Source organism: Pinus tabuliformis, chromosome 9 (genome assembly GCF_031772625.1).
Source record: "Pinus tabuliformis cultivar Carrire ecotype Pingquan chromosome 9, CPIR1, whole genome shotgun sequence".
In the NCBI taxonomy this organism is placed as follows: Eukaryota; Viridiplantae; Streptophyta; class Pinopsida; order Pinales; family Pinaceae; genus Pinus; species Pinus tabuliformis.
In genome coordinates this window covers 276,143,677-276,215,765 of record NC_142307.1, presented here as the reverse complement: position 1 = coordinate 276,215,765, position 72,089 = coordinate 276,143,677, and positions in this window count along the sequence as shown.

Sequence of the window (72,089 nt, the reverse complement as noted above, 5' to 3'; positions counted from 1 at the left end):
GTTGTGAATCAAGATTGTGCGAACTATCAGAGGGAGGTTGTTTTGCAGAGGTCAACTTCTCTTGAACATATCGGCGGCACATTAACGGAATTGGAAGTATTTGACATCAATGTATCAAAGGTCATGATGATGAGGCAATGAGTGAATGAGAGGTAAAATAGGGTACCCAAGTCCATGGAAGCAAGTGAAAGATATGAGATGAAATATCCCCACCTCGGACACGAAAGAAAAAAGTGCCATGTTCAAGAGCGTCATACTGCCGTTACGGTAATAATTATGGTTCAAAAATTTTGTTTTCCCCCCCGCCGTTTCTGGCGAGTACCCCAGTTATTTTTAACAAGCTTGATGGGGATAGCATATGCTTGTGTTGTGACAAAATCCGATGTCATTAAGTTTTAACGAGTCTGACAAAGGAAGAACTCGGTGTCTTTTCATGTTTAGAGAGTTTGAAAAGATAGCAGAAAAGGAAACTCCAGGGATGTCCTTTTTCGTAAAGTTGTGTCTCTCGGGCCCGAAAAAGTATAAAATAATACCCGAAAGAACCGCCCGATCATTACGATCGAGGAGTACTTTTCATGATTAGTGACTTCGACCTGAAAAAGTAAAAAAGCGGTCAAAACCACGTCGTTTTGTAACCACTAATGAGTTTGAAACGACAAAAACCCGATAATCTTTTTATGTTTTAACGGTCGACAAAAAGAACTTAAAACGACCGCCCCTTATCACCATTTAACGAGTCAAGAGGAGCGACTCGACAATCTTTTCCTCTTTAAATGGTCAGAAAAGAGCTGAAAGCGGACCTCCATTTTTATTTTCTTTAACGAGTCAAAAAGGGAAAAATACTCGGCAATCTTTTCATATTTTACGAGTCAGAAAAGAGCGTAAAAGCGACTCGTCCTGAAGGAACGAGTGTTATAAGGGATAGTAACTGGTTCCGGTAATGGTGGAACTCACTTGAAACACGTAAAGGTTAAGAGGCTGGCTAATAAAACCACTCATCGCTGCGGTTCCTCAGGAAAGGAGAAACAACCAAGTGAAAGCATATAATCGGCCAAAAATATGGTGGCGATGGAATGAAACAACCAAGGCTCATCTAGCAGGATTTAGCGAATAAAAGGAAATCACGGGATGTAAATGGGTTCATTTTTACACAAGCTTGAACCATGGAAAACTTTGCTTGTTAAAATTTTTTGTTGCATGCCCCCAGCATGATACCCCCAGCATGATCATACAAATCGAGGTACATGCCCCCCAAGCTTCATGGCATTCACGGAGTGGATGGAATGAAGGTTTACTTGGAAAGACTCGATTTTGAAGGAGGATGCATGCCCCCCGGGCTTCAGTCACGCGCCCGGGTGAGATGCCGTCATCAGAATGACGGGGTGGGTGCTGGGGCATTTCCTGTGGAAATAAGACCATTTAGGAATGGCAGATGACTATATGTGAAGTGTGAACCGGGGAATGAAAGTTGTTCTACGACTTTGATCGTTCTTCCTTCATGCGGAAAACACATCACTCTGAAGAGTGAGGACACAATAGCACGTATGCGATAAATATAGTCTCGTCCAAGGAGTAAATTGTAATCTGACGGACCTTGGACTACCATGAGACCCATTTGGATAGTATTCCCTTCTAACATGATAGGTAGATTGGGAAGAATTCCTAAAGGTCGAGTGATTTCTCGATGGAAACCTATAAGGTTTGTCATCTCAGGTAGAAGCAGTGGGGAACCAAGTGCTTCCCAAGCTGTTGAAGAAATGATACTCACAGGAGATCCCTCATCAATAATTGTACCAGCCATAACCATGCGATAGACTTGGACTATAATTCGAAATGGTATGGAGGCTGGTAACCGAGGATTGACTAGTTGATCCCAATTAAAGGAAACAACTAGGTTGCTTGGAGGTGGGACTTGATAGATAGCCAGATATGATTCTAATGGACTTTCTTCCTGGTGTGAAGGAATGAGAGGGATGCTCACTTGATCATTAACATCTATGTCAATGAATAGAATTTGGACGGTGGGTTCTTCATTCTTGGCAGTGATAACATCATCTGAGGAGGTAACTTTTGAAGGCGAAACCGGGTCACTTGTAATCCAAACCGTTTGACTGTCGTCTCGTTTGGATTCAGATGTAAGATCATCTAGGGGTGGAAGTTCTGAAAGCAAAACCGGGTCACTTGTAAGCCGGACCTTTTGACTTTTGTCTGGTTTGGATTCAGGTGTAAGAGCAGCTAAGGATGGAACTTCTGTAGGCAAAACCGGGTCACTTGTAAGTTGGACCTTTTGAAAGATCGGGTCACTTGTAAGCTGGAACTGTGGACTTTCGTTTGGTTTGGACTCAGGTGGTTCATCTTTGATGATCAAGTGGTGCGTAGATGATGAACATAAATCACTCGTTCCGACCAGGGACTGGTCTGGAGCAGGCGGAGCACAGGTAGGTTCAGGAAGAGAAAGCTGGACCAAAGAGGAATCATGTTTGATCACTTGGTTAGTGGAGAGATGCTCTGCAGTTGTAAAAAGACACTGATATCCAGCGGGTAGTTGGGGTAAGGGATCCGACAGACTTGCCAAAAGACGGGAAGCTTCATCCATAAGTGGACAAAGGCGAAGGAGATGATTACCTTCACAAAGTCGACAAGGGAAACGAACCTTCCCTTTTCTGTTACCAACTAGTAAGGTATCGTCGATTTGCGACAGTAAGGGGCGAGTTGGGTCACGGGACCATATGTCTAGGATCCTGGGAATGCCAGGACAATCAGAAATAAAATGGTCCCCTTTGCATAATCGACAAGGAGACCGAAGCTTCTGCGGAGGAGCAGAAGGTGGTTCCTCTTCTGATAGCTTTGTGGTAGATACGACCTTTCCCTTAGGAGACTTCTTCTTTCTGGTCTTCTTCTTCTTTTTCTTAGCCACCTGGTTAGTGAAATCCAAGGTTTCACCAGGCGAAGTAGAAGATGAGGACGCAGCAATAGGCGAAGAAGGGAAGGGGTCCACCTTAGAATCAACATGGTGTTGTTCGGGTGGAGGAGGTGGTGGTGGGACAGGAGCCATCACACTTGAGACCACCGAGTTTGAAAACAAGCATACGTGTAAACCAATGGTCAACCCAGGCAAAGACAATGTTGCGATATACTGAACACCAACATTTCCAACAGAAGGAAATGGGCGAGGGTTCCCATCAGGAGGAACACCTTGGCCGGTGGGCACCGGAAAGGCTGCCATTGAACGAGAAATAACCATACTCAAGCTAACGCAAACAAAATCTAATTGGGTAATGTTATCGTGGCCAATAATTTTTAAGATACTGAACTTAACCTTTTCATTTTTTAAGAGTCGATAAAAGGATAAAAGATGAATCTAGTCTCCTTCGAATATTTAATGAGCACGAAGTGACAAGACGCTCACAGGCACCTTTTTGTTTAGGGAGTCCGAAAAGGATCAAAAGTGACTGCTCTGGAATTCTAGGTAGAGGGTGTGCCAAACTTTTCGCAAAACCACAGAATACTTTTTAGGGTACGGGTGGTCGATCTTCGTGAATGCTATGTTCACTGCATTGCGAATCGTAGGGAGGCTGACACGGCTTCCTATGGATAAAGGCTTTATTCCTATAGGGGTCTCCCAATATATACTCGACGGTACGTGGGAGCACAGTCCGTATTGGCAGCTATCGTTTCACCGTGGAGGAATCACCCAACCACTCAACGATAAACTACCAGGTTTAAAGACGTCGGAACACGTCTCTAACCTAGACCTCTAGAGTGTTTGCATTATGTTCCAATGCGTTGTTATGTTCATTGAGTTCATTTTAAAGTTTATCTTTGATTATGTTTCAGTTTTTTGGTCCTACCGTATGTGATATCTCAAAAACTTCTTACATGCAAACTATATGCCAAAATTAAATCATTTGATTCGATGAATTCTATCTATAGGAGGGTTGAGATATTTTTCACAAACGAAACGATCACTTCAACAAACAACAAAGATCCTAATGCAGCTAATAACAAGAAACGAAATTTTGTCTTTTTCTTTTTAATAGAAACAAATAACAATAAATGCTAACTACTATGATGCAAGAGATTTTCTTTTTTTCTTTCCTTTAAGATGGCATGATGCATGTAAACAAATTCTAAGAGATATACACAATCCAAGTTCAATCAATGAAATAGAACCAATTCTGGAACACTAAAATGAACCATGCAAGCAAGGAAAAACACAAAGACTAGTGAACTCCAACGAGGCTAGAAGTGAAGTATTCAGAGTATAGAAGATCAAGCTTTAACAAAGCACTGGATAGGTGCAGAACACAACCAACAAGTTGACTGGATAATCAAGAGATCGAAACTTCCCACAGAAGGCTAGACATGCAAAGTCACTAGATATCCTAGGGCTGAGACGAAAATCAATAGAAATGAGCAAACAGCCGAGGGATACAGGCTAAGACCAGTCAAGCAGAGGTTTAACACAGTTCCAGAGGCTGAAAGAGATATATAAAGAGACTGAATGAGCTTTCCACCCACACACAGGCAAAATTTACAGAGCTGGCGTGACTGTCAGCCTGCAACTTGCGCTACCACAGGATTGGCGCGAGTTGCTTTTGAGCAACATACGCCAACTGGCGCGACTGTCAGAGAAATAACCGCGCCAATTAAGCTTGCCAACTAGAAAAATAAATGATACGACCTCAGGTTAGGTTGACAGTGCTCAGATGGGTCAAACAGTAAAGAATAAACTCAAAACTGACTCAGGAAGCTCATTCACTCAAGCAAGCAGAAGAAAATTAACATGCAAGACAAAAATCAAATAGTTACTCCCCAGCGGAGTAGCCAACTTGTTGGTCAGGTAAATCCCCTCTGCGGATAGAGGCGATCCCACTAGCCTATAACAGAACTAGCCACAATCAAACCACGCTGCTACGCGAGTTCCTAGTTATGCATCAAAGGTGAATCAAGAAGACTAACCCGGAGTCCAATGCTATGATTGAAGCAGAGTTGATATCCCCGCTCCCTTGCTCCAACAGATCACAAACGAACACCTGCACATGCAAAGGAAGAGATAGATACCAACATAAAAACTACCAAGGCACAACTATATTTCAGTCAGAAAGGAAATAAATCAACACATCACCATGATAGATAATGAGATTGGAACTATAATAACAGTCGCTCATCAATTAATAAACAGGAAAAGTTACAACCATTGTTCTGACGTCGACCCTTCTCCTTGCTGGGTGAGTAACTATATGTGTCTTGCAATGCATCTCCTCTCTAGCAGCATAACCTCTCTAGCACTCACTAGCATTCCTCCAAGAACTCAAGAACTCAACATCTAACACTCCATGACCAATAATCATCACTACTATCACTCAATCACTAAATCACTAGCACTAGCTTGTCCAATGCATAATGACAAGCTTATATAGATGAAGAAGGGAGGAGGATACGATGAACCGGGACACCTTTCGCGGATTAGCATTATCCTCAAAAGCCATAAAGATGGATAAAGATCGACAAAAGACTAATTTTTTATCCTCAGAAAAGCTCCATGTAATGAAGGAAACAACAGTCAGACGTGCGTTAAGGAAAAAAGCACGACTAAATTTGGTTGGCGAGACTGTTGCTCTAAGACAGAGCGCCAATGGTCGCGCCCTCTTTTGAGGATCTCCACCATTGGCGCGGGTAGAATATTGTGGACTTGCGCCAATGGAAAAAGATCACTTTTCAGGGATAATCTGCAGAAGATGTCTTCAGGGAACATGGAGTACATACTCAGGGGAACATAATGCAAGTGTTTTTAGACTTTGTCACTTCTTATAACTCCCGGGATGGGTCCTCCAAGGTACGACAAGAGGAGTAACAGGGATGGTGACAAATTACTGTGTAACATGTTCTGCTCTCGCATTATTTATTTTTTTATGTTTTAGAATTTGTATGCAGGTAATTTCTGTACGGGGTTAAAACCTACATTTGGTATCAGAGCCAGGTTTGGCTTCAAGGGGATGCCTTTGTTGCTTATGGGTTTCGCTTGGGCCTGTGGTAGACCCTATTCAGTGGGAGATATGCGAGATCGATTCTAGTGGTGAAAGAATATGGCAAGCAGTGGAAAGATAGAGATCAAGAAATTTAATGGTCAGAGTTTTGAGTTGTGGAAACTCAAGATAGAGGATTTGTTGGTGGATAAAGATCAGTGGATTTCGGTAGATCTAGGTATTAAACCAACAAGAGTGACTGATGAAGAATGGAAGAAGTTGGATCGAAAGGCAAAGAGCACAATACAATTGTGTGTCTCAGATTCATTATTGTTGAATGTATCAGGGGAAGCTACGACAAAGGCTTTATGGGACAAGTTAGGGACTTTGTACCAATCTAAGTCTCTGGCGAATAAGATTTTCCTGCGGAAAAAGCTATATAACCCGAGGATAAAAGATGGAGACTCAGTGACAGAGCATATGAATGTGTTTAATATTGTGGTAAGTTAGTTAGCATCTGTTGATATTAAAATTTCAGATGAAGATAAGTGCATCAGTTTGTTGTGTTCTCTACCAGATTTGTGGGATAGTCTGGTTATTGCAATAGGTAGAAATGCAACTGCCTTGCAGTTTGATGAAATAGTCTCAGCCTTGCTGACAGAGGAGATGAGATGGAAAAATATGGAGAGCCAAAATGGTGATGCATTGTCTGTACGAGGACGGTCCCAGAACAGAAACAAAAGTAAGTCATCGAGTGGGAGATCTAAATCTAGAGGGAGATCTAATTCTTCAGGAAAACCTCTAAAGGTGGTGTGCTAGAAATGCAGAAAGGAAGGCCACTTCAAAAGGGACTGTAAATCTAAAGCTACTAACAAAGGAAAGGGATCTGATGATTCTCCTTTTGCAGAGGCGAAAACCACCTCACATGAAGGTGGGGATGTGTACTTTTCTTCTTCAAGTACACATGTAGATCATGAGGCATGGTTGATTGACTCAGGTGCATCCTTTCACTTCACTCCCCATAGAGAGTGGTTCTGCGAGTATGAGAAATACGATGGTGGTGATGTATTCTTAGGGGATGATAGGAAGGCTAGAATCATTGGTTGTGGAAAAGTAAAGTTGAAGTTGCAAGTGGAAGGGTTATAACACTTCTGGGTGTTTTGCATATTCCCGCATTGGCCAGAAATTTGATTTCTGCAAGCAAGTTGGATGATGCAGGTGTAAAAATAGTGTTTGATAAGGATACCTGCAAGATGGTTCAGGGAGCACTGGTATTGATGCGGGGAGTTTGGATTGGAACTTTGTACAAGCTGCAAGGTAGCACTGTTGTTGATGGGTGCAACAGTTCTGTGGTTCCTGAAAGTGGAGCAGAAAATCTAGTGGTCTCTGGAGAGAGGACCATGCTGTGGCATCAAGGCTTGGACATATTGGGGAGAAGGGCCTTCGAATACTTCATAGTAAAGGTATGGTAGAAGGTATGAGTAATAGCTCTCTGGATTTTGATTTCTGTGAAAATTGTGTATACGAGAAGTAGAATTAGGTGAGTTTCCCCTCTGGTGGTAAGAGGGTGAAACATATATTAGATCTTGTGCACAGTGATGTGTTTGGACCTATGAAGGTGTTGTGGTCAACAACAACGCCCCTCTTTGTTTAGTATTAGAAATAATATCAAGCAAAGGGGGACCCTTAACAAAAATCCCAAAAATATTTTTATCCAAATTTTTGTATTTTAACTCCCTAAAAGCTATATTGCATCGCAGAGAGAGAGTGAAGAGTTTTCCTATGCGCATAAATAAGCTGCAAAGAAGCGATGCGAAATTCATCGCATCGCATATTTTGAAAGCGCCCTTAAAAGAAAATGAGAAGGAATCGCCGATGGCCGATATGCGACGTCGCATATCGCAAACATCGCAAAAGCAACACACAACGAGCAAATGAAAATTGTGATATTGCGATTTGCGATCTGCAATCCTACAAACTGCGATTTTGCGATTTGCGATCTGCGACGAATGAGACTATTAATTGCTGCGATACAAATCGCAGAAACCACTCATCGCAAAGTTTCTTCGGCATGATCTGTAAAACCAAAATCGAGCGCTCACCTTGAGGGAAATTAATGATGGCACGCCTGAGTATCCAAAGATGATCATGTTGCGTTTTTCGAAGAGTCAAGTCCTTATGAGTGTCAGGATTATGCATTCATTAGAGTTTAAAGCTTTCATGTCAATCTTTTCGTCATGTCTCTTTTCTCTTGCATAAACTGCAAGGCAGCAACTAATATAAATCTATATGCAAGAAACATCCAAGGAAAAGGGGAAAGAGCCAATACTCGAAGAACAGAGAGGAGATGCCTTCGCAAATGAATTCCGCATGCAGCAGAGCCATGGATTCTAGAGTATCACTCCACAGACACACGAAAATAGACTATCCAAGACTCAGAGTCAAAGGCACACAAAAGCAGCATGTTTACAAAAGATCCTGAAGCTCAGATTGGGTAAAGCAAAAAGAAAAATGCTGAAAAGGGATGATGCTTCAGAAAAGCCTGGAACAAAGAATGGAAGCAATTTCTGATACGTAAGATTGTTCAGGCAACGAAATCCCTAACTCTATGAGTCATTCACACGGCCGGAAACCAAAATAGCAACAACACAATCAGTTTGAAAGAAATGGGTTATACTAAGTATACACACAGCAAAAAACACCCAGTCAGAGGGAGATTTTCAAAAATATCTTCTAAGTTGTCAGAAAGAGGTGCCAGCTTTTGTTATTTCTACTTTCATTGCCTGAGCAAAAGGAAAAGACAACCAGCCGACTCTTTCCAGGCGAACCTCACATTGCTTACAACACTAAGGAGCAGATACAGAAATGGTTAGAAATTAGATTCAATTTTTAGAAATAAATTTGCTTTAGTAAAAGGGCGGTCATTTGAAGCCATTCCCTAAATTTTTGTAATTAAGATTAGTTAGTAGTATTTAACCCTTCTCATGGCATTTGGAGAAGGGTCCAGAAATTTGTCAAAAAACTTGTCCTCAGAACATGCACTTTTGCACCCTCGGAGGGGGTTTTTGATGAATGGATGGATCGAGATTTATTTATGTTTGCATTTTAATGTCTGCTACTGATGTTGCACTTCTATACTCTTAGTAGATGTTAGAAGTAAGTAGAGATAAATCGTTATTTGCTTAAATTTTGTGAGTGAAATCAGTCATAAATGGTACTTTTATCTCTTGATTAATTTCTGCTCATATTCTTAGAGTGATATACAGCTGATTTGTTTATATGTTAATGTATGAATGTCTAGATTACAATTTGGCACTTTTGTACGGTGGAATCATTTGTTTGTACTTAACATATGAATAACTGATTATGCGATATGCTGTTCACAACTGTTTTGCCTAACTTCTTATGCAGAATGGTTCATCTTAAATCGATTTATATTCTTATGATAATTGAATGATCTTTATTACCAGTTGTTGTATGAAATCTTTTTAGATCGCATAATGAAAGAATTTTACCCCGGGTTAGTATAGATTAGATGTGTTGTTCTTTGTTAGATTATAGTAGCATAGGGTTAGTTTAGAGTCTAGAATTAAATTAGTTTAAAATTACCTTTAGATTAGTGTCTTCAAAATCTACACACACACACACATCTTTTAGATTGGGAAGCTGGTCCCATCATCCCCAGTCGGACCTGCTACACCAAATGGGCAAGGAGCCGCCAACCAGGTGGGTATCCCCCTTGTTGTTGACCCGATTTCGGGGCCCTCAACATATTTTGCGCTAGAAGGAGGGCACGAACTATGAATGGAAACTAAGTCAAAATCTAAATGCCATTCTGAGAGTAAATCACCCTCATCAACTCCTCCGACTTCTCCACTACGGTTAAACCCGAGTTACAGGTCGCTCGAGTATCCACCGCTTCTACCTACTCCAATATATCAGACCAACTCATTATTGAACCCCCTGAAATTCAAACTTTGATTCGTAAACTCCAGGGATTCTCTATTTTTTCTCATAGGTCTGATAAATCTAACAGCAGCGTGACTTCGCTATACAATCCTGCTCACCCTCTGACCAGATTGAAGAGTGAAAAATTTGGTATTCAACCAAGTGAACTCCCTCTTCCTACTAGGAAAAGAGCAAGGAAAGCACCACCAGAGTCTGACCGTGAGACTCTTTCATCCACTTCGTCCATTTTAACACCCTCACCGCGAAGTCAACCACCCACATCCTCATCCCAAATCACTCATCCATCTTCCACACTTCCTCTTCAATCATCAACTATCATAATACCTTCATCTTCTCAGCATCAGGGACCGTCTTCTGCACTCTCATTAACTAGCGGCTCAACGATGGCCCAGTCTCCATGGAACAATCTTGGGGCGGTTTTAATGCCTCCACCCCTGAGCCCAATACCGGCCCATCCTGAGAAGTGGCTACCTAAATTCAATCCAGAAACAGGCATGCTAGCTGAAGAGCATATCAATAATTTCATGCTTTCTGTTAATCTCAATGGAGTTACCAACGAAGATGCTGTCGTCCGAATTTTTTCTTACACAATGCAAGGAACAGCCGGATCATGGTACTTTTCGTTACCTTCTGGGTCCATCACATGTTGGGACATTTTTCAAAGTCAATTCCTCACCAAGTTTGGCAATGACAGATCAACAACGACATTGATCAATGACCTATATAATCTTAAAGCTGAGGCTAGAGAACCCATTAAAGATTTCAACTTACGGTTCAATAAGATCCTCAACAAGATTCCCGCTGCTTCTCAACCCAGCGAGGAAGTAAGATGTGAATGGTACATCACGGCCTTACCATCTAACTTGGTTATCTTCGTAGATAGGGCAAGCAAGACGACCTTAGTTGAAAACTTAACTGAGGCGCTAGCATTAGAAAAACGCGTATTTGCCCTAGAAAAGAGATCTGCAATAGAAGAACGTAAATCTAAGAGGATCTATTTCAAAGAAGACACCAAGAAGAAGCAAATGAAAGATCCTTTCAATATGGAAGGATTACAAAAGGTGTTAAAGGCCATGTCCAATGAGATGATTGACATAAGAAAGCAAGTAGCAAAAACTTCTTCAAAAAAGCCCTACAGATCTTTTAAAAGAAACCTTCCCATGGAGGTGAAACCACCCAATGCTGTCTCAAACGTCGAATCTGAAGAAGAAGAAGAGGAAGAGAATACCACTGAAGGGTAGACCGATGATGAAGAAGTTGTGGAACTACAAGGAATGTGGGATTTCATCCTCCCACAAGAAGAGGATCAAGAAGCATTTCCGGTTAGCACACGAAGCAAAAATCAACTTGATCCTCCCCAAACTACCCCTAAACAGAAGGGTGCAAGCCCTGCAACAAAAGATAAGGTCGCAACAAAGAAAACAACCACTAGAGCGACCCAACTTAGCCCAGTCAAATAAGATCAAGCATCTCCATCAAGAACACTGATAGTGTCGGATGAAATGGATTATAACATTATCGATGACATGAAAAAGACTAGGGCTAATATCACTCTTTACGAATTGAGAAAATTGAAACATCAACAGAAAATAATGATGAAGGAATTACATGCCGTGCCTACTACATCTTTACCTACAGCTGTAGCTTCCCACAACATGGGAAGACCTCCAACCAACATGATCAATAAGATTGATCCGAATGACATTGCCTTGATTGGAGGAAGGTCAAGATCCCATACTCCTCCTTTTCTCCTCACTTATGAAATCTTCAATAAAAACGTGCACAATTGCCTGATTGATTCTAGTGCTTCAACGAATATTCTACCCAGATCAATATGTGCCAAATTGAATGTTCAACCTCAGAAATCTGCAGTGCGCATAGTTCAACTTGATCGATCTCAAGTCGAAGTAATTGGTGAACTTAACCAGGTGACCATAAGATTGTCGTCTAACCCGAAAGTATGTCAGGTTATCGACATTCTAGTAGCTGATATCCCTGAATTCTATGGTTTAATGCTTAGCAGGGATTGGTCCGAGAAACTCCACGGATATTTCTCAACCGACTGGTCGCACATGTGGTTACCCTACAACGACAAACCCAATCAAATAAAGGTTGAACGAGAATTGCACCAAAAGTACATAGTGACAGAATTGGAAGGAGAGAATGAAGCAATAGCATACAACAACAGTATCATAGGCAATTACTCGGTAGATTCTTTCCTCGGCAATTCCAATGCTCACACTTCACCTTACTTAGAAAATTCAGTTGTGTCCCAAGTTGAAAAATTTTCCCAAACTGATGATTCAAGGTGTTTTAATTTTTTAGATAGTTATGTAAATGCATCTTTATTTTGGAAATTATATTTTGATGGCTCTAAATCTAACGAGGGAGCAGGAGCAGGATGCGTTCTGGTTAACCAGATGGGAACAAGACCATGCTTACATGCAGACTTGAGTTCGATTGCACAAACAATACAATGGAATACGAAGCCTTGGTGTAAGGCCTATACAAAGCAATCGGCTTGAATGTTAAGTATCTTCAAGTCTTTGGAGATTCCGAAATTGTCGTCAAACAGGTACGTAACACCATACATTGCCTGTCAAGTCATTTAAAGCACTATCAATCTTTAGTACAAGATATGACTTCACATTTCATAGCATTTAATATTTTGTCAATCCCAAGACTCCAAAATGCGAGCGCAGACCTGTTAGCTAACGTAGCCTCTAGACTGATTCCCTCCAAAGATTTTAGTCCCGATAGGTTTTCAATAGAATTAATCTTTAAACCATCCATCCCTGACAACATCACCAACTGGAGAGTATTCAATGACGATCCAAACATTGTAAATTTCCTTACTTCTGAAGGATCCTACTCAAATCAAATAATTGATGAAGACCATCATGATCACCAAATTCAGCAAGATAGCACTGATAACGCTATACCTAAATCGGTGGTTAAGTTAGAAGATTTATATGATTTGAAAAGTCGGTTTAAAAGGTCTGCCAATTCTAAACTCTACAGTTCAACTCTGAACTATGAATTAGTGAACCTAGGGACCGATCAGAAGCCGCAAAACGTTAATCTAGGCCACGGCATGGCCCCTGAAGAAAAATCAGCATATATCCGTCTTCTGAGACAATTCAAAAACGTTTTTGCGTAGAATTACGATGAGCTGAAAACATACAACACTTCTATAATTCAACACACTATCCCTATGATTGACAATGAAAAACCTGTCCAGCAGAAGCTCAGAAAAATCCACCCCAACTTAGAAAATCAGATAAAGACTGAGCTAAATAAATTGTTGAGAGCCAGAATAATTTTCCCCATCAGACACTCCAAATGGGTATCCAATATGGTGCCTGTTAGGAAGAAAAATGGAGACATTAGAATCTGTATTGATTTCCGGAATCTCAACAAATCCTGTCAGAAAGACAATTTTCCCCTCCCACCTATGGAGCAAATACTACAGGCAGTAGCGGGCTCAGAATTAATGTCTTTCCTGGATGGATTTTCAGGATACAATCAAGTGCTGGTGCATCCCGATGATCAGTTGAAAACCACATTCCGAACCAAGTGGGGTACATACACATATTGGAAGATGCCATTTGGTCTGATCAATGCCGGCGCTACCTTTCAGAGAGCCATGGACATCGCGTTTAAAGGTTTGGTCAATAAATCGGTATTGATTTACCTGGATTATATAACAGGGTACTCCAAGAAGCGAAGCGACCATCTCAAAGATTTGAAACAAATCTTTCAAAGATGCTTAAGGTATGGAATTTCACTTAACCCAAAGAAATCTTTTTTCGCATTAAGTGAAGGGAAATTGCTCGGATTCATAGTGTCGAAATCTGGTATTCACATTGAACCTGACAGAATCAAAGAAATTTCCGAAATATCCATACCCCATAACAAAAAGGCCATGCAATCTTTCCTTGGACAAATCAATTTTGTGAAAAGGTTTGTCCCCAATTTTTCACGTATTATTTCTCCTTTACAAAATATGATAAAAAAGAATTCAAATTTTAAATGGGGCATAGATGAGCACAAAGCATTCAACTTGATCAAACAAGCTATCATCAACGCTCCATCTTTAGCTACCCCAAATTTTTGAGAATCCTTCATCTTATACACTTTTTCCTTAGAGAAATCTTATGCCGTGATTTTGACTCAAGTAAATCAAGAAAAAGCGGAAGCTCCAATCGCATTCTTTAGCTCGAAATTACAAGGTGCTGAACTCAATTACTCAGACGTGGAGAAACAGGCTTATGCTGTTTTCAAAGCGATCAAATATTTCAGACCTTTCTTACTTAAAGCCCATACCAAAGTCGTAGTACCGTTTCCAGCGGTAAGAAACCTTTTGGTACAGAAGGATGTGGGCGAAAGGAGAGCAAATTGGATTACCGCTCTACAAGAATACGATCTTGAGATCAAACCAGCAAGCATCGTAAGAGGTCAAGGCTTCTGCAAGATGTTAGCTGGAGCATCACAAATTCCGAAGAACTCATCTGAAGAGGTACACACGTATGAGGTAAGCCTAAACGACGCAGAATCATTATATGCGGACACCAATTATTATCTTAAGAACGGGTATGCTCCATCACACCTGGATCACACCAAGAAAAGAGCTCTGAGGTTGAAAGCTAAACAATACCAGCTCATAAATGATGTTCTGTTTAAAAGGAATTATGATTCTGTACTTCTTAGGTGTCTTGAGAAAATTGAAGCCGAAAAGGTTTTGCAGGAACTCCACGATGGACCAGCAGGTGGACACTATGCTGGAGAGACTACTGTGCATAAGATCTTACGTGCAGGATATTATTGGCCTACGCTGTTCAAAGACTCATACAATTACGTAAGGAAATGCCAAATCTGCCAGACTGCTGCGGGGAAACAAAGGAAATCGTCCATGCCACTACAACCAGTCAACATCAAACAACCATTCAACCAATGGGGCTTGGACATAATAGGTGAGATCGTTCCTCACTCTTCTAAGCAGCATAGGTATATCCTCACGGCAACAGATTATTTTACTAAATGGGTAGAAGCAGTTCCTCTCAAGAAGTTAATTCTGAAAACATTATTGAATTCATAGATCAACTTATCATCACTAGGTTTGGATTGCCAACGGCCTTAATGTTTTATAATGCATCATACTTTTCTGGAAATGCAATGACTGATTTTGCATTAAAAAGAGGGTTCAAATTGAAATATTCTGCTAATTATTATCTGCAAGGTAATGGGTTGGCTGAATAAACAAACAAAAATCTAATCAGGATTATCAAAAGAATAGTCGACCAAAACCAAAAGAATTGGCCCAAAGCAATGGTAAATGCTTTATGGGTAGATAGAATCACGAAGAAAGCTTCAATCAGCACTTCTCCCTTTAATTTAGTTTATGGGAAAGAAGTGGTTCTTCCAACTCACTTAGTCATTCCCTATTTGTCTCTAGTACAACACATCGATGAAGTATCTACTTCCTCTTTGCAATTAAGACAAATGGAAATAATCAAACTAGAAGAACGCCGAGAACAAGCTAAGAAAACCCATGCTCACCACCAAGCGCTAATAAACTCCTCTTTTGACTCAGCCATCATAACCAGAAAGAACTTTCAGATGGGAGATTTAGTTTTGAAATGGGATAAGGCTCATGAAGAAAATGGCAAACATACGAAATTTTAGAAGCTGTGGCTTGGTCCTTTTCAGATTGTAGAAGTCATAGGCCCATCGACATTTGTTTTGCAGGATTTGGCAGGTAGAAGAGATTTTTTGCCTGTGAATGGACAGATTCTTAAAATGTATTTTCCATAGAAGATCACTCTTCTATTTTTGTGGGATAGTTTTAGTTTCTTTTATTTTGTTTTTTTCTTTCTTATAAATAAAACCAGTTGTAAATGATCATTGAATAAGATTCATGAAAGAGCACACTAACTCTCTATCAGATTTTGATTTCACTTGTACAAATAGCAAAACTTTTCGAAAAATCTGATTTTTATTATTGACAAATAGAGTTAACTTTAGCCTGAATAATGATATTAGTTTCAACCTTTCGAAAGACTTTGATGAAATCAACCTTTGGTTAAAACTTGTTTTATACCAGCGCAATGAAAGGTATCATTAATAATAAAATAAATATTCTCTGCAAAGCTGTTATTTTCAAAACTCTATTATTTTCGTCCAGAGCTTTCTTAAGGAAAAACAATGACTTCCTCCCTGCCAAAGGAAACCGCAGCATTCAGAGAAACAATCCGAGAAAGCACTATATCTCAAAGAATAAGAGGTCTCATCACGAGCCGGCTTATCATGATCACAGATATTATAACTTGCTGACTTTGCCAATACTGTCTATCAAAACAGGGCAACGACTCAAGATTGTTGCAATCAAAAGACAAGGGGTCTCATCACGAGCCAGCTTGTTCAACAAAAGTGTAAATCAAGTGAATGAATGTGTCATAATTTGGCCACCAAACCAAGACATTGTTCTTTAGAGAGTAAAAAAGGAAAATGTGCCAAAAGGGATTTTTCTCTGAAATGTTGTAAATAACCTCAAGCAGGAAAAAGGATCATTACTGGATAACATGGTAACCCTGTCGAGGCTATGGACGCTTATGGGCAGCAGAGGCTCTACCTACGACAAATGAGCATATTTTAAAGCCAGCACGCAGAGAAGACCTTATTTTATATTTTAAAAAGGACCGAGTAATGTCTGGTATGAATGCAAGAACTAAGCCTAGGGAAGCAGACAATTGGAATAAAAGAAAGGTTGAAACAAAGTATCATTGACAGGATGAGGGGTAATCTACTCTATCTGTCCATAACAAAATTTAGACATATGAAAACTTTTTTGTTTCGGAAGTGGAAATGTCAATAGAAAAGCAGAGATAATTGGTTCTTCACAGTGAATCGCCATTGTTGTGGTCAACAACAACCCCCCTCTTTGTTTAGTATTAGCAATAATATCAAGCAAAGGGGGACCCTTAACAAAAATCCCAAAAATATTTTTATCCAAATTTTTGTATTTTAACTCCCTAAAAGCTATATCGCATCGCAGAGAGAGAGTGAAGAGTTTTCCTATGCGCATAAATAAGCTGCAAAGAAGCGATGCGAAATTCATCGCATCGCATATTTTGAAAGCGCCCTTAAAAGCAAATGAGAAGGAATCGCCGACGACCGATATGCGACGTCGCATATCGCAAACGTCGCAAAAGCAGCACACAGTGAGAAAATGAAAATTGCGATATTGCGATTTGCAATCTGCGATCCTACAAACTGCGATTTGCGATTTGTGATCTGCGACGAATGAGACTATTAATTGCTGCGATACGAATTGCAAAAGCCACTCATCGCAAAGTTTCTTCGGCATGATCTGTAAACCCAAAATCGAGCGCTCACCTTGAGGGAAATTAATGATGGCACGCCTGAGTATCCAAAGATGATCATGTTGCATTTTTCGAAGAGTCAAGTCCTTATGAGTGTCAGGATTATGCATTCATTAGAGTTTAAAGCTTTCATGTCAATCTTTTCGTCATGTCTCTTTTCTCTTGCGTAAACTGTAAAGCAGCAAATAATATAAATCTATATGCAGGAAACATCCAAGGAAAAGGGGAAAGCGCCAATACTCGAAGAACAGAGAGGAAATGCCTTCGCAAATGAATGCCGCATGCAACAGAGCCGCGGATTCTAGAGTATCACTCCATAGGCACTGATGAAAATAGACTATCCAAGACTCACAGTCAAAGGTGCACAAAAGCAGCATGTTTGCAAAAGATCCTGAAGCTCAGATTGGGTAAAGAAAAAAGAAAAACGCTGAAAAGGGATGATGCTTCAGAAAAGCCTGGAACAAAGAATGGAAGCAATTTCCGGTACGTAAGATTGTTCAGGCAACGAAATCCCTAACTCATTGAGTCATTCACATGGCCGGAAACCGAAATAGCAACAACACAATCAGTTTGAAAGAAATCTAGGTTATACTAAGTATACACACAACAAAAAACACCCAGTCAGAGGGAGATTTTCAAAAATATCTTCTAAGTTGTCAGAAAGAGGTGCCAGCTTTTGTTATTTCTACTTTCATCGCCCGAGCAAAAGGAAAAGACAACCAGCCGACTCTTTCCAGGCGAACCTCACATTGCTTACAGCACTAAGGAGCAGATACAGAAACGGTTAGAAATTAGATTCAATTTTTAGAAATAAATTTGCTTTAGTAAAAGGGCAGTCATTTGAAGCCGTTCCCTAAATTTGTGTAATTAAGATTAGTTAGTAGTATTTAACCCTTCTCATGGCATTTGGAGAAGGGTCCGGAAATTTGTCAAAAAATTTGTCCTCACAACATGCACTTTTGCACCCTCGGAGGGGGTTTTTGATGAATGGATGGATTGAGATTTATTTATGTTTGCATTTTAATGTCTGCTACTGATGTTGCACTTCTGTACTCTTAGTAGATGTTAGAAGTAAGTAGAGATAAATCGTTATTTGCTTAAAGTTTGTGAGTGAAATCAGTCATAAATGGTACTTTTATCTCTTGATTAATTTCTGCTCATATTCGTAGAGTGATATACAGCTGATTTGTTTATATGTTAATGTATGAATGTCTAGATTACCATTTGGCACTTTTGTACGGTGGAATCATTTGTTTGTACTTAACATATGAATAACTGATTATGTGATATGCTGTTCACAACTGTTTTTCCTAACTTCTTATGCAGAATGGTTCATCTTAAATTGATTTATATTCTTATGATAGCTGAATGATCTTTATTAACAGTTGTTGTATGAAATCTTTTTAGATCGCATAATGAAAGAATTTTACCGTGGGTTAGTATAGATTAGATGTGCTGTTCTTTGTTAGATTACAGTAGCATAGAGTCAGTTTAGAGTCTAGAATTAAATTAGTTTAAAATTAACTTTAGATTAGTGTCTTCAAAATCTACACACACACACACACATATTTTAGATTGGGAAGCTGGTCCCATCATCCCTAGTCGGACCCGCTACACCAAACGGGCAAGGAATCACCAACCAGGTTCCCGACCGGGTGGGTATCACCCTTGTTGTTGACCCGATTTTGGGGCCCTCAACAGAAGGTTCCATCACTGGTTAAGTCTGTGTACTATGTATCATTTATAGATTATTTCTCAAGGAGTACATGGATATATTTCCTTAAGAAAAAATATGAAGTCTTTGATAGGTTTAAAGAATTTAAGGCTCTAGTGGAAAACTAGACATAGAAGAAGATAAAGGTGTTGAGGACAGATAATGGTGGTGAGTTTTGCAGTAAGGAATTTGAAGAATTCTGCAAAAAGTGTGGTATATCACGGCAGAAGACTACTCCATATACACCTCAGCAAAATGGAGTTGCAGAAAGAATAAAAAAGTCATTGATGGAAAGGGCAAGAATCATGCTCAGTGGTGCCGGGTTAGGACATGAATTCTAGGTAGAGGCAGTGGATACTACATGTTACCTGGTCAACAGGTCACCTTCATCAACGTTGGAGGATAAGACTCCACAAAGGTATGGACTGGTAGACCCTCTCTTTCACATTTGAGGGTATTTGGATGTGCTGCATATGTACATGTTCCAAAGGAGAAAAGAACAAAGTTGGATAGTAAATCTGAAAAGTGCATCTTTATTGGGTCTAAAGATGGTTTAAAAGGGTATGAGCTTTGGAACCCAGTAACAAGGAAGGTTATGTACAACCGAGATGTGGTGTTCAGAGAGGTGAAAGATGTTATTAAACATGAAGTCCAACCAAAGGAACCTGAGAAGATAGACTTTGAGCTAAAGGAGGAAGAATTAGACTCTACAGCAGAGGAGGAATCAGAAGATGAAGAGCCACAAACTCCGGCTGTGAGAAGATAAATTCGAGAAAGGAGGTAGCCAGAAAGGTATAGTCCATCTGCTTTCGGTTCAAATTTTTCTTCTTTTGTTACTGATGATGATCCCAAAACTGTGAAGGAAGTAGTGGATTTAGAGGATGGAAAACTCTCGAAAGAGGCCATGGTTGATGAAATGGCATCTTTGCACAAAAATGAGGCTTGGGATTTGGTGGATTTTCTAGTTGGGAGGAAACCCATTGGCAGCAAATAGGTGTTCAAAAAGAAGACAAATACAGAAGGAAAAGTGGAGAAATACAAATCTCGGTTGGTAACAAAAGGTTATTCCCAAGTGTCGGGAATTGATTTTGGTGATATTTTTTCTCCTGTTGCCAAGGCAACTTCTATTAGAATACTTTTATCTGTTGCTGCTGCTTTTGATTTTGAGGTAGAACAGATGGATGTGAAGACAACATTTGTTCACGGGGATCTGGAAGAGGAGATCTACATGAAGCAACCTGAAGGCTTTGCGGTGAAGGGTAAGAAAGAACTGGTATGTAAGTTAAATAAGTCTCTATATGGGTTAAAACAGTCACCAAGGATGTGGTATGAGACATTTGATACATTTATATGGGTACTTGGCTTCACTAGAAGCAAAGAAAATCACTGTGTGTATTTTAAATTAATTGGTGACCGTGTTATTTATCTGGTCTTGTATGTGGATGATATGTTGTTGGTTGGAAATGACAAAGAAGTTATCCAGGATTTGAAGACCCAATTGTCCTCCAAATTCGACATGAAAGATCTTGGTGCTGCAAACTATATTTTGGGCATGGAAATTAAAAGAGATCGAGCAAAGAGGAAGCTTTGGTTAAACCAGAGGAAGTATGTTGAGACAATATTGCAGAGGTTTAATATGCAGGATAGTAAACCGGTGAAGGTTCCTATTCCTATAGGTGTGAGGTTATCTGTTGAACAGTGTCCCAAGACACAAGAAGAGGAAGAGGACATGTCCCGTGTTCCATATGCAAGTGCAGTAATTAGCCGCATGTATGAAATGGTCTGTACTAGACCAGACATTGCACATGCAGTGGGAGTATTGAGTAGGTTTATGTCAAAACCAGGGAAGGAGCACTAAACAACAGGGAAGCGGGTTTTCAGGTATTTGCGTGGCACTAGTTATTATGGTTTGTGCTACCAAGGAAGACCAGGATTGGACAGAGTGTTGGATATTCATGGCTTTGTTGATGCAGACTGGGCTGGAGATCTGGATAAGAGAAGATCTACAAGTGGGTATGTGTTTAACCTATTTGGAGGTACAATCAATAGGATGAGTAAGAAACAATCTGTAGTGGCACCGTCAACTACAGAGGCAAAATACATGGCAGCCACTCATGCAAGCAAGGAAGTAGTTTGGTTGCAGAGATTGTGTTCAGGTATGGGGTTAGTACAGGAAGCTATAAGGATAGACTGTGACAGCAAAAGTGCAATTTTCTTGGCAAAGAACCCCGCATATCATTCAAAGACAAAGCACATTGATGTTCAATATCACTTTGTGATGGATATGATAGAAGACAAGAAGGTGTTGCTGGTAAAGGTGGACACTTTGAAGAATACTGCAGATGCATTGACAAAATCTATGAGCTCTGAGAAGTTCTCTTGGTGTAGAGAGACAATGGGCATTGCAGGGCTGGAAAAATGACTGAGTTCTCTTGTGGCCCCCTGTGGAAAGAAAATAACAAGTGGGAGAATGTTGGGTTGTGTTATATTCTTTCCATGTAGTTAACAGGGGGTTTGAGGGGCACTAGTAACCCCATGTTTGGGCGAACCCACCGATGGTTTTGTGCAAGATTTTCGCACATGTTTTTTTGACGCAATGGTTTTTCGATCCATGGTATTGGATGCTATGGTTTTCGGTCCATGGTATTGGATGATTTAGCATGTATAAATATGTATTATAACATTGAAAGGAACATAATGAAAAATCAAGATGGTAGTCCCGGTTTTGGGATCTAGGGGAAAATCTCTGTGTATATGTGTTTTATGTGTTCTGCTTTCGCATTATTTATTTTCTGTGTTTTAGAATTCGTATGAAGGTAATTTCTGTACGGGGTTAAAACCTATAGTCATATGGGTGCATTTTTATGATAGGATTGGGGTTTGCGCTCGAGGTTTAGGCCAAAAGGGGCTATTTTGCAGGGTTTAGGATGCAAAATAGGGGAAACAGAGATGGAGGAGAATAAATGGGGTAAAAGAAGAAAGGAGAAGGTGGCTAATGTGAGCCCCTCTTTGAACATAACCAATCAGACCATGATCCTTTCTGACCTTAGGAAGTCAGCACTGTACGACAGAGCTAACACTGGCTCCTTCTAGGGATGAGATCCTCCTTGTGAGGTCTCAAGAACTGTAGACCACTGACTTTCCTACAAAAACAAAATCAAAAATATTTCCTAGTGTTCCATTGGGCATGGAGTCTAATTAAGCCTATACTAAAACTTGTAAAAAGAACATATTAATAATGTTGGGGCCTAGAGGCCTTAAACAACATAAATCTTCAAAAATTGCCCATTGACTAGGCCATCAAAAACTGTTTCTCCTTTCATACTTTATAGCATGAAAGTGTTGTTCCCCTGTATTTGAGAAATGACAAAAGGTCCAGTTCATAGAGCATCAAACTTCCCATGATTGCCTTTCTTTTCCTTCAGTGCATCCCATTTGAGCACCAAGTCTCCAATCTGAAAATTGTCCATCTTTGCCTTTCTGTCAAAGGCTTCCTTGACTCTCTTTTGATGTGCTGTAGACTTTTCAATTAGCTAATCCCTGATCTGGTGCACTTCTGCCAAGTCACTAATCCTCTTTGCCATGTCATCTTCTTCATGCTTCTCTTCATGCAAGAATTTGGCCACAGGGAGGGTCAATTGAATTGGGAAGACGACCTCAGTGCCATATACCAGCTTGAATGGAGGATTCCATGTGGATTTCTTGGTGGTCACTATGTCAGCCCACAATTCATATTTTAGCTTGGAATCCCAATTCCTCTTGTTGTCCTCCAGCAGCTTCTTGATTATCCTTATCAGGCTCTTATTGGATGATTATGCTAGACCATTACCTTGAGGGTAATATGAGGTGGAATGAACTATTTTAATGCCCATTGAGTCACACATATCTACCAACTCTTTTGCCCTGAAGGCTGCTGCATTATTTGTAACCAATTTGTGTGGACAGCCAAACTTGGTGAAAATGTTTTCTGTTAATAACTTCATCACCGCATGGTGGTCAAATTTCTTGGTAGGGATGGCCTTAATCCATTTAGTGAAGTAGTCAGTGGCTACTAAGATCCATTTGTGCCAGCCACTAGAATGTGGATTAATTTCTCTTATGAAATGCAAGCCCCACTGTTGGAAAGGACCATTGGCATGAATTGGCTTCAAGGGCAAAGATTTCAACTGTTGTTTTCCTTCAAACCTCTGGCACCTGTCACAAGATTTTACAAATGAAAAGACATCAGAAAAAAGTGGGCCAATAATACCCAGCTCTGAGGACTTTGTGGGCTGTGGTCTTCCAATAGTGATGTCCTCCATAGATGCTGGAAGGAAACTAATGCATGACCTCCATGGATTGTTCTTCGTCCAGACATCTCAAAAGGATTCCAGATGGATCCCTCCAATAGAGCAAGTTTTCATGAATGTAATACTTGGTTTCTCTGAGCTTAATAGTTCTGGCTTGGTCTGAACTTAGGCCTGGAGGCACTTCTAGCTTCAACAAAAATTGAGCTATTGTAGAATACCATTCACAAGAAGCTAGATTTTCTGCCAATGACCGGTTCTGCCCTGGTTCAACTGCTTCTTCCCATGTCTTTCTGTCATCTAAGCTTGTGCCTATCCAATTCATGTCCAACATTCTGCAATTTTCTTCAGCCATTAGCTTGGTAAGGCCTTGACCTCTGATAAGCTTGGTGGGCTTCAGTTCTATGTTGAATTCAATCAGCTTTGCAATCCATTTAGCCCTTCTTGCATCATTGTCTAGCTGCGTTAGGACATCTTTCACTGAAGCAGATGGGACATATGAAATTACCTTAGAGTGCAGAATTTATATCCTGAAAGCTTTTAAAGATTTGATAAGAGCATAAGCCTGTTTTTCAATGATATCATATCTTAGTTCAGCATCCCTTAATGTTTTGCTGAAGAATGCCACTGAATGCTTTGAACCCTCATCATCTTTCTGTAGTAAGACTGCTGCAAGGGTGTCTTCTGAGGCAAAGGAGAAAATATGGAACTCCTTGCTATAGTCTGGGCTGATCAAAGTGGGAGCTTCCATAATATCTCTCTTGATGGCTTCGAAAGATCTTCTTGCTGCATTAGTCCATTTGATCTCTGATCCCTTTTTCAGCATGGAGGTGATGTGTTTTACCAATTCTACAAAATTAGGAATAAACCTCCTTACAAAATTTATTTTCCCCAGAAAGGATTGGATGTCCTTTTTTGATCTTGGGACAGACAAGGTTTGTATTTATTTTACTCTTTCTGGGTCAATTTTGACACCTACAACAGAAACAATGTGACCTAATAGCTTGCCCTCTTCTAAAACAAACAGTGACTTCTTAGGGTTCACTGATATCCCAAACCTTCTGCACTTCAGAAATACTCTCTTCAAATGCTGTAAATGATCTTGATGGCTACTGGAGTATATTGTTATATCATCTAGGTAGACGAGGACAAATTTATCCTTCTCTCCTACAAATGCTATATCCATAGCTCTCTGAAAGGTGGCTTCAGTATTCATCAGCCCAAAAGGCATCTTGGAGTACATAAACATGCCCCAAGGAGTGGTGAAAGCAGTGTTTTCTTGGTCATCTGGATGTATAGCAACCTGGTTATACCCTGAAAATCCGTCCAGGAAAGACATGCCTTTGGCTCCCGAGACTTTCTGCAGCAAGTGCTCCATCTTGGGTAGAGGATAGTTGTCTTTCTTAGAGCATTTGTTTAAGTTTTTGAAATCAATGCATAGCCTAATTTCTCCACTTTTCTTCCTCACCACTACCAAGTTGGCTACCCATTTTGAATATCTGAGGGGGACTATGATTTTGGCAGCCAACAACTTTTTCATTTCCTTTTCAATCAAAGGAAGGAGTAGGGGATTTATGGGTCTTCGCTTCTGTTTGAAAGGAATGGTGTCTTTCTCCAAGGGGATCTTATGCTGGATGATCTTTTTATCATAACTTTTGAGGTCACTATATTCCCAGGCAAAAACATCAGCAAATTGCTTCATTAAGGTATAGTACTCAGAACTTTGGGCAGTAGACAAATGGGTGGACAGATTTATAGACTTTGGATGATCTAGAATCCCTATGTTGTGCCTATGGACTGTATATTGATCTTCTTTTTGGGCAATATTATTAGGCAAATCATTATGGTCAAAAAACTTCTCTAGAGGTACTAACCCTTTAGGTATATTATTGCTAGGCAGCTGGACAATGTTATCTTGGCTAATTCTATTCTTTAGCTGGGGTTGGGGACATTCCTCCAAGGTTTCATTCTCTTGATCAATTTGCATTTCAGAGAATTCATCAATGACTTGCAGAAACCTATTCACTTCATCATCATCCTCAAAAAATTTCCAGTGCTGGACATTATCAGGCAAGGATGGTCTATACTTTATTTAAACTTCATAAACCAATATAGGAAGCATGGGAGGGATGAACATGCTAGCAGACACAACAAGGGAATCAACAAGCTGATTTTTGATTCTAGGAATATATGAGATACAAAAACTATCAAAAGAATCTTTGAGTCTCCATACCTCATCTCTGTATACTTTCAGCCTTGGGTGCCTAGCTTGGAATGTTTTGTTCACCTGCTGAATGATGAGATCAGCATCTCTAAACACCTTTATGTCTCTGATTGCTCTGTCTTTGGCAGCGTTTAAGACCAATATTAGAGCCTCATACTTTGCTATGTTATTGGTGACCTGAAAAGTTAGCTTAAAAGATAGATGTGTGCTTTCTTGCTTTGGAGATACCAGCACCACTCCTGCTCCTGCAATTTCCCTTGGACATGCTCCATCAAAGAACATGTCCCAAACTTGTGTCCCTTCTTCTTCCATGGCCTGGCCTACTGGTTTTTTGAGCTGCATCAAGGCCTTATAGGATTCTTCAATTTGGAGAATACATGCCCCAAAATCAGTTTCCACAGTATGAATGGGATGATTAGTGCGGTTCTTCTCATCATTGATAATATAGGCTAGCTGGGCTTCCCGATATAGTCTTCTGCTTTCTCCTCCAAAAACTGGGACAGTAGCATAAGATAAGTCATTTTGTAATGTCCCACCCAACCTCTTAATCCACCCTCTAGAAAGTAGCATGCCAAACTTAGGGGGAACATCTGCTACCACAATATCCATCATCATGCTCTTCATGGGCAGTTGAGTTAGGGTGATGGCTAAATCTTTGTTTAACCCCAGACATTTCACCCTCCTTGAATCAAATGAGAATAAATCATGATAAGGTCTGGTAATGTCAAGGCCTAACTCTTCCATGATAGCTTTGGGCATGAGATTATGGCTGGCACCTGTGTCCAACAGGTAGTTATGGATGGCTTTGTCATGAATGGTCAAAGAGACATAAAATGATGGGGAAATTTTATCAGTAGGTTTAGTCATTAGGCTAAGCACAACTGTAGGTTTATCATCTTGTAAATTCACATAGTCATTGGAGGCTTGTGAGGTTTTTAGCTCAAGGGCATCAAGGATAGGCTTTCTAAAGACCTCACTCTTTGCAAGTTCTATCAGAGGCACAGATATTTTCAACTTCTGGACTTCTGATTCAAAACTGAAAGGGGAAGGGAACTTGTCAGGGCCTCTTACCTCTTGAGATGGTGCTTTGAGGATGACTGGATCAGTTGCTAGTTTTTTCTGCTTTCTACTCTGCTGCTCTGTGGGGACAACAACTCTTTGGGCAAGATTCTCTTTGGCATTGCTTGTTCTTGACCTCAAATTATATATTTGCTGGTATTCAGTCTGTAGAACAACTTCTCCATCCCACTCTTGACTGGTCTGGTCCTTGAGTAATGATTCTTCGTAGGCAGCTAATGTCAAAAAGGCAGCACTGCCCTTGTTTTCCATGCAGTGAATCTCATCCTCTTCATCAAACTGCTCCTCCTCCATGACTTCGTTTTGGAAAAGAGTCTTAACCCTTTGTTTTTCACTGGTCTCTTTGCCTCTTTGAATGATCTGCAATTTTTCATTTTCTCTTCTGAATGGATTTGGATTTCTAGGAGCAAATGCGCTAGGCAGCCTTGCCTTCACAAAACTCTGCTCAACCTTTAATTGGATATCTCAACAGCCAATGACTCTCTCATTTTAGTCATTTTGTCTAATTTAGGCTCTGAAGATGAAGAAGAGGAGGAAGCCTCACCTCTCCATCTCCTTCGATCAGCATGGCCTTTGAGTTTTTCTGCAGCCAAGATATTGGATTCCACCTCTAAGGCTGCATCTTGCATTTCAGCTAGAGAAGCACATCTTCTTTCTCTTAACAGCAGGAAAAAATCAGAATCGAATGCATTAGAATAGGTGAGTTTGGCAGAAGTGGGGGTAGGATTTACCTCAACTGCTATTTTTCTATACATATGGTTGAATCTTTTATTAAAGTCAGACAATGATTCCCCATTTTCCCTTTTGAGGTTGCCAAACTCAGTATGGTAGTATAGAAGGTCTTTCTTGTCTCCCCAATGCTTTAAAAACACATCATCTAATGCTTCAATGTCTGCTATAGACTTAGGGGTCAGTTCTCTGAACCACTTTCTAGCCTCTCCATCAAGGCTTTGGACAAAAACTCTCATCCACACATCATCTTCACTGATATCAAGGTTATCATCATAGCTATAAAAAGACTCAAGGTGCTCTTCCGTTGTTACTCCCTCTGTACCAGTGAACTTAGGCATGTTAGGATATTCCGACACATAGGAAATAGTTAAGTACAACTTGGTCTAGTATAGAGTTAGGTAAAGTGTGTTTCTTTACCTTGTACATTTTGTAACTTACAATCCGACGGTCATGATATGTAGTGATCCGACGGTTCATTCTCTCCTCAGTATTAACGACACTTGATCCGTGGCTTGACACCCGATTGGTCCATGATTTCTATTTAAAGCGCATGGAAGGTCATTTTTATGGTAATCCGTCTCTGAGAGAAGCATATGTAAATTTTCATTCTTTTATTAATAAATTGCCTGAAGTGGCCGCGTTGGCTCAGGCCGTGGATTGTTTCCCTCTTTGAGGGTTTTAACCACATCAAAATACTGGTGTATTGATCTGCAATCTGGTTGTGAGCGGTGTCCTTTGGTGTTCTGTCTGAGGAACTTACCCTGTAAACTCTTACATGGTATCAGAGCTATTTGAGGGCCGCGTCCGTTGGTGATCCAAATTTGAAGCCGGCTGTCGTTTCCTAGATCTACTGTTTCTGACTACTTTCAGGCCGAGAGGACTGCTTTTTTGTGTTGGGAGCATCTGTTCCAGTGAGGAACCCCTTTCGTTTCATGCGAAAAGGTTTCCGGTAGCCCTAACTGCGTCATTTTTAAGATCCGAAGGTATACAATGTTTATTTACAGCTTACAGTTATTTTCTCTCTGTTTATTCGGTTTCGGTTTATTTAGCCTTTTTTTATTACCGGATCTATACCTTTCATTTCTGCGTATGCTCTTTGCCCTGTGACTCTGTGCGATCTGGGCAAATTAGAAACAAAAAGGAAGGATTTTTCTCATGCGTATGCTCTTTTCCCTGCACCTTAGTGTGATCTCGGAAAATCAAAAACATTGAGGAAAATATTTAGTTTCTGGCTAAAGCTAACTTTGAGCCGCAAGGTTCATTTTTGAAAATATTTAGTTTTTCAGCTAAAGCTAACTTTGAGCTGTAAGGTTCGTTTTCTTTGCATGTCCGTGTTGGGTTTTGTGTTTTTTGTTTTGTAGGGAAAAAGAGCTTTCTCAAAGCAAGCATGCAACCCTGTTTACCATGTTTCCCTGTGTTGCAGGTGCAATGATTGAGTGATACTGCTTTCTTCTCTGAAATTTGGTTTTTCCTCCTTGCTTTCAGCTTTATTCAGTAGTTTTGCTATTCATGATCAGTACCTTCTTGCGGAAACCATCTTCCTTCAAATTATTTTAGCCTCCATCAGTTAGGAATTATAAATGTTTTTGTATATTTGTCAATCATTTACAGTCTTCCTTTGTCGAAAGTAGCCTAATCGAACTGTCGTTTTTGATGCAAGTGTCGTAATTGTCATTTTAAATCAAAAGGAGAGTGTTGTAAAGTCTTCCTCTTCTAGATAGTTGATTGTACTTTTGTCATTGTACTTGATTTGAAATTATTAGTATTTGAAGTGTCAAAAACAGTTTTCAATTCAAAATTGAAAAGTGTCGTCTTAGTCTTCCTTTCATTTTGAAAAGAAAATTGTTAGTACTGTCGCTTTGAAAGAAAATAGTTCACATCTATACTTAGCTTTCCTTTTGGCATTCACACACTAAGAAAGCAGAAAAACAAATACATGCATGTGCATCTCCATTTTGACTGCATGCGAAATTTGATTTAGGAAAAGTGCATTTAGTGTGTGCTCTATGCTCTCTACTGAAAGAAAATCATTATCTTCTTTCCCTTGTAGTAGGATTTTCATTGCTAAAATAACACAAATGATTGTTTATCATTTTAGATTGCATATTTAGGAATTTCACATCTACATCACGCGGTGAACCTTGAAAGACAAACTTCTAAGCAAGATCGACTCTAAAATAGACCTCAATGAACATAAAATCGCTTTGGAACCTAACGCAACACATCTAGAAGTCTAGGCTAGAGACGTATTCCAGCGTTGTAAAACCTGGTAAATATCATTTTCATCGAAGGTTGGGTGATTCCTCCTCTTTGATACGACAAGTGCCAGTACGGACTTGTGCTCCCCGTACTGTCAAGTATATATTGGGAGACCACAATAGGCTGATATCCTTTATCCTTAGGAAGTCGTGTCTACCACCCTATTGATTGTAATGCACTAAACACAGCAATCGGGAAGATTGACTTCCATACATAAGTCCTTGGTAATTTCTCTATCATTTATCACCGAGGTGTATTTTGCAGTTTTATGATCGATTTGGTAAACCCTCTATCTAGACTTCTAGAGTAGTCACTTTCGTTACTTTTCGACTCCTTAAAAGAAAAGGTCCATCTGAGCACTTGTCACTTCAAGCTCATTAAAAACCGAAGGCGACTAGAGTCACCTTTAGCTTTTTCTCGACTCTTAAAAATTGAAAAAGCAAGTTACGTCGAAGTGTCTTTAAAATTAATTTAAATTGGAATAACATTTTTCCCCTTTAATTTTTGAGTTGATCGAGTAATCCGCAATTGTGGAAGAAAGTAAATAGAAACCCCGTCGTTTACGGAGGCTAGCGAGTCAACTATCTTTGACCCTGGAAACGAAACCAACCGGGGAAAAATGGTCTCGTTTAACTAAGTCCAATTCACCTGATTTATTTGAAACTTGCGTTTCAACATCATCAGAGACTACAATTATCTCTGGTACATCTACCTTTACAGATAAAGTTCCGCAGTTACAAGAAGACATTAGAACTGATCCTAGTGTAACGGTAGACATCGCTATTCCTGAAGGAGCTCCACCTAGGACTGATCCAGAAACTGAAGTTCACTTGCTTGAACAGCTGGAAGTTGAGTTCCAGAATTCAGAAGGTGTCACCCCTCCAATATCTGTTACTGCAGAAGCTACACTTTCTTCGGCTCCAGAAATATTTTACGTACCTGTTGTGCCCTACAACAACCCCCCATTTCATAACATTTTTATGACAAACAATTTACATATGAAATGGGTCCCTTTTAAAATTTTTAATCGGCATTAGAAAACTTGTTCAAATAAGGTATGATAATCAAATGAATTTATGCATAAAACCCTTGTTGAACAAATGATAAGCAATTTTTGGTTAAGTCCAAAAAAGTAATCGCAAGTTCGGTTGCCATCTTGGTTTTTCCCGATGCGATATCGCTATCGGCCATCGGCAATAGCCAATGCACACACAAAAAGGTACACGCCTTTTCCCCGATGCGACGCGATATCGGCGATCAATTATCGGCGCTATGTCTTGTGAAAATTGTTTTAAAAGCTTTTACCCGATGCGATATCGCATATCGGCAGTCGGCACAATCCTACGCATTTTCATAAGGCGTTCATATCTTCTCCCCGATGCGATATCGCTATCGGCATTCGCTAACTCAAATGATACACATTCATGAGTTATGTTCACACGCCGAATGCGATATCGCAATCGGCATTCGCTAAAGATCTTCCCCAAGCGATAACGCTACACACACTTCGATGCGATATGATGACGCTTAATGATGACCTCAGTTCCAAAAGGTGATTATTTCAAAGCATTAAAGTTATATTTAAACTCGATTTGACAAAAGCACAAATTTCAAAATGCCGTTAAGTGAAGGGATAAGGTAATGCATGCGTATTTAAAGCTTTGCCCCTTCGGATTAACGAGCAATTACGATTAGACCTTTGAAGAAATCTATTGCACGCTTTAAGGGGTCATTCGGTTTAATAACTTAAGTAATGGTCATTTATGGAGCTGCAGGCTGTAAAATCATCATCATTGCATATACGGTGCCTTCTCAAATCATTAGATCCGCAGCCTCTTTTGGAAATAATCTCGCCACGCTTCAAATAATATATCTATCCCGTTATGGAGTGTCATTGTTATTTCTTTGTTACGATTTCTCTTGCCTTTGTGTAGAATTCAATTGACGAGAGAAGTCTGAACATGATGGGAAAGAAGTTCAAGAAGGTGGCAGGTTCTACTGCAACACCTGTCTCAGGCCAAGCTGCTACAGTTTCGAGGAAAGGCCTGATCTCAGACACTACATGCACTGGTCTTACTGGTACTACATGGCAAGGGACATACAATTTGCTAGAAGGAGAACAACCAGAGGCGACAGTAACGGAGGCAAGTGTGGATGAACTTAGAAAGTCTGAGGCAACTCTTAAGGATTTGGCTGACTCATTTCTGCACAGAATAGCAGCCAGAGAACAAGTCTTGCCTTATACTGATGTAGTACGTTGGGCAATTGAAGAGATTACTCTTACCAATAGAACCTTTCATACTAAGGATGGAAGGATTTTCGGTTCTCTCAAGCCTGACGACTTAAGGCGGATGTATCATTTGCCCAATCCCGAGCAATCCTATACCAGAGCCTTTGTGGAGAAATTCGCCAGAGAAAATGAATCACCATCCGAACTTCTCCGAGATTGGAGGCAAAATCCAGCAAAACACAAGCAAGATATGTCGGGTAAGTACTCCAATGCTTCTTTGGCTTCACCTTACTGTTATGCTGGAATTATGATGTGTAGATTGTGGGGATATCATGATTCTGCAAATATCCATGTTGATATGGTTCCTTTAATGGACGCGGCCGTCAATAGTATAATCATGGATTGGGCCACTATTCTGTCTGATAAGTTGGTCTTAGCTATTCGTGACTTTAGGGCCAAAACCAGAGTCACCGAAAGAAAAATTCCCCCCTTCTATTACTCTGCCTACATTATGGATACTCTTTGTTTTAATTCTGAATTTCCTGTCCTTGGTTGGAGATGGACAACCCATGACCCAACACCTATTCATTTGTATCATCGCAAATTGTGGAAACCTTCTCATAAAGACCATTTATATCAAATTTGCAATGGTTTTATGGTTCCCGTTCACTATTCTATCTTTGACAGACCTATCCCTAGAATTTCTTATGAAGCCTCTTTTGACCTACCAGCCGTAGCCCATTGGTTCGGCGAAGAATGTTTTTCCTATATCATAGTTTTTGGAAGCAAGGCTAGGCCACATGTCCTTCCTTTGTACATGCCAGACAAATTGCTAGCCCGAGAAATCTCCTATCAAATCATGTCTGAGGGTGTAACACAAACCCTCAAAGAAGAGAAGAAGAAAGGATGGCCATCTTTTCCCATAAGAATTGGAGTTTTTACGCTGCTAAATTATAAGCATGCAGAAAAGGAAGCAGCAAAACTCCAAAAAATATCTCTAGCTTCCATTCCAAACAGACTCTATGACCCGAAAAAGACTGCTTTCATTGCCTTAGAACAGGCTAAACTGACAAAGGTCGTTCATCAAGAAGACCTATTTGACGACTTGTTCATGGGTGCCGATTCAATAAGCCAAGTTAGACAACTTGCTGCAATGAGATATGAAGATGTTGAATTAGCTGAATTTAATAAACTTAGAAAGAAAAGGTTGCAAACTTTGCCTCTAGATTTATTATCCATGACTCCAACTTCATCCTCAAGCGAGCCTGATCAGCCGGAAGTGAATTTGCCTCCCATTACCATTAGAGAACAGGAGGAAATGCAAAACAAGCTGCAGGCAGATCGCCAGCAAGAGGCACGCATTGAAGAAGAGCAAAGAAGGCAAAGGGAGCAAGAAGAACAAAGAAGGCAAAGGGAGCAGGAAGAACAGAGGAAAAGAGAAGAAGAAGAAAAAGAGAAGAAGAAGAAAAAGAGAAGAAAGAACTGGAAGATAGGCAGAAAAAGGAATTGGAGGAACAACAATGGAGAATACAAGAGGAGCAACAGCGGGAGGCGTTCGAAGAACAACAGAGGATTGAGAAAGAAAAAGAACAGAGTAAGCAAGTCTCTGTTGATACTGAATTGATTAAGGAATGGAATCAATTTGATTCCATTATGAATGGTAAGGAAGCCTCCAAGGACTCAGATGTCTTAAAGACTCCCGATACTACTGTTTCTCTGGTTCTTGAAGGAACCAGCGGCCCACCCACAGTACAGAACGTTGAGGAAGTTACTCAGAATCCATCTGATCAAGTTGATCTTCAGGTAGAGGAAATTCCTCCTCTAGACATTTTCTACAGCCCTAAGCATAGAGCCGTTGTAAGACGCTCAAGGAAGAGGCGAAGGCTTGATCAACCTTCTGTTTCAAATGAGCAAACAGTCACGGGCAATGTTGTTTGGAAGGGAGAATTAAGTCCCTCTGAAGATTTGACAAAGCTGTCGCAATTTGCGGGAGCTTATTCAGCGGAAACCATTGACAAAGCATCCGAAGTGAGTCTTCTTTTGAAGACTAAAGAGCATGAGGTATATGCATTGCAAGCAGAGGTGATAGAGGCAAAGAATAAGGCAACACAGGCAGAAGAACAATTGCTGGCTCTACAACAAGATAATCATTTGTTAACCCAGCAAATTGAGAATCTGAGGATAGACCAAAATGACAAAAGAGCACAAGAATTGTCAGAGGCATTATCCCAGTTGGAGGCATCGAATGAGCTATTAATGAAATCTAAAGAGGATCAAATAGTTCAGCTCTCAGCACAGCTTGAAGGTATCAAAGGTGCCAAGAGTATTGATGATTTCATAACAGAGGCAACCCTGATAAACGGCGCTTTGATATCTCAGACCAGACTTTTGTGCCAACAACTAGTTGAAGCTGAGACACTCTGTGACATATCTACAGCAATATGTGAACAAATCGAGAAAGCCAGGACTAACTTGGATCAGGCCGAAGATGACATAATAGAGTATATTGAATGGCAAGATACTCCAGAAGGGCAAGCTGCTAATTTAGCCCGAATCAGTGTAACTTACAAGAACATACTTTTCATGGAATGGGAAACACAGGTAATGAAGGCAGAGAGGGCAGCATCCAGGTGCAAAACGATTTCCAAAAACATGATCAATTTAGTCAATGATACATTGTATTTGGCAAACATGATTTCACAATGTACACCTGGAAACATAACAACCGCAAATATGTTGGAGCATAGGAATTATCCTGAGCTTGAAACTCAAAGGCGGTTAATTGTTGGAGTGAATACCTTGACTGCCGATGCATACTGGCTTTTCTTGATTAAACCACATTCTCAAATGTCGGCCCTCAACTGCCTAACAGATGCTCTCCGGTACCTGATTGCCGATTTCCAAGATGCCACATATGATGCACAGCTGACTTCTCGCCTCAATACTCCACCAGAAGTAGAGCCAATGCTGGCGATATGTCAGCGAAAGAGTAAAGGCAAAGAGACAGCTGACTGAAGCATCGCCGCCGACTGCCGAATCACCCAAAATGCAAAATGATATTTGCTGATGCCGATTTCTTAGTTTTTCAGTTTTTAGATATTTTAATAGTTAGATTAGCATAGTATTTATAGACCCTTTCATTGTTTTGGAAAGGGTCGTAAAAATTTTGTAAAAGACTTAAAGGCTGAAGTTTGCACTATTGTGCTTCAGTCTATATTCTTTTTGAAACTCGACCACTGGTCCTTAATTTTACTTGGAATGTTGTTTAAGTAAATTGTGCACTATTGTCGTTTGCTTGGAATGCTTTCTGGTTGGAAGGAAGGACCGCGACATAGCGATTAATATATTGGATTGATCAAACACCTTGCATGGTACTATTATCTGTATCTGTTCTCTTTTCAGTTATATGAATTGATGTGTTATTACTTTGCTATTATTGAATACATGTATGTAATATAACGACAAGTCTGCATTTCATATCACTATTGAATGTTTTGTGATTTGTTATCTTTCACTCATGTATGTATCAATGATATAAATGACTGAGTGCAGTAATTCGCTATTATAGCTCTGCGTAACTACTTACGCAGAGCAATCTCAAATGATTAAACGTTTATGCTTGTTGTTAGTGTCATCTATATGCCTGTCATTAAGCATAGGATATCAAACGCTGCACTGTCTGAATTGATAAGTCCCGAGATTAGCTTATAGTCTTTATATTTCTTTTATAGTTTAGTTATTTGTTTATTATCATTTCATATCTTAAATCATCCATCCATCCCGTTTACTTATAATCTTTGGGAAACTGGTCCCGTTATCCCCAGTCGGAGCCACTATTCCAAACGGAAAAGGAGCTGCACTAAGTTCCGGACCGGGTGGTTTCCCCGATGTTGTTGCAACGAATTTCGGGGCATCAACATTTTTGGCGCTAGAAGGAGGGCCATCAACTGTGAATGGCAAGTAGGCCTAGGACCACAAACCATTCTAAGAGTAATTCCCCCTCCAAAACTTCTTCTCCTTCTCAATCACATGTTGGTTCTCCAGCATATGATCAAGAAAAGGAAGAATCAACTACCACTGCTCACACCCAACATATTTCAGAACATTTAAGTCTTGAATCCCCTGAAGTTCAGTCTCTTATCCACAAACTTCAGAGCTTCTCGATTTCGCCTCAGAAATCTGAAGTATCACAAGGCAGTGCGACTTCGCAGTTAAGCTTATCTCATCCACTTACCAGACTTCAAAGTGAAAAACTTGGTATTGAACCCACCGAGTTTCCTTTACCAAAAAGGAAAAAGGCCAAGAAGATTACTGAAGTTTCGGATAGTGAAAATCTTTCTTCCATATCCTCCATTTCCACTCCTCCCCTGCGAAGCCAACCATCCACTCCTTCGTTACACATTGTTGTTTCTCAAGGAATAAGTCCCACAGCATCTCAAACTTCTCACTCTTCAACAATTTCTTCTCCTCAGTCATCTGGAATCCCATCAGTATTAACAACCATTATCGCCAGCACAATGGCAAATCCATGGACTACACCTGGTGCAGTCAATATGCCCGGACCATTACATGATCTGCCTGATGCCCCTGAAAAGTGGTTGCCTAAATTCAATCCAGATAACGGGACGCAAGCCGAAGAACATATTAACAACTTCATGTTAGCTGTTAATCTAAAAGGAGTAACAGAACAAGATGTTGTTGTAAGACTTTTCCCTTATACTCTGCAAGGATCGGCAGGATCCTGGTACTTCTCATTACCTTCTGGTTCTATTGACAGCTGGGCTATATGCCAAGAGCAATTCCTTATCAAATATGGGGATGACAGGTCTCTGGCGACTTTAATAAACGACCTATCCAATTTGAGAATAGAACATAAAGAACCAGTAAAAGAGTTTAATGCCCGATTCAATAAACTCTTAAATAAAATCCCCACTGCTTCTAAGCCAAGTGAGCAAATTAGAAGTGAATGGTACATTACTGCCCTCCCTTCCAACATAGCTATTTTTGTTGACAGGGCTGGCAAACCTACCTTAGCCGAGAATATGAAAGAAGCGCTTGCCGTTGAAAAACGGATAAATGCCCTAGAAAAGAAAGCAGTTTTGGAGGATAGAAAATCCAAAAAAGTTTCATTTAAAGAAGATTCCAAAAAGAAAACCCCAAAAGACCCATATGACATGGAGGGTTTACAAAAGGTCCTCAAAACATTGTCTAACGAAATGATTGAAATTAAGAAACAGGTGGCTGAAACTTCAACCAAAAGACCGTTTAGAACTTTTAAGAAAACGGAAACAAAGCCACCCAATGTTATATCTAATGCAGATTCTGAACAAGAAGATGAAGAAGAGGAATCAACCTCACAGACAGATGATGAAGAAGAAGTAGTTGAGTGCCATGGTATGTGGGATTTCATACTCCCAAATTCTGACACTGAGAATCAAGAAGAAGCTTTTCCTGTTACTACAAGAAGTAAAATCGCTTCTGAACCTACTCAAACAACTACAAAGAAGAGGAGTGCAGGCGCTGCCACACCAAAAGAAAAAGTTCCTCCGAAGAAATCTCCGGTAGCAGTCCCTCAAAACCAGCCTCCAATTTCTAATTCTCCTTCAACATCCAAAACATTAGTGGTATCTGACCATATGGAGTATAATATTGTCGATGACATGAAAAAGACCAAGGCAAACATAACCATGTTTGAACTAGGTAAATTAAAACATCAGCAACAATTGTTCCTAAGGGAATTTAACGCTATTCCCTCTTCCCCTCTTCCCAGTTCAAAAGCTGCTAATGATTCAGGACAACCTCCTCCAGATATGGTCGAGGCTACCGATTCGGTTCTGATTGGAGATAAATCCAATTCTCATACCCCACCTTTCTTGCTCACCTATGAAATCTATAATCGAAATCTGCATAACTGTTTAATTGATTCAGGGGCTTCATCCAATATCATGCCAGCTTCAGTTTGTTCTAAACTGAACATAGAACCCCAGAAGTCAGTTATCCACATTGTACAGTTAGACAGAACCAAAGTACAGGTCATAGGAGAGATTAATTCCGTGACTATCAGGTTGTCTGCTGATCCCAGAATAGTGCAGAGAATAGACATTTTGATAGCCGATATACCTGAATTCTACGGTTTGATTCTGAGCAGAGATTGGTCTGAGAAACTGCATGGATACATTTCCACGGATTGGTCACATATGTGGCTCCCCTACAAGGGTAAGCCAAATCAAATAAGGATCGACCGTGAGAAGCATATGACCCATACAATAACCGATTTCGAACAAGAAAACCAGCCGGTGGCTTTCAACAATAACATTTTGGGAAATTATTCTTCACAATCATTCTTTGGCAACTTTGTTGCCCAATCTTCCCCTTTTCAAGTTAACCATTGTACATCTCAAGTAGAAAATTTTTCACAATCAAATTTATCCAAATGCTTTAATGTAGATCAGAAGGATGTAAATATTTTTGATTCTCCTTTATTTTGGTCTCTGTATTTTGATGGCTCTAAGTCCAGCGAGGGCTCAGGAGCAGGTTGCATTTTGGTTAGTCCAAAAGGCGAAAAGACAATGCTTTCCTGTAGATTAGAATTTGAATGCACCAACAATACAGCTGAATACGAAGCACTACTGCAGGGATTATATAAGGCAATTGACCTTAAAGTCCAATATTTAAAAGTATTCGGCGATAGTGAGATCATTGTAAAACAGGTAAGGAATACAATTCACTGCCTCTCAAGCCACCTTAAGCATTATCAAACGCTAGTGCAAGATCTCACTTCACATTTCTCAGCATTCAATATTTCTTCAATCCCAAGATCGCAAAATTCAGCAGCTGATTTACTAGCCAACGTAGCTTCCAAGCTCCTCCCTTCCGAAGACTATAGTCTTGATAGATTTTCTGTAGAGTTAATTTTTAGACCTTCAGTTCCTGATAACATCACTAACTGGAGGGTTTTCAACCATGACGAGGATATCTTGCAATTTTTAACTTCTGAAAAGTCCTATGACAATCAAGTCATTGAAGAGGACGAGCATGATTCTCAAATGAAGCAAACATCTCAAGATAACGTTATTCCTAAGCCTGTGGTAAAGCTTGAAGATCTTTATGACATTAAAGATAGGTTTAAACCTGTAATTAATGCTAAACTCCAGATCTCTACTCTTAGGTTTGAATTGATCAATTTGGGAACAGCTCAAACTCCTCAAAATATAAATTTAGGATTAGGACTTTCTACACTAGAAAAGGAAGCATTTATCAAACTTTTAAGAAAAAACAAACAAGTTTTTGCTTGGAAGTATGATGACCTCAAAACGTATGATACATCTATCATACAACACACTATTCCTATGCTTCCCGATCAAAAACCAATCCAGCAGAAGTTAAGAAAAATCCATCCAAATTTGGAGAGCCAGATAAAGTCGGAACTTAATAAGCTTTTAAAAGCTAAAATTATCTTCCCTGTTCGACACTCAAACTGGGTCTCCAATATGGTACCCGTCAGGAAGAAAAACGGCGACATCAGAATCTGTATTGATTTCAGAAATTTAAATAAGGCAAGCTTAAAAGATAACTTCCCTCTCCCTACCATGGAGCAAATTCTTCAATCGGTAGCAGGATCTGAATTAATGTCTTTTCTTGATGGTTTCTCAGGATACAATCAAGTCTTGGTTCATCCTGATGACCAATTAAAAACTACATTCAGAACTAAATGGGGAACTTACGCATACCAAAAGATGCCTTTCGGACTCATAAATGCAGGAGCGACATTTCAAAGAGCTATGGATACAGCCTTTAGAGGGTTAATTAACAGAACAGTAGTTGTCTACCTTGACGACATTACTGTATATTCTAAAAAGAGATATAATCACTTGCATGATTTAAATCAGATTTTTCAACGATGCAAAACATATGGTATCTCTCTTAACCCGAAAAAGTCTTTCTTCGCTCTCAACCAGGGCAAGCTCTTAGGCTTTATTGTATCTAAGGATGGCATTTATGTAGATCCTGAGCGAATTAAAGAAATTTCTGAAATTCCTTTTCCACACAACAAAAAATCGATGCAGTCGTTTTTAGGACAAATTAATTTCGTTAAGCGATTTGTTCCAGATTTTTCACAAATTGTACTACCACTCCAAAAGATGATTAAAAAGAATTCAACCTTCAGATGGGGATCAGAAGAAAAGCAAGCTTTTAATGATATTAAGCAATCCATAGTCAATGTCCCAGCTCTGAATACTCCGAACCTTTCTAATCATTTTACATTGTATACTATTGCCTCTGACTTATCTTACGCAGCAGTACTCACACAGTTGAATGATGACAATTTCGAAGCGCCCATTTCATTCTTCAGTTCAAACTTTCAAGGCGCCGAATTGAATTATTCAGAAATTGAGAAACAAGCTTTTGCTGTTTTTAAAGCGGTCAAACATTATCGACCCTTTCTTCTTAAAACCCATACTAAAGTAATAGTTCCTTTCTCAGCCGTTAGGCAACTATTAATTCAAAAGGAATTGGGAGAAAAGAGGGCAAATTGGGTCGCAGCCCTCCAAGAATATGATCTAGAAATAAAGCCAGCAAAATTTGTTAAAGGTCAAGGTTTTTGCAGGATCTTAGCAGGAGCATCAAACATTCCTGAATCAGGTGATACAGAGCAAAACCAAGAAGTTAATCAGCTAAGTATACCGGATTCCGAATCTCAATATTCAGATCTAATCTTTTATTTAAAGAATGGTTATGCACCTACCAATTTGTCCTACAAGAACAAGAGAGCCATTAGACTGAAAGCTAAGAGTTTTTCTCTTATTAATGATGTGCTCTTCAGGAGAAACTATGATTCTGTATTACTAAGATGCCTTGAGAAACCTGAAGCTCAAAAGGTTTTACAGGAGCTACACGATGGACCGGCAGGAGGACATTTTGGAGCTGATACAACAGCTCATAAAGTCATTCATGCTGGATATTACTGGCCTACTTTGTTTAAGGACGCTCATGAATATGTAAGGAAATGCATTAAGTGTCAAACTGCCAGTGGAAGACAACAAAAGCCAGCTTTCCCTTTACAACCAATCAACATTGAACAACCTTTTGAACAATGGGGATTGGACATTATTGGTGAAATTAATCCTTCATCTTCCAAGCAACACAAGTATATCCTTACAGCAACTGATTACTTTACAAAGTGGGTGGAAGCAGTTCCATTGAAGACAACAAACTCGGAAGCAATCATCGAATTTATAGATCAGTTCATCGTAACCAGGTTTGGTGTCCCAAACGCTCTTGTTTTTGATAATGCTTCTTATTTCTCAGGCAATGCAATGATTGATTTCGCTATCAAAAGAGGATTCAAATTAAAGTATTCTGCCAACTATTACCCCCAGGGCAACGGCTTAGCAGAATCAACTAACAAAAATTTGATCAAAATCATTAAGCGAACAATTGAAGAGAATCATAAGAACTGGCATAAATCCTTGGTTTTTGCATTATGGGCCGATAGGATTACACAGAAAGCTTCCATAGGGACCTCTCCGTTTAATCTTGTTTATGGAAAAGAAGCAGTCGTACCAACCAACCTTCTTCTCCCATCTTTAGCCCTAGTGCAATTTATAGACGAAACTCCTTCTTCTTCTATACAGTTTAGACATGATCAAATCCTCAAACTTGAAGAAGAAAGGGATAAAGCCAAGGTTACACATGCAAGACATCAGCAAGTCATTAAATCAGCTTTTGATCTAGCTTCATCTAGCCCTAGACAGTTTCAAGTCGGAGATTTAGTCCTGAAATGGGACAAAGCCCATGAAGATAAAGGTAAACATTCCAAATTTCAAAAAATGTGGCTAGGACCATTTCAGATCTGTGAAAAAGTAGGCCATTCCACGTTCATTCTACAAAATCTATCAGGGGTGAGGGATTCTCTCCCTGTTAATGGTCTAATTCTGAAGAAATTCTTTAACTGAGGAGGTAACCCCTTCTCTTTGTAGCTTGTTAGTTTTACATAGTTTGTAGGATTTGTAGGAATAAGAATGTGGGACTTTCCCATTGACCTTTCGATGTAAATAAAAGCTGTCTCGTCATGACAATATTAATTTTTACTTTTGAAAAATAGCGTCCTGAACCGAGAGAGATCATTTCTAGGAAATTAGATATCTTTTTATTCTGAACATTACAGATTGACCTTTGTAACTTCACTCTGAACGAAGTTCTATGAGTCATCTTGGGTTTTTGAAATTAGTCCCCAAAGGTTATCTATATGAAAATATGAGCTAATTCATCTTCAGCATCTTCAACTCTTAAACCTGTCATCCATTATCCTTAAGAAGATAATTGTTCATCCCATTCACCAACAGTTTTTGATTACTCAGAGTGTAATTCTAAAATATAAAAGATTAAAGATAAGAGGTCTTATCACAAGCCTACTTACCATGTTCATAGGAAAATAATTCAACTGACATTACCAAAACTGCATATCAAACAGGGTAATGGCTTGAAATCTCAAGACAAGGGGTCTCATCACGAGCCAGCTTGTTCAGTTTAATTACTACCCGTGAATGGCATTGTCATCTATCTGGCCACCAAACCAGGACAATGGCTTTATCTTAAGCAAAAAAGAAATTGAAATTCAAAAAAATATGAAAATATCTTTTGAATTCATTCTGTTTGATCACACTCTAAGGTGAATGGAACAATGGACAACAATATGGTTAAAAGGTAACCCTGCCGAGACTATGAATGTTTGCTGGCAGCAGAGGCTCTACCTGTGACAGAGGAGTTTATTTTAAAAGCTGATGTGGAAAGGTATTCTATTTTTACCTTTATAAACCAGTAAGGACTTATTTTAATATTCAAAGTGCATTTATAAAAAGAGGAAGTTAAATGAAGAAACCTGTTTTATTTAGAATCAATAGACATCTAGTTATATTAGAAATTTCCTTTCTTTTATAAAGATTCTATTTGAGAAAGTGTAAGTATAATTGTTAGTTCAGAGATAACTGGTTCTGCCAGCGAATCGCCAATTGTTGTGCCCTACAACAACCCCCCATTTCATAACATTTTTATGACAAACAATTTACATATGAAATGGGTCCCTTTTAAAATTTTTAATCGGCATTAGAAAACTTGTTCAAATAAGGTATGATAATCAAATGAATTTATGCATAAAACCCTTGTTGAACAAATGATAAGCAATTTTTGGTTAAGTCCAAAAAAGTAATCGCAAGTTCGGTTGCCATCTTGGTTTTTCCCGATGCGATATCGCTATCGGCCATCGGCAATAGCCAATGCACACACAAAAAGGTACACGCCTTTTCCCCGATGCGACGCGATATCGGCGATCAATTATCGGCGCTATGTCTTGTGAAAATTGTTTTAAAAGCTTTTACCCGATGCGATATCGCATATCGGCAGTCGGCACAATCCTACGCATTTTCATAAGGCGTTCATATCTTCTCCCCGATGCGATATCGCTATCGGCATTCGCTATCGGCATTCGCTAACTCAAATGACACACGTTCATGAGTTATGTTCACACGCCGAATGCGATATCGCAATCGGCGTTCGCTAAAGATCTTCCCCAAGCGATAACGCTACACACACTTCGATGCGATATGATGACGCTTAATGATGACCTCAGTTCCAAAAGGTGATTATTTCAAAGCATTAAAGTTATATTTAAACTCGATTTGACAAAAGCACAAATTTCAAAATGCCGTTAAGTGAAGGGATAAGGTAATGCATGCGTATTTAAAGCTTTGCCCCTTCGGATTAACGAGCAATTACGATTAGACCTTTGAAGAAATCTATTGCACGCTTTAAGGGGTCATTCGGTTTAATAACTTAAGTAATGGTCATTTATGGAGCTGCAGGCTGTAAAATCATCATCATTGCATATACGGTGCCTTCTCAAATCATTAGATCCGCAGCCTCTTTTGGAAATAATCTCGCCACGCTTCAAATAATATATCTATCCCGTTATGGAGTGTCATTGTTATTTCTTTGTTACGATTTCTCTTGCCTTTGTGTAGAATTCAATTGACGAGAGAAGTCTGAACATGATGGGAAAGAAGTTCAAGAAGGTGGCAGGTTCTACTGCAACACCTGTCTCAGGCCAAGCTGCTACAGTTTCAAGGAAAGGCCTGATCTCAGACACTACATGCACTGGTCTTACTGGTACTACATGGCAAGGGACATACAATTTGCTAGAAGGAGAACAACCAGAGGCGACAGTAACGGAGGCAAGTGTGGATGAAATTAGAAAGTCTGAGGCAACTCTTAAGGATTTGGCTGACTCATTTCTGCACAGAATAGCAGCCAGAGAACAAGTCTTGCCTTATACTGATGTAGTACGTTGGGCAATTGAAGAGATTACTCTTACTAATAGAACCTTCCATGCTAAGGATGGAAGGATTTTCGGTTCTCTCAAGCCTGACGACTTAAGGCGGATGTATCATTTGCCCAATCCCGAGCAATCCTATACCAGAGCCTTTGTGGAGAAATTCGCCAGAGAAAATGAATCACCATCCGAACTTCTCCGAGATTGGAGGCAAAATCCAACAAAACACAAGCAAGATATGTCGGGTAAGTACTCCAATGCTTCTTTGGCTTCACCTTACTGTTATGCTGAAATTATGATGTGTAGATTGTGGGGATATCATGATTCTGCAAATATCCATGTTGATATGGTTCCTTTAATGGACGCGGCCGTCAATAGTATAATCATGGATTGGGCCACTATTCTGTCTGATAAGTTGGTCTTAGCTATTCGTGACTTTAGGGCCAAAACCAGAGTCACCGAAAGAAAAATTCCCCCTTTCTATTACTCTACCTACATTATGGATACTCTTTGTTTTAATTCTGAATTTCCTGTCCTTGGTTGGAGATGGACAACCCATGACCCAACACCTATTCATTTGTATCATCGCAAATTGTGGAAACCTTCTCATAAAGACCATTTATATCAAATTTGCAATGGTTTTATGGTTCCCGTTCACTATTCTATCTTTGACAGACCTATCCCTAGAATTTCTTATGAAGCCTCTTTTGACCTACCAGCCGTAGCCCATTGGTTCGGCGAAGAATGTTTTTCCTATATCAGAGTTTTTGGAAGCAAGGCTAGGCCACATGTCCTTCCTTTGTACATGCCAGACAAATTGCTAGCCCGAGAAATCTCCTATCAAATCATGTCTGAGGGTGTAACACAAACCCTCAAAGAAGAGAAGAAGAAAGGATGGCCATCTTTTCCCATAAGAATTGGAGTTTTTACGCTGCTAAATTATAAGCATGCAGAAAAGGAAGCAGCAAAAATCCAAAAAATATCTCTAGCTTCCATTCCAAACAGACTCTATGACCCGAAAAAGACTGCTTTCATTGCCTTAGAACAAGCTAAACTGACAAAGGTCGTTCATCAAGAAGACCTATTTGACGACTTGTTCATGGGTGCCGATTCAATAAGCCAAGTCAGACAACTTGCTGCAATGAGATATGAAGATGTTGAATTAGCTGAATTTAATAAACTTAGAAAGCAAAGGTTGCAAACTTTGCCTCTAGATTTATTATCCATGACTCCAACTTCATCCTCAAGCGAGCCTGATCAGCCGGAAGTGAATTTGCCTCCCGTTACCATTAGAGAACAGGAGGAAATGCAAAACAAGCTGCAGGCAGATCGCCAGCAAGAGGCACGAATTGAAGAAGAGCAAAGAAGGCAAAGGGAGCAAGAAGAGCAAAGAAGGCAAAGGGAGCAGGAAGAACAGAGGAAAAGAGAGGAAGAAGAAAAAGAGAAGAAAGAACTAGAAGATAGACAGAAAAAGGAATTGGAGGAACAGCAACGGAGAATACAAGAGGAGCAACAGCGGGAGGCGTTCGAAGAACAACAGAGGATTGAGAAAGAAAAAGAACAGAGTAAGCAAGTCTCTGTTGATACTGAATTGATTAAGGAATGGAATCAATTTGATTCCATTATAAATGGTAAGGAAGCCTCCAAGGACTCAGATGTCTTAAAGACTCCCGATACTACTGTTTCTCCGGTTCTTGAAGGAACCAGCGGCCCACCCACAGTACAGAACGTTGAGGAAGTTACTCAGAATCCATCTGATCTAGTTGATCTTCAGGTAGAGGAAATTCCTCCTCTAGACATTTTCTACAGCCCTAAGCATAGAGCCGTTGTAAGACGCTCAAGGAAGAGGCGAAGGCTTGATCAACCTTCTGTTTCAGATGAGCAAACAGTTACGGGCAATGTTGTCTGGAAGGGAGAATTAAGTCCCTCTGAAGATTTGACAAAGCTGTCGCAATTTGCAGGAGCTTATTCAGCGGCAACCATTGACAAAGCATCCGAAGTGAGTCTTCTTTTGAAGACTAAAGAACATGAAGTTTATGCATTGCAAGCAGAGGTGATAGAGGCAAAGAATAAGGCAACACAGGCAGAAGAACAATTGCTGGCTCTACAACAAGATAATCATTTGTTAACCCAGCAAATTGAGAAGCTGAGGATAGACCAAAATGACAAAAGAGCACAAGAATTGTCAGAAGCATTATCCCAGTTGGAGGCATCGAATGAGCTGTTAATGAAATCTAAAGAAGATCAAATAGTTCAGCTCTCAGCACAGCTTGAAGGTATCAAAGGTGCCAAGAGTATTGATGATTTCAGAACAGAGGCAACTCTGATAAACGGCGCTTTGATATCTCAGACCAGACTTTTGTGCCAACAACTAGTTGAAGCTGAGACACTCTGTGACATATCTACAGCAATATGTGAACAAATCGAGAAAGCCAGAACTAACTTGGATCAGGCCGAAGATGACATAATAGAGTATATTGAATGGCAAGATACTCCAGAAGGGCAAGCTGCTAATTTAGCCCGAATCAGTGTAACTTACAAGAACATACTTTTTATGGAATGGGAAACACAGGTAATGAAGGCAGAGAGGGCAGCATCCAGGTGCAAAACGATTTCCAAAAACATGATCAATTTAGTCAATGATACATTGTATTTGGCAAACATGATTTCACAATGTACACCTGGAAACATAACAACCGCAAATATGCTGGAGCATAGGAATTATCCTGAGCTTGAAACACAAAGGCGGTTAATTGCTGGAGTGAATACCTTGACTGCCGATGCATACTGGCTTTTCTTGATTAAACCACATTCTCAAAGGTCGGCCCTCAACTGCCTAACAGATGCTCTCCGGTACCTGATTGCCGATTTCCAAGATGCCACATATGATGCACAGCTGACTTCTCGCCTCAATACTCCACCAGAAGTAGAGCCAATGCTGGCGATATATCAGCGAAAGAGTAAAGGCAAAGAGACAGCTGACTGAAGCATCGCCGCCGACTGCCGAATCACCCAAAATGCAAAATGATATTTGCTGATGCCGATTTCTTAGTTTTTCAGTTTTTAGATATTTTAATAGTTAGATTAGCATAGTATTTATAAACCCTTTCATTGTTTTGGAAAGGGTCGTAAAAATTTTGTAAAAGACTTAAAGGCTGAAGTTTGCACTATTGTGCTTCAGTCTATATTCTTTTTGAAACTCGACCACTGGTCCTTAATTTTACTTGGAATGCTGTTTAAGTAAATTGTGCACTATTGTCGTTTGCTTGGAATGCTTTCTGGTTGGAAGGAAGGACCGCGACATAGCGATTAATATATTGGATTGATCAAACAGCTTGCATGGTACTATTATCTGTATCTGTTCTCTTTTCAGTTATATGAATTGCTGTGTTATTACTTTGCTATTGTTGAATACATGTATGTAATATAACAACAAGTCTGCATTTCATATCACTATTGAATGTTTTGTGATTTGTTATCTTTCACTCATGTATGTATCAATGATATAAATGACTGAGTGCAGTAATTCGCTATTATAGCTCTGCGTAACTACTTACGCAGAGCAATCTCAAATGATTAAACATCTATGCTTGTTGTTAGTGTCATCTATATGCCTGTCATTAAGCATAGGATATCAAACGCTGCACTGTCTGAATTGATAAGTCCCGGGATTAGCTTATAGTCTTTATATTTCTTTTATAGTTTAGTTATTTGTTTATTATCATTTCATATCTTAAATCATCCATCCATCCCGTTTACTTATAATCTTTGGGAAACTGGTCCCGTTATCCCCAGTCGGAGCCACTATTCCAAACGGAAAAAGAGCTGCACTAAGTTCCGGACCGGGTGGTTTCCCCGATGTTGTTGCAACGAATTTCGAGGCATCAACAGTACCTGATGGTCTACCTCTTCCACCTAGATTGATTGCTATAGAAGAGATAGTAGAGGATCTTCCACCCAGTACTCCAATGCATTTTGGAACTGGGATCCACTTACATCCTTATACTACAGAAGCTAGTTCTTTTTCGTCGCAAGTTCTTGTCGAATCGCTAGAAAATCTTTTGGATAGACTAAATATGTCTGAGAAACCATCAACATCTAGGACTGTGTCAACTAACATAGCTACGGCAGAGCTTCCTACTGCCTTTCCTACAATGATTTCTGGTATACCATCTGTCCCTGCTAGTTATACAACAAGTTGGAATCCAATTAGGGACTGTTTCGACGACATGGTCTGTTCCTATTTCTTCATCTGGAATCTCATTTGGTATTTCTTATGTTGAAGCTCAACAAGTTGATCCAATGTGTCTTCAAAGGCCAATCTACCCTTTAAGTACTGGATTGCCACCATATGGGGGGCAGTATGCCTTTTCATTATTCCCTCTTGGAGAACAACCATATGAGAGTTTACATCAAAATTTAGGTCAAACTGGAATTACATCCAATAGTTGGATACCAATACTGCCTCGACAACCAAGGGTTGTATATTCAATGCAACCAATCCATCCTGTGTCAAATATTCCCACTACACCTGCTATTGTGACTGTATTGCAAGTACAAGCGCTACCTGTTGTATGTCAACCTCAAGTCTCTCAGGTTGCAATACAATAGCCTCTCGTCTCAGCGATTTAATCACAACCTCAAGTTAGTGCCTCCTTATCTGGAGCGACTCAGGCTCAAACAGGTACTATCACCTCGCATCTTGGTCAATCATCCAGTATTGCACAACAACAAATGGTCCAACAACCATGGCCGGTACAATATCAACAACCGCAATTCCAGCAATCATACCAAGGACCTGAGCAACGGGGCTTTGTAAGTAACAGGCAACCGCATTTCCAAAGTGGTTATCAACAACCATATTATAATGGTTATGCCCAACAACCTTATCAAAGTTACCAACATCAAATACATTATGCTGGTATGCAAATACCTACTGCTCAGGCGATTCCATCTTATCCTAGATATGCTTCACCTAACCTGAATCAACAGTTGCCCTTTGTCGCAACTCTAGAATTACCAGATCTAAATAGGCTAACAAATGATCCAATTGCTTATGCCCCTTGGTGGCCCGTGATTCCTCATAAACGTCCCTATGATATTCCTAAATTCAATGGAAATCTAGGTGAAGATCCATCGAATCATGTGATGACATTCCATTTGTGGTGTTCATCCAACACCCTGAATGATGATTCGATTAGGCTTCGCCTTTTTTAGTGAACGTTAACTAGTCCGATAGCTAAATGGTATATAGAATTTCCTAGAGCTTCATTTGATAACTTCAACACCCTTGCCACTACCCTTTTAACCCATTTTCAGCTACCCATAAGGTACAAAATAGGGACAGAACTCCTTACCAACTTTAAACATATGACAACCACTCACATATCTGATCATATTCATGAGTGGTGGCGTCATCGAAGAATGGTGAAGACATACGTTCCTGATCAGCTTTTAGTTGAATGGTTTATAAAGTCATTATTGCCCTCTATTACAGAGAATGTGGCCAAGGGAGGAGTTGTCACTGAAGACTAAGTCATTTCTCGTGCGCAATATTTAGACTTGATCTATACTCAGTCTGGCATGCTCTACGACAAACTTCCTGACACTCCTAGACCAGAATTTTCCATTCCTCCCCCTCCTAAATCAAACAAAAACTCTCATGCCGGTGATGGTGTGATAAGTACGAAAAGCACGAAAACCGCAAAAGATACATCTAAGAAAGGTTGTACGATTTCTAGTCAAAAAGCAGATGAAGAACCTCTCACCTCGGAGGTCAATGCTGTGTCAACCGACAAAGGAAAAAATCCTAAGCAACCAGGGGGCAAGAAGAAAGGGAAAAACAAAAAGAAGAAACAGGAGGATTCGACTCCTGAGAAACCTTCTGGAAACCCTACTGGAAAGAAGAAACCTAATTAGCCATGTTTCATATGTGATGAGGACCATTACACAAAATATTTTCCACATCAAGCTGAAGTCATGAAGTTTTTCAAAAATACTTCAAATACCTCAGCAGTATTGACTGATCCGTTTTCAAATCTAGAAACTAATATGATTGCTAGTGATCGTGCTTCCCCATCCCAAGTACTTATGCTATCCATCTCAAAACAACAAAATGATGCTTTGATATCTACAAGGAATAAGGATTATGGAAATCCATAATTGTCGAATGGCAAGGCTACAGATCAACCCAACAGTTCGATAACAACTTCGTCAGAAGTTGTTCCACCAATCATTCATGAATTAACAATAAACCACCTAAGGGAGTAGTACATAAATCAACATTTAATCCTCGTGCTCGAGCAGCACAAAATTATAATATAGTGGAGGATCTGGCCCAATCGCCATCCACCATGTTGACACTTGAAGTACTGTAGAATTGCCCATCCCAGAAATAGGCTTTGTTATCAGCGATAGGTGGGATTGATCTAGCGGATTCCAATCTAGTGGCCATTAATCATAAAGGATACGAAGCTCAGTTACCAACACAACTTTCTTTCCTCATCCAGGTAAAAGCCCTCAACAAAACCATTCATTGAACAATCATTGATGAGGGAGCATCTACCTGTATTATGTCGATGAGTTGCTGGAAAACTTTAGGCTCTCCACCCTTGTCACGACCATCAACGACATTAAAAGCGTATGATGGACAAACATACATGCCATATGGGATATTAAGTAACTTGAAAATCAAATTGGGGGGAAAGACAGTAGAAATTGAAGTCGAGGTCATTGATGGAATCCTTGACTACAACATCCTACTGGGCAGGTCCTAGATTTATGCTATGGTTGTTGTTGTGTCAACATATTTTGGAAAGATTGCATTCCCCTTTCAAGGTGGAATCACAATCATTGACCAACTAACCTTCCTCCCCATCATTTCTCAAGTTACTGGAAGCATTCATTTGATCCATGGAAGCTCTCAATCGGTTCAACATGTCAGATTAGGTCTCCTTAAAGACTCATCCTTAATGGGTACTTTTGTCCTCCCGCCTCCAAGTAATCTGGCGGAGGTGGCCACAGTGGAAACCTGTCATATGATATCTTCTACATCATCAAAGATTAAGAAGGACTTTGACCATTTTGATAGTGTCGATCACAACGATGTTTTCATAGTTGAAAATCCGACTGACATGACTCAATTAAGTGATGTTGTACAATATGTACTATGGAATTGGAACCAAATCTTTCCTTCATGACCCCTTATGAGTTGTGATCAAAGGTCGTAAGAGGATAGTTTGTTGACTGGTGTCAACCTTGTTAAAAAATGAAACCAAGGATAAGAACAATGTTCCCGCAAGGTTCAAGCTCATTAAAAAATCAACCTGCACTAAGCACATGTTGGCACAAGGTTCAAGCTCATTAAACAATAAACCCGCCTTTGGTAAATAACCTTTGTGATCACTTTTCTATCAACCCTTTTGAACTTTGGTTGTGTTCCTTCTGTCACCTCCATTTGTTTGGTTGACCATATGCATCCACTTGATTATTTACCCTATTGAGGAACATCTGCGACGAGTGATTCTGATTGCCACCCTCTTCACACTGCCATGTTTTGAGAAGTTCCAAACTTACCTGGAACCAGCTGCTACCCAGAAATACCACTCGTTCCTAAAAAAAAAGTCTCTTTTAAACTCTTTTTAGACTCATTAAATATAAAAATATTGTCGAGCTATTGGCCTTTCCAGCTCGTTAAAGTAAGGGGAACACCATCGCTCTCATATATTTTAATATTTTTGGACTTGAGGGATTATTAAACAAAAATATCGAGCGCTTGTCTTTGTCGGCTCGTTAAACCTATTGAAAATTCATCCCTTTCGTATTATTTTACACCTTTTCGGACTTAAGGGATTATGCCACGAAAAAAGGACTGTTGGAGTCTTCTTTTCGTCCCTTTTCAAACTCTCTAAACATGGCAAGGACCGAGTTATCTTTTTCGTTAAACTCGTTAAAACAGTAGCGACAAACTTGTCCACCTAGACAAGAATGAGTCTCACTGATGCTAGGCTTGCTAAACACAAAGCGACAGGTTTGCCTGAAGGGAAAATTATAGACCAAGCATATGTTATCCTCCTCAAGCTTGTCAAAAATAAAGAGGTATTGGTCAGAAATGACTGGGGAAAATGGGAAGAAAACTTGAAGAACTCTATTGGTAGCAGGTCGCTCTTGAACATGACATTTTCACTCCATCACCGTGATTCAGTTGGGTTGGGTTTTTCCGTTCACCGTCACCATTGGTTCGCTGTGCCATCCATGGGGTTAACGCTATCAGTCCATATCAGTGTCGCCAATATGTTCAAGAGAATTCATTCAGAGAATTCACCATCCAGCAAATGCCTCATCCACTGCATTACATCCACGCTTCATTTTTCATGACCGCCATTCCTGAACATCATATCATAAGATCGTTTTCACCTCCACAAAAATTATTTGCTCCGTTTCGCGTCATAGATGTGGGATACGTCAAGGCCCTCTTATGACAGGTCACTTCTTGTCGACATCAGCTCATTATCCAAGAATTTGACTTAGAAACAACCCTTTTAGTACTTTGAAGCTTGCATGCCTCAATGGCAAGTTTCTCACTTCTGGCGATAGGTTTACATCAATGACCTTCGACTAAAAGACTTTGCATGGTGTTCGACATCGGCTCATATATTCACACCACGTGAATTGTACTGTAGTACCTTGAGGGTCATCATCATTATCGGTGACTCCTCTCGCACCTGTTAACAACTTACATCATTGGCTGGTAATCAGGCGATGTCTTTCCATGTTCGACTTCAGGACATATTTTCACATGGATCGACTTGTACATCGGGCGAAGATTGGATGAGTTTTGAAGACCCCAAATCTAGTTTCATCCATCCGGGCTGTGATATATTCAAGAAAATAAAGACATCAATTGTACATAGAAGCTGCACAGATAGTCATCTAAACCAGGGAAGATGACTCTTCATGTGAAGAATCACCAGTCTGCAACAGCAGACGATTGTCTGTCCTATGTACATGAAAATGAATTTATAAAGATGAGAATGGGAATGCCCGCCTCAACTAGATCATGAAAATAATACGATGATGATGTATTGTATTGTATATTATACAGGTCACCTTCCAGTACGAATACCTCGGATCCTCATGAATAAAGAATTTCACCCGACATCAGAAGATTTACGACCTTATGCTTTAGGGGGCAGCTGTTATAGACATATTTGGGCACTGAAACCCCAAACTCATATGTCCATAAACTAAGGGCTCCTTAAGTCCCTAAAAGTGTTGTTTCAAACCCTAAAGGATCATGGTCAACTGATTACATCATTTCCCAGAAGTTCCACCTGTAAAACTACTCAGAACTGGCCAAAACTGGACCATACAGACTGCTCCATGGGCAAGGTGCGATGCATACTGACTGCCTAACTATCCAAGTGCGATCCATACTGAAATGGCCTTCTATGGGGTGTGATGAGTGAGAATAGACAAATGGAAGAGACATTTTGCAAGGTGGATGATCATGGAATCTTCCAGAAATTTCTCCCTTGACACTTGCCTCTCTGAATTTGCCCAGGGATGAGAAAGAGATCATGAAATCTCCAAGTGGAACCAATAACTATTAGTGGAATGACACTAATCAAAAACCCAAAGCTGACTCACACCCTTGTAAGACATCTATAAATGGATCCCTCATCTGAGAGATCTGGAGGCTGGAATTTTGTATTTTGTAAGGAAGTGCTGTTGGTTTGTTGGTGAGAAGAGACATTGCATTGTTGGGTGATTTGCTTTTTCATGAGGTGAAGAGGGCTTCTACAACTAGGATGATGATGCTGGATCAGACAACTGGGTTGTAATCCTCTCTTACATTACTATTAATAAGGTTCTTTGAGTTTTCCTCCATATAATCGTGTATTTGTGAATATTATTGTTTATGAATGCAATTGTATGATCAATGTGTTTTTGATTCCGCATTGTTTATGATGTTTTAGATAGAGATTCTTTGATAGTTTTCTATTTCTTTGAATCTACAAGTACTCTTTGAAGCGGGACAAGTAGGAGAGGAGTGGCAAATTCTATCAAGGAAAGGAGAAATCAAGCTAGGATTGAAGTGGAAGATCCAGGTTGGTCCTCTTTTTTTCTCTTCCATCTATCACACTTAAAGGAACTCTTGAAAAGATTTCATTATTTGTTTCTAAGACAACTACTCATCTTAATGGGACTAGCAGTTCGAATCGACACTAGTTTTCCCTGAAACAGGTGAATTGGTCAGGCGGTAAATGGTATTCATCGCACCGCTTTTGGGCATGAAGTGGTAAAAAGCCTAAGATCACACGATTCCACTCAGTGATCAACACGTAGCGGCAGATGAGAGAGAAAAACCTCTCTCATCGCACGCTAACTTTCGATCAGGTTGCCGGTGCGGGAAGAGCGAAAAGCATCGGATCGGCCAGAGATGGATCTGATGGTGGGGAAAGGTAAATGGGTCACCTTTATTGGGTGCGATGGGATTCGTTAGATCAGTGGGGTAATCAATGGTAGGGAAGAGGTGCGATGGGTTTATGAGCACGCAAGGTCATATGGGTGCGGTTTTATGATAGTATTGGGGTTTGCACTCGGGGTTTAGGCCAAAAGGGGCTATTTTGCAGGGTTTATGAGGCAAAATAAGGGAAACAGAGATGTAGGAGAATAAATGGGGTAAAGGAAGAAAGGAGAAGGTGGCTAATGTGAGCCCCTCTTTGAACATAACCAATCAGAGCATGATCCTTTCTGACTTTAGGAAGTCAGCACCGTACGATAGAGCTAACAGTACCTTTATTGGATATGGTGTTAATGATTTTGGTTATTGTTTTTATGATTATGAAAAACACAAAATCATTAGGAGCAGAGATGTCATATTCAATGAAAATGTTTCGTATAAGGACCAATTGCAGGAAAGAAATAGGAAAAAGAAAACAAAGAATACATAGTGCTTGATGATATCATGGAAAAAATGATGGTGCCTGAAAATCATAATGATCAACAGCCAGAACAAAAACCATAGCAACAACAAACACCTCAAACACCTGAAAGTGGTGTTAGAAGATATACCATGATAGGTAGACCCCCTAAATGATACTCTCCTTAGCACATAACCAAACTTGGGACATAGTCAAGTTGCTTGCAGGTAAAACAAGATTTCTAAATAAATGGGTTTACAGGTTGAAGGAAATATGGAGGTAGAAAAAGGTATAAAGCTAGACTTGTGGTGAAGGGTTTTGCACAGAAAAGGTATAGACTTTGATGAGATATTTTCCCCTATTGTTAAAATGAATTCAATCAGAACTATTTTAAGTCTAGTAGCAGCTAAAGATTTTCATCGTTCAGTTAGATGTAAAGACAACCTTTCTCCATGGTGATTTGGAGGAAGAGATATATATGCAACAACCACAAGGATATGAGGTAAAATGGAAGGAGAAACTAGTGTGCAGGTTGAAGAAGAGTTTGTATGGCTTAAAACAGGCTCCAAGGCAATGGTATCTAAAATTTGATAGGTTTATGTCTGAACAAGGTTATACTAGATGTCACTCTCATCATTGTGTTTATCTCAAAAGGAAAAATGATGGTAGCTATATTATATTGTTATTATAAGTCGATGACATGCTTATTGCAGGTTCTAACATGGAGGAAATAAATGTACTCAAAAGAAAATTGGAAAACTCATTTGCAATGAAGGATTTGGGTGCTACAAAACAAATCCTTGGTATGAGAATAACTAGAGACAGGAAGAATCACAAATTAATATTGTCTCAAAGTGAGTACGTAAAAAAGGTGTTGAAAAGGTTTAATATGAAAAATGAAAAACTAGGTAGTATACCTTTGGCTAACAATTTAAAAATAAGTAAGGAAATGTGTCCGAAGACTCAGGAAGAAATGGATTATATGTCTAAAGTTCCATATGCATCAACGGTTGGAAGCTTAATGTATGCAATGGTCTGAACAAGGCCTGATATTGCACATGTAGTGGGATTTGTAAGCAAGTACATGAATAATCCAGGAAAATAACATCGAATGGCAGTGAATTGGATTCTTAGGTATTTGAGAGGTACCACAAATCAAGAATTATGCTTTGGTGGTTCAAACAAGGATATGTTGATGCAGATATGGTGGGTGATAGAGATAACAGGAGGAGCACAATAGGGTGTGTTTATTGTAGGTGGAACAACTGTCAGTTGGGTTTCAAAACTGCAAAGTGTTGTTGCACTCTCAACAATGGAAGTAGACTATGTTGCTGCTACATAGGCTAGTAAAGAAATCATTTGGTTACAAAGTTTTTGGATGAATTGGGTAAGAAGCAGGAGTTGGGAAGGTTATACAGTGACAGCCAGAGCACCATACATCTTGCAAAGAACTCTACATTTAATTCCAAGACAAAACATATACATCTAAAGTATCATTTCATACGGTTAGGGTTGGAAGATGGACAGTTGAAGCTGGAAAAGATACACACTAGCCAGAATCCTACAGATATGTTAACAAAAGTTGTAACCAGGGAGAAACTAAGATTCCGCTCAATTTCAATTGGTATTCAAGTATGATGAAGAAGATGAGAAATAGCCAGGTCCAAAGTGGATTCATTTTCCAACAAATGAAGAAGCGGTGGAGTTGCTATAATCAGTCTCCAGTGGGAGATTGTTGGGTGTGGAGCTTGATTATCTTCTTTATTCAGAGGTATCACTGCATTGGACCCCAGTTCATAATGTGGCGGCAACACCGCCTGTAATATTTAAGCTGCAGGGGGGTCCAAGGGGGTGGTGACTACAACCTTTGGGAGCCCCCCTTTGGCGGGGGGATTTAGGGTAGCGCCCTCGAAGCTAAAAATAGATGTAAAATTGACTTGTAAAATGTTGTAATTTCATAGTTAATCTAAGCCGTTCATTAGGCAGAGATCTGACGGTAGAAGTTATGTTTAATTTAGGGTTTTCTCCCTAGAAGAAAACCCCTCGTTATATATGAGGGAATTGTATTATGTCTATGGAGATCTATATTCTGAGTGAGAAAGAGAGAGGAGATTGTGTGAGAGCGAAAAGGGAACTACAGTGGATCTGTTGTAGGTTGTATCTCTTCAGTTTGCTGGATAATATAAAGGGAAGGACTGCCTGTTTATTTGTGGACGTAGCCTAAATTGGGTGAACCACATATATCTGTGTCTCTCTTGTTTTATGTGTTTTATGTGTTTTTATTTATGCATTATATTTTATGTGTTCCGTTGCTCTGTAATATATAATTTTCTAATAGTGCCCCACTCAGAGGAGTTCATTACTCTCGGAAATCAGAGAAATATATCCAAAAAACTCTCTTGTGCTCACTTTTGATATGTCAAACGTCAAAAAGAGACTCCCCCATCATACGTATTTTTAGATAAAGTCTACATATCGAAAGACCAACATCTTTCGAATCGTTATCGATGAGGGAGCTTCCACCCATGTCATGTTGGAAGGCCATTGGATCGCCTCAAGTTGTTCCTTCGCCGACTTTATTGACATAATTTGATGGACATTCTCATAGGCCATGTTAGTGTCAGTCTTTGAAGCCTTCCACCAGTGATCAAACATGCTCTTACAAAGTGGTCTAAGTCAAATTTTGTCATTTTAGTGAGTCTTCAAGTAAAATTTGGTCACTAGGTATTAGGTCTAGGGTTGTTTTCATTCCTTACAAAGTCTTCCAAGTATTGGTCCATGTCACCATTCAGTTTAGCGTACCATCATTCAAAGAGTTGTCATCATCACTTTAGGTTCCAATGGGTCATTTTACACCTTGTACGTGCTTCACTTGTGCTTGGGTAAGGCTCATTTACCTCTCCTGGGGTTTTAAAGGTAATTTTCCTTGGATGGTCAAATGATCAACAAAACTTGGTTCCTGATGTTCAGACACCTTACCCTATCCCTAATATACCTTCTTAAACAATTCCCATCATTCATATCCCTCAAATTCATCATTTTCCCACAAACCCTAGTTTATTGCTACAATTTGACAATTTTCTAGGCTAGGCCTGTGTTTTGACCTTTCGGACCCCTTCCCCTCACTCAATATTTGAAATTCCACTTTCCCCTGATTCCTAACATCCCTCCATACTTCATAAAATTTTCTCAAGAATTTAGAAGCCCCTTATCCCCTTTGTTTCCCTTCATTTCCACAAATCCCCTTTTCCACATTTCAGGATAGGTTTGCTTCAAACTATGTTTCTAAGCTAGAAAAGATGAATTTGACAAAAGTGAGAGAGGTTTTTTTCCATAATTGACCCACGAAGAAAAAAATCTTTCACTTTTTACATAGCTTTCATGGCTTGGGAGAAACGTTGAAAACATCATTGGTCTCAGAAGAATTGATGCACTTCTGGAGTGACATTGGGAAAATAAATATTTCACCTAGCTGGGATGTTCAAATTAATTTCTTAATGATTTAAATGATATCTAGGTAGAGAGAGCTTTCCAATGAGCTATCATGAGCTCAATTTTGAGTTGAGGAATACCTTCACAATTTGACTGCAACATCACTCTACATTTAGGGAACCTCATTTTGCACATTTTTACCAATATTGGGAGATTTGACTTTTGACAAGGAAAATGAAATCCAAATTGAGAAATTCAAGATGTTTTGGAAAGTAGACTCAATAAGATTTCCAACGAGCTATCCTGCACTCAATTTGGACACTGGGAAGGCCTTCAAAAATATTCTGCAAAAATGCGCTACGCATTAGGGAGGCGCTGCGCATCAAAGGGTTGGCGCTCCGCATTAGAGGAGTGCTACGCATCAGGCAGTTTTCTCCAGTGTAAAAATAAACTGGCGCTACGAATCAGGCAGGCACTGCGCATTGGGCTTAGTGCACTACGCATTGGCCAGGGAGGTTCCAAAATCTCTCAACTTCATCCCAAACTCTCCCAAACACTGCATTTCACTCATTCAAGTAAGTTTTCATTGATCTTGAGCTAAATTTAATCTTCTTCATGTTTTCTTCATGATTTTTGCTTCTTAAAATTAAAACCCTAGCTTTCCTTCATACATTTCCATCTCATTGCAAAATTTTCACTCCATAACACAACCAACATCTTTTTTCCCTTTTCCACACTTCATTGCTCTAAATCTACCCATTAATTCCATTTTCCCTTTCCCTATTCCCCTAAGAAACTAATTCCATTCATCAAACCCTAAGTCCCTCATAAGTCAAAGCCCTAACTTCCTAAATATCTCCCTCCATTCCCCTACTCCACTTCACAATTGTAAAATCTCTTCATACTTATCTTCTATGTCCCCACCAATTGTCATTGTGCACCATACCATCACCACATCACATCCCTAAGACAAGCATCATGGCAAGAAGCAGTGAATCAAGTTTTGAAGAAGAAACACTTAGTGATAGCTCAAGGAAAATAATTTTGTAGCCAAGGAAACCTCATAAAGGTGGCAGAATCATCAAGGAAGAACCTATCAGCATGAGTGAACTTCTTGCCTGCCCTCTAGCCACCATATGTTTCAGATATTAGTCTTGAATGCTAAAAATTCAGAGACAAAGTAGTAAAGCGCATCCGGTTCCCTTGACTCCATCAAAACAAGAGGTGGTTAATGCTCGAGAGATATGGCTTGAAAGGGTAAATATCCACCTTAAGGGCCTTCTGAAAAAATCAAATAGATACAACAAGATGCTAAGGCATATGGCACATCATTATTTGACCCGGAATCGAGTTTGCAACAAAAGGATCAAGCACTTTAAGGCAAGACTAAAGAGGGCAATAAAAGGCAAGAATAAGGATGAAAAGCTCAACATTTCCGCTGATGTGACTTTAGCCCAACAAAGTAACCCATGATGCATATTTGAGGCAAAATTGGAAAATTTTGAAACAATTTTGTCATTTTCCAATATTTGAATTAGGCAACACATGAAATTATGGCTGATGCGCAGTGTTAGCTACCTATACCAATAGGTTTCATATTTCATGATTGGCAAGGAAAGTTCCAAATATGCTCTACTTTGATGATGCAAAGATCCCATATTTCCAAGAGAATACAAGCTGTGCATATAGCTTGATATAGACTCAATTTTGATGGATGGTCCAACAGCCTAATCTGGATCATGCCATGTTTTAAATTTTCAGTTGTAGAATAGAGAAAGAAGTCTGTCAAAACTGTTTAATCTTGGTAGACAAGTAGCTTAGGTAGAGAAGTAAGGCTCCCAAATGCTTAATCTGGGACCTTGGAAGCAATAAGGGTAGCATTAGATAGAAAATCAAAAGAAAAAAGCCAGAGAAAAGAAAAGGAAAATAAGGGTCTACAAGTCTAAGTGCACCCTCCAAGAAGAAACAAAAAATGCTAGGCAGATAGAAGGGTAGGCAGATGAGGTTGCAGAAGTGTCATTCCTTACAATTGAAGGTGTGCTAACCTATTTCACAAAGCAAAATCAATGGATTGAGATGGTCTTCTTCTCTACCAGGTTGCAGCAAAGCAAAGAAGCATGTCTAACTTCCCAAGTTTACCCTTTTCCATTCATTACTAACATCCCCTCATCAGTTGAGATTCATGGAAGAATTGGTGGTTTTATGGTGGTTCTTAGTCCTTTAAAAGCCACATTTCTTGTCTTAAATTCTTTTCATTTTGATCTACTCCCTAAGCTAAGTGATTTTCAAATAAACTTAGTGTTATCACTCCCCATCCACCCTTTTCATCTATATTAACCCCTAACATCTATTGTATAATTCCCCTATGTTACCCTTTCCCTATTATTATAACACCATGGTGTATAAACCCCAAACATGGTATAAATATCCCTCCCCTTGGCATTATAGCCATATGTTCTTTGTCAGGGATCAAGTTGACATCTGGTTAGCTTGACAAACCTAAGCCTCACCCCCCTTCCCCCTTCTGAATCCATTTGACCCATTATACCCTTTATTTGCTAAGAAAACCTTATGAAAAACCCTTTTTACCTATAACCCGCTGCATTTGCAAAAAGCGCACAAAAACCCACTTTTTTTTCACTTATCCAAAGTATCGGCGCCATATCATTTTTATTTAAAAAGGCATTTCAAAACCATATAAACCCGTCGAAACCCAAAGTCCCGCTGGGCACGCCGTTCAAAATAAAGTAATATTTTATTACCTCCCCGCTGCCGTATCGTCCGCATTGTTCAGCGACCCGTCAACCGTCCGATCGGGCACCTTTGATCGGACGACCATTATGCATATCGGGTTGGGCCCGACATCCGAAGATTAGCGCCCGAGAAACTGTCAGAGGGTGACGTCAGGCCTTTTCCACGCGTCGCCCTCACAATTTCTCGGGTCGTCCTCTGACAAAACCCTGACCGTATCTAAGGCGGTCTGAGAAAAACCATTACCGCTTATCATTTACCGCCGGTTCTGTTATGCCGGCGTCATCGCCACGTCGGACCCATGTCAGTGCCATCCCGCCGTCGCGTCAGCACTCTTGGCCGCCCCTGCGCTGATATGCCTGCCACCTCATTATCCCCGTGGACCAATCACAGCTTGCCACATCACTCGGTGACATCATGCTGACGTCACTCGACCTTGACCCCACCTAATGACGTGATGCTGACGTCATCCCAAAAACGCGCCAATATGCCAAAAGTCCATATTTTAGCCAAAAATGCGTGTTTTTCCCACTTTTGCCAAAGCAACTATTGATTTTCCTGCATGCATTTTACGACCAAATCAGCGCCAACCTGCACAACTTGATTCTGAAACCGTGGGCGCGTCCGTCGTACCTGCATTTGCAACCGTTATCGACAATTCGCAAGGTATTTCTCAAAATTGTTCCCTGCACCTAGTTTTATCCATATTTCTGCAAGCAAACTGTTTAAGAGAGTGTAAAACACCGAAATCACCATTAAGCATCGAGTGACCTGCACTCATTTCCAACTAGCAAGGCAATAAACTTTCTGCCAAGCCTGCATTTGACCAAATTCACCTGAATTCACAGGTAGTTCGTGCAGTCGTGAACTAGAAACCTCCAATACATAAATTCACCATAGAAACACTCTAGTTAGTCCTACTACTGTTTTTATCAGTCCTATAAATGGTATTTCAATTTCTTTTTTCTCAATTTGCCCTCTGTTCCCTACAATTCACATTTACATTGTAAAGAAACTCCTCTGCATTCTTCTGCTCACTCAAAAACAGTTTACATACAAGTCATAAGCCTTACTAGTCATGGAAACACCAATAGCCCTGAATATCCAGCCTCTGAATGCCCCTCAAAGGGAGTTAGAATGGAAAGCCCTGGGAGATATAGATTATCAGATGATAGACTGGTTCCCAATGGGTTCTAAGTTTAATATCCACATGCTAAATGAATTGAAAGCCCAACACCTTGGTGGAGCTGATATTTTAGGGATTTGGGACTCAAATTTGACCATTTACAACCTCCCTCAAGTCAATGCCTTTCCAAACTTGATCCACAAGTGCCAAGAATGCTATGATCCATGCCAAAGAGCTGTTCTCAGTCCTACAGGCTCAATCTTGTTCCATATCACCCCAGAAACCATAAACGAGATGCTGCTTTTCCACTCTGCAAGGCCATTGACCCCTCTCTCCATGCTGGACTTAGTAAAGAAGGGCAGTAATTTTTCAAGTGCCCAGATCATCAAAATTAATCAGTTATTCATACAGCCAAGCTCTGAAACTATGAGGACTCCTCCTATTGGATATCACTACCTGAATGACTTGGGCAGAATGCTGGTGGATTTGATCAGCTACGTTCTGGGGTATAGGGGAATTGAGGATGTTGATGACACTATAATGGCAATTCTGTCCATATTTTCTCCTGGAAAGCCTCCAGCTGTACACTATGACTATGCCACCTATATTGCAGAAAAGATCCATGAACAGCTTATGAATCTACAAAGGGAAAGGGTGTTCAGATACACCTCATACATCTACCACCTGTTCTTGTTTTATCAACCAGACAGTTTCTCCATTCCCCTCAAGAAACTTAATTCCCAGGGGAATCCAAGGTCAGTTGTGTTTTGGACTTCAGTTTTTCATGATGTTTCTAAATCACCATACACATACTGTGAATTCATAGACCTATTCATTCACCCAGCTATGACATTGTTGTATGGTGTCCCTCCTCCAAGGTTGAATGATGACATGCAAAGAATTCTCCATCTCTCCAAAGCCTACAGCATTGGTGATTGGTATTTTTACCAACACCACACAATAATCAGAATATATGGTTGTGAATTGGACCCTTACAGGCTGCCAAGGTATGTCCCTATGAGACTTTTTGCCCTAGAATACTTCAGGCAGTTTGGAAATGCAGACTGCTTCCATTTCCAAAGTAGGAATAAGAAGGTGCAGCTGAAGGTAAGGAACCAGCTAGGCCCTTTTCTATACAATAAAAGAGAGGAGGGATGGAAGGAAGCATATATGATCTTAGAGGGCTTCAAATTGCAAACCAGTTTCAAATGGACACCTTATGACCCTAATCATTTTATCTCCCTCAGAAGGATAAAATACAAATTGGGTAACTATTCACATGTTAGGCTGCCTCATGTTGAAAAGTATGCAAATTCTTTAAGCTGGAAAGAGGGCACTCTAGAAGAGCCAATCTCTAGAGAGCAGATGCTAGAGAGGGAGGCTAGGAATATGCAAAAAGAGGCTGACTTGGAAACTTGTGGACAAGTCTCCTTATCATATCAAAGGCAACTTGGAGCAGCTGCCTCTTCTTCAACAACACATCAGCAAGCTGCCATGGACACTCAACAGACATCCAGCAAAGACAAAGAAAAGCAGGTGGAACAAGAGCAACCACCTCCCATGACTGAAGAGCAAACAGAAAAAGAGGTGGAACAGCAGGAAGCAGATCAACATCAGCAGCAACAACAACAAGAAGAACAAAGACAGGAGCAGCCTGTACAGCAAGAGCAGACAGTAGAAGCCCCAAAATCCACTAAGCAACAACCACAACAAACTGTGCCTCCAAGGCAGGAAACATCAGCTGAAACATCAAACCTCCAAACTCCACAAAAGGAGGATGTAAGCAGAAAAAGAGACAGAGAGACTCCCCTTACAACATTGACAACTTATGGGGAGAAAAGACAGAGAATAAATCCTTTCTCAGAGGAGGAAATTCCAATAGGACAGTCTTTGGGCATGGGCCCACCTAGCAGGGAAGTATCCACAAGTTCCTTCCAAGAGGAACAGAATAGAACAGTGGGAGGAGAAGTCAGCTCCTCAAGCCAGCAGAGAGAAGGTGAACTGAGCATCAAACAACAGTTCATTGACATAAAGAGGAGGAATGAGCCAATAAAGATACAACTATACAATCATTTGTTGAAAATGGCTCCCACTAACCAGCAAAGACTAATGTCTGCATATGATGTTAGTGAAGGCAAAATGATCATGAGTCATTTTTTGCCAGCTTTAGCACAACCCCAGTCCCTTGCAGATTATATAAGGACCAATCTTGAGGTCCTTGCCAAGGACATCCACCCGATGGACAAAATTGAATTACATAAGCAAACGGGTGAGATTGTGTATGCCTCCTTGGCAGACAAAACATTAGATAATTATAGGCTAGAAAATAGCCTTAATAATACAGCTACCCAACTTGAGTTGGAAAGGGCATCCTCTCAAGCTAAGGACAACAGAATTAGGTCCTTAGAAGATATAATCATAGAAATTGGGCATGATCCCAAGGATATCAAGGGCATACAAGAGATATTGAAGTTAAGGGATGCAGAGATGGCAACGTTGAGGAGAAAGATCAAAATTCCAACCACAATTCACCCTCAAACAGATGAAGTTGCCTAGCAGAGGCATGATCAAGATGCCACAACTTTGCTGGTGTCTCTATATAAGCAGCTAATCGAGACTTCAGAAAAGCTGGGAGAATCTGAGGCCGCACAGGCAACATTATAGGCAGCTTTGAAGCAAAAAGAAGAAGGTCAGACCTCCCAGCCTCCTCCTGAAATAATAAACCTTGAGGAAACTGCTCCAACTACTGTTCCTCCTCCTCAACAAACAAAACAGGAAACACCATCCACCTCGGCACCACCACCAACAATAGAGCAGGCCCAAAGCCTGGACATGCAAAAGCTGAGAAATGAGATTTAGGCCTTGGAAGCACAAATGATAGAACTAACTGAGGCCAGGGAGAAATTAGCCAAGGTAAACGAAAGATATGACAAATCCAAGCAGGCTGTGGCAGAAAAGGGTAGGGAAATAAAAGCCCTCAAAGACAGGATAAAGGAGCTAGAGAAGGAGCTCCAACTGGATAAAGTGGTGGCCGAGATCAAGACAGTGCTATGGGCCAATATTTGCCAGTCTATTACTGACCAATGGCAGTATATTGACACAATCCATGAGCAGTTGGAGCTCATTGCAAAAGCACAGAAGGAGATTCAGAGATCAAGTGCAGCTCTAGGAAATATGCCTGAAATTGCCACCAGGATGATCAATGTGCTTAATAATAGAACGAGTGCTCAGTTAGCAACTATGGGAATTTCTAACAGGACTGAGACTATTTTGTTGATAAAAAGGGTCCTTACACTGAGAAACTTAGTGCAGACATTGGAGAGAAGGACCCAAGACATGCAGACCGAGGTGAACAAATTTATGGACAAATTTGTGGTATTACAGAACAGAGGTCTCTCTGGCTTACTGAACAGTGCAGGAAGACTGCTTACCCATGAGCAGTATGCCAAGAGGGTCAATACGTTCACCACAAGTCAGATCACTGAAAGGCCCAGCACCTCAGAAGAAACAGGGCCAGCTACAGGACAAAGTCTCTACAAAAGAGTAGAGAATTTATTCTTTATAATGAATGAAATAAATCACCTATTTGAAGTGCCTCCTAACTTCTATAAATACACAGAGGCAGATGAGAATATGCATGCAATTCTCAGGCATCAACTACCCACACAGGAATGGTGGACAAAGGCAATACAGATGATCCTATAGACCAAGAAGCCATTCACTATGTTTTTTCATCAAATATACAAGGTGGCATGCACAGGAAAAGTCAATAAAATCAGCATGCATGAAAAGATGAAAGCTGAGTTGCAGAAATTTCGGCTCGCAAGACAAGATGGACAGCTACAGGTGACAGGACTGAAAATTCGCAGCAGAGCAGCCACATCAGCGCATTTTCCAACATTTAAAGCAGATCATTCTAACCGACTCAGTGGCCTCCAAAGGCCAAAATATCTTCTGACTGATAGAAATGAGCATTTATGTTGTATTAAAGGCAACAATAAATTTTTATTTTATGTTCTGTACATAGTGGGTGAAACATTTATTTCTCAGATGACTCAACACCTTAGATATTTTGTATTACCGTTTGTATATATTGGCCCCTCGCATAAGCTTGCAGGGGTTGTTGTTGATTCCTTTTGAAGAAATTTCCTATGCTGTAATCTTTGCAGAGTTTAATAGAAGAAGTGATGGAATTTCTGAAGTTCTGAGTTGTTTGAATGCGTTCATGGTGTTTTGTTGAAGTTGCAGGATCCCTGTGCATCTCATATACAATAAGTTTTCTGTAACTCTCTTCGTTTGTGTTTTCAATCTTTTACAACCCATAAATGTTTCTAAGTTCTAAATATTTAGCAGCAAAGAAGAAGAATAGCCTTCAGGATTTATTAATGGAATACCCTGGGCTCAATCTATGTTGTTAATGAATGTTTTCCTCAGTTATAATCTTGATAAGTGTAATTCTTAATTGCTACACTTTCATAATATACCTTTCACAGTGACTTTTGTTTCAGGAATTCAAGTTTGCTCCTGAACGAGATATTTCACTTTCACAGCATTAGCTTAATGAAAAATTCTTGATTGCTTTCCATTGGCTAAACATGCATCATCATACATCATCACTTAAGCTTTAATTTTTGTTTGTTGAGATACCCAATAGGCCCTGCAGTGTGAACATTCCCTGTGAAGCATTTCAAACATTTCACAGCCCTAGACTCCATTGCCCAATGAAATACAACTGTCTAAACATTATATCTTAGATATTGAAAGACATCCTTCACCAAAACATAAACAAAAAACCTGAGCATAATAGCTAGCCTAAAAACACTATCATAACAGAGACAAATCATAAAGAGAGAGCCCTCTCTGATTACAGTTTGGCTAGAAATTGTAATCCAAAGATTGTTTAGTGGTTACCCCGGCCGTATTCCCTTGGGAGTCATAGGGAACAACCTGGGTGTTAACATAATTGGCGACTCCGCTGGGGACAAAGCATACTTTTCAAACCATTGTCTATCAATAGGCAGTGGTTCTAAAAAGCTTAATCAGTCCCTTAAACAATCCTAAAATATCTCAGAAAATACCAAAAACAAATTCAGAAGCTGGCTCCTAAAAGAGAAAACAGGCACACTAGGTCAAACCCTGACCCAAATCCACCAGCTGTGTTTGAGAATCCTAATATAATCCCTAGAATCATTAGGAAGCAGCAAATGCAGGAGAATCCTACTGATTTGACTCCTTAGACAGCCCACCCTGAGCCAGTTCCAACCCCAATCAAGGTTCTATTTAGGTCTACCCCTGTCTCCCCAGCTCACCATCTACATCTCAAAGCCCTCCTTTCACATCTTCACCCACTGCACATATCCCCTTGAACAACACCCTAGGTGCTGCTACACCTGTTACCCTTGTAGTACACACCGTCCCTTTTATCCCAGTTGCTCCTGTAAATCCCCCAAATCTTGTGAATATGGCTAACAGATATGCACCCTTGTAGATACCAGCTAATGCTGCAGCTCTACCCCAAGACTACCAAACTAAAATCTCATATTTTGACTCCACTGGCCCTTTGACAGCTATTCAGCATGCCAAAAGGATGCAAGACCATTTTGAGACCTATGAAATAGATGATGACAGTGTGAGAATGAGGATGTTTGTTCAAAGCCTAACTGGGGATGTAAGAACTTGGTTTAGATCCCTGAATGCAAATTCCATCACAACTCCTGATGAGCTTTATCAAGCCTTTACTAGCAGATGGGAGAAGAAGAAGGATCCTCTGCACATACTTGGTGAATATGACACTATCAAAAGAGGTCCCCAAGAGACTGTTTTGGAATATTGTGCAAGATTCAACAATGTATACAACGCAATCCCACAAAACTTAAGACCTCCTCTTGATTTAGCCTTGTACAAATTCCCTGATGGTTTTGACCCTGACATGGCGTATCAATTGAAGGAAAGAGCCCCAGAAACCCTTGAAGAGGCCCAAAAAGTTGTTGTCACAGTGGAAGCTAACCTGATTGCCAAAAGAAACAGGGCAAGATTGGAAAAAGAACCACTTTTAAAGAGGAACCCTCAGCATTTGATCAAAAATTGGATGCAATACTCACTGGTATGAAGAGACTGGGTGATAGAGTGGAATCTGTTGAGAGAAAGTCATCATGGGAAGCACCACAAAACAACCCTCCTAGGAATCGAAATTTTGGAAGAACTCAAAACCCAAACATTGGCAAGGCCAGTGCTGACCAAGACATAAGACCCCCTTTCCAAGAAAACTATGCTGAAACTTCCACATCAAGTGAACCCAATGAAGATTCTCAGATTAATTTAATGGGTCTAGATGGTGAAAGTCAAGTCTTTTTGACACAAGAAGACCATGAGGATGAGGTAATCAGCAGGCCAAAAGAGCCACAGTTATAGAGCCAAATGACCCAACAGATTCGCCTGCAAAAGAAGTAACCATTGAAGAAGTCATTGAACCAGCTTCTTCAAAACAACAGCCCATGGATGCATCATCCTTGCACCCTAACCCAAGTGTCACCCCTCAAGAGATGAGCAAGAAGGGAAAGCCTCAAAATCAGGATAAGAATCAAGAAGAAGAGTTAGTGAACAAGGAAAGAAATGTCATCCACAGCCAAAAGACCCAATCCGAAAAACCCTTTGACCTAGAAACTGAAATTAGTAAATTGAAGATAGCAATTCCTCTCTCAGAATTGGCCAAACACAGCATCTACAAACAACAAATCAGGAAATCCCTCCAACTTACTAGCAACAAAGATGATGTTAATGTGTTGGATGATACCCCAGAGCTACTTTTTGGCCCAGAGGTGGATGGAAAGACAGCAGGTATAGGCATTTTACCTTTCTATGTCAGCCTGCATGTTCATGACAAGATATTACATAATGCAATGTTTGACTCGGGTGCCTCTCACAACCTGATGCCCAAATCAGTCATGGAAAGACTAAACCTGGATATTACCAGACCATACAAGGACCTTTTCTCCTTTGATTCCAGCCAAGTCAAGTGCTTAGGCCTAATAAAAGATCTATGTGTGTCTCTTGTTCAATATCCAAACAAAACAATTCTAATGGATGTTGTAGTTGCTGACATCCCACCCAAGTATGGGATGCTGTTATCAAGGTCGTGGGGGGCTAAACTTCAAGGTTCCCTGCAGTTAGATATATCATACGCCACCATCACTGTTTTTGGGCAACCGAAGAGATTATACAGAGAAACACTAATGAAATACATGGTCAACAGTGAAGAAAAGCCTCAAAACTTTCCCATATATGCTGTCCATTTAGACATAGACTCATACATTCTCTTCAATGATAATACAACTCCCCCACATAATGAGGTTGAACCCAAGACACTCATACAAGAGGAAGACACCAATGAGCAAACTACTACCCAAGAAACAATGATTAAGCAAACAATAAACACAGCTGCTGCTCAAGAAAGCGAACAGGTCCCATCAAGTAAGGACACTGCCCTAGAAAACAAACCAGATGGCACACCAGAGCTTCAACTTACAATTCCAACACATAAGGAGGTCATTAAGTTCTCCATGGAACAAGAGATCCTGTGGTTCCTTGAATTTTATGGGTCAGTCAACAAATTAGGGACAGGAGCTGGAGTTTGGATACATAATAAACAAGACAGTCATGCAGAAGGCCGAGCCTATAGACTGAATTTCAGGTGTACTAATAATATGGCAGAATATGAAGCTCTTTTACTAGGCCTCAAGCTAGTAAAGTTCTTACAAGCCACAAAAGTCTCAATTATGGGGGATTCAGATTTAGTCATCCAGCAAGTGAAGGGAAATTTTGTCACCAATGACAAGAGACTGAGGTCTTATAGGTCTGCTGTGGCTGAAATACTAAGCTTCTTCTCTGAATTCCAAATCACCAAAAATTTCTAGGACCCATAACCTTCATGCTCATAGTTTGGCCACATTTGCAAGTACCTGCAAGCTGCCTTTTGAGCCCCATCATCGCTTTACAGCTGAGGTAAAGCACAGACCTTCTGTCCCAAACAATGTCAAAGACTGGCAGGTATTTGAAGATGATGCGCAAATAAACAACTTCTTGACCTTGCAACAAGAATTTGCAGGACTAAATATTGACACTGAAAGAGCAAGTCAATCACAAATACTTGAAAGTGCAAGTCAATCACAAATACTTGAAAGAGCAAGTCAAACACAAATACTTGAAAGAGAAAGTCAATCATAAATACAGTTTGAACAGACTCACCACCCAATATCACCCAAAACAGCAAAACAAATGCTAAATCCAACTATTTTCAACAAAGAGAACATACAACAAATTCAACAAACCAATCATGAGGAAACAGCTGTTGTAGAGGATGAAATCATAGAGCTGAAAGACAACTTTCTCCCAACAGGCCTAACTCCATTAGAAGACATCTTTGACTCAAATGACATCCCTAGAAAACCAAAAATGCAGCCCCTAAATACAGCCATTGAAGAATGCAACATTGGCACTGTTGATAAGCCCAAGATAATAAAGCTATCTGCATCTCTGCCTCCTGACCAAAAACCCAAATACATTGACCTTTTCAAAGAGTTTCAGGATGTCTTTGCATGGGGTTATGAGGATTTAAAATCCTATGACACCTCTGTTATCCAGCATACTATCCCTCTCAAGCCTAATCAAAAGCCATTCAAACAGAAATTGAGAAGGATTAACCCCATGCTCCTCCCTTCAATTGAAAAGGAATTGCAAAAAATGTTTAAAGCATGCATCATAGCACCAATCAGGTTTTCTGATTGGATTTCAAATTTGGTCCCTACAAGAAAGAAAACTGGTGAAATAAGGCTTTGTGTTGATCTTAGGAACTTGAATCAAGTATCCCTCAAGGACAATTATCCCTTACCCAAGATGGATCACATTCTTCAAAGAGTGGTAGGGGCCTCAAGGATTTCATTACTTGATGGATTCTCAGGCTTTAATCAGATCCTAGTACACCCTGATGATCAGGACAAAACTGCATTTAAAACCCCATGGGGAACTTTCAAATATGTAAAAATGCCTTTTGGATTGAAAAATGCAGGGGCAACGTTTCAAAGAGCAACGAATATTGCTTTTTCCAAAGAAATTCATGACTTCCTTGTCATTTATTTGGATGACCTCACACCCTTCTCAAAATATGACCAAGAACATTTAAAACACTTGAGACAGATCTTCCTAACATGTAGGAAATATGGAATCTCCTTGAATCCCAAGAAGTCTTTGTTTGGTTTGGAAGAACGCAAGCTGTTGGGACATATCATTTCAAAGGATGGCATTAGAATTGACCCAGATAGGATACAAGATATCTTACAAATGCCCCACCCAAGAAATATCAAAGAATTGCAAGCATTCTTGGGAAAGATCAATTTCTTGAGAAGGTTCATCCCAAACTTAGCAGAACTGATCAGATTACTGAATAATATGCTAAAGAAGGATTCAAAAGTGAAATGGACAGTTGAAGCCAATCAAGCCTTTGAAGGAATAAAATTGGCCCTTACCCAAACCCCAGTCCTAACAAATCCTCAATTTGACAGGGAATTTATCATATTTTCTTTTGCTTCCCAACATACTATTGCTGTTGTTTTATTACAGAAAGATGACCAGGGAAATGAAAAGCCCATTGCTTTCTTTAGTAGAGCTCTTAGAGATGCTCCTCTAAAAT